This window comes from Tenrec ecaudatus, chromosome 2 (assembly GCF_050624435.1).
Source record: "Tenrec ecaudatus isolate mTenEca1 chromosome 2, mTenEca1.hap1, whole genome shotgun sequence".
Taxonomy (NCBI): Eukaryota; Metazoa; Chordata; class Mammalia; order Afrosoricida; family Tenrecidae; genus Tenrec; species Tenrec ecaudatus.
This window is the reverse complement of record NC_134531.1, coordinates 199,686,289-199,758,377: the sequence shown is the minus strand read 5'-3', so window position 1 is coordinate 199,758,377 and position 72,089 is coordinate 199,686,289. Positions and strand designations below refer to the sequence as shown.

Below are 72,089 nucleotides of genomic sequence, written 5' to 3'. Positions count from 1 at the left end.
AATTCTTCAAGCCCTCTTTAGTCTCAGAAAACTAAATTGTTATAATTTTATATTAAATGTTATTAATGAGTCTCCCTCTAATCTTGATGCTGTATTTTCTACATTGACAAGATTCTCAAATTATTTATTCAGTATACAGATTAATTGAATATGGTGGGATGATCCAACACTACTTACACACAGATTTTCTCATGTTAACTACAGATTATCCTCTTGCTTTGCTTGAACAACTGCCTTATTATCTATGTAGAGGCTCTGCACAAGCACAATTACACTTTCTAAAAATACTGTTCTTTGCACTATTACCCATAATGTGCTATGATCCACATAGTCAAATGTGATAGGGTAGTCACTACAACATAGGTAAACTTATTCTGTTTAGCATTGAATGCATTTGGGGCTTGCACTTAATCTTAGCTCCAATCTATGAACAATTAGCTCTTATGACATAGTCCTGCTTGATACATGTCCTCATAAAGGGAGCATGAATAATATGAGTACTACAGCAGTGTGGTGAGAAATTAGATGGTACCTAGCTATCAGAAAGACTAGCATCTGGGGCATTAAAGGCTTATTTTCAAACAATCAGCCATCTAAGTGAAAAGTCAACTAAGCCAATCTGGAAGAAGTTCACCAACTGACATGATCCAAGGATTGTAGATAATATAATCCCAATCTAAAGGAGGGAATAGTATCAGATCTTAAATTGTGAAATTCTGTTTTGCAGAAGGTTATGGATGACAGTGGAAGCCAAAATTACATATACAGGATCTACACATGAAATAATCCTCCAGTAGTTTCCCTCTGACCATAATTGAGGAATAGGAATAACTTGATCATCAAAGAGAGAGTATTGTAGAGACAATTATAGTATATTAAAATGAAAAATCTGACTTCAGTGGTTAAAACCTTGCCCTTTGTTCTCCTCTTTGATACACTTTGACCTTGATCTGGTTTTTAATATGTTGTGTTTTCTTCATACTGGGGTTTATCTCTGTTGTATTTTGTTATTGTTGATAGCCTTCTCAACCCTCTGCTATGTATTTTTCTGAAACTCAGGGTGGTGACTATGAAACACAGGATGGAACCTCTAGAGACAATGACTAGACTAAGGGTTCCTGAGGCTTACATCAGGAAATGTGGTGGGTAACGGGGAGCTAATATCAAGGAAGGAGCACAAGAAAGAAGAAAAAGTTTTGAATTATGTCCTAATAAAATGGTTTTCAAACAAGATTAAATAACAAAAATCAAACAAACAGACATGCAACTGTTCTACAACTTAAACAACAAAAAGACAAATAATCCAACCAAACCAATTGCAAAGGACTCAATTTAACAAAGAGGATATTCAAATAGCCAACAAACATAATAACAGATGTTGAGTCTTTAGCATTACAGAGATTCAAATGAAAAACCACAGTAAGACATTTTCATCACCACTACAATGGATAAAAAAGAAACCAAACTCACGCCATAGCAACCCCCTTTGGAAATCTGAGACTATAACTGTTTATGGGAGTAGAAAGCCCAGTCTTCCTCCCATAGAAATCAAGGTCATTCAAACTGCCCAATGCAGATACACTGGGCCACAGGACAATGGATATGATTAGAAAGGGGAAAAAATGGAAAGAGAGGAATGTAACAAATAGGGTCAACATGAGTCCACACTGACTTGATGGCACCTAATGACAGTAGATATTCATACTTAAGCCTAGATTCATATATATATATATATATATATATATATATATATTCACACCACTGATTTTATTGAATCGCTGTGATGCTGAAGACTCAACATCTGTTAATATGTTTGCTGGCTATTTGAATATCCTCTTTGTTAAATTGCCTGAGTCCTTTGCACTTGGTTTGGTTGGGTTATTTATCTTTTTGTTGTTTAAGTTGTAGAACAGTTGCATATTTTGACTTTCAGCAACTCTGTAGGACAGAGGACAACTATTTTATAGATTTCCAAGGCTGTAGCCCTTTACAGAAGCACACTGTCTTATCTTTTTTCCAGTGTGACTGGTGGGTTAGAATGACCAATATTTTGATTAAAATTCCAATTTTTAACTCATTGTTCCAAGGCTTCATATACCACACATACACACACACACAGAAGCATATATATGTGTATGTATACACATGTATATATATATGAAAACATAAATACACATACACCATACCATATATATGTAGATATATTATCTGTTTATTAGAATCTGTTATGGATAATGTGGATATAGGTCAAGTAAGATAGTAAGTCTCACCCTCCTTCATCCACGTTGGGGATGATCATAGTCTCATGACCATTGTTTCATTCAAAGTCTAATTGGTGGAGTGGGATCTGCGGTCCCTGTGGTATTACCAGTAGAAACAAGCCATACCCTAAATGTAGGCCTTTTGTTCTTTTTCATAGTCTTGTTCTTCGGCATTATATCTCAGAAAATGTTTCAATATCTATAAAACAGGTTAATTCTGTGCTTTTTATTCCCCGGAATCTGATATGCAGCAATATTAAGAAAGCAGACCATGTCTTGAAGTGCCTGCATATTATTAAAAATAATTTGTTATACTTTTCAGCCTTAAAGGGCAGTTTTACATTAATCCTACCAGTCATTTTGGGCAAGTTAATTATCCCATATTTATAACTCAAAGTGCACAAAAAGAACTAAACCAGTAAAGGTCATCCAGGAAGAGACTGAACTTGCACATAACATCAGGTATTTCTAAATATTTTTATGTAATTGTATTGTGTTTAATATAGTAGTCACAATGCATTATATATTGTAATATTTTTGTTATTTTTGTTGAAAATTATTATGGGAAAGAGATATTTCTACCAAGTTCTACATTTGATTGCAGCCAAATAATTTACTAGAATATAACATGTCCTTAAATTTAACCAATTTTCATCCTACCAAAAGCAAACCCAATATCATCAAGATAATTCTATCTCCGAGTTACTATGTAGGAGGAGAGCAGAACTACCAGTAAGGTTTCCGCAGATTTCTCTCTTAAAGGAAGTCAAACATCTCATCTTTCTTTCATGAAGCAGCTGGCATTAGGTGCCATTGAGTGGAATCGACCTCATTCTGTCACTGCGCAAAATATCAGGAAAACTCTGCCTGCTCCTGTATCCTCGTTGTCCCAATCATTGTTATATTTGAGCCGATTGTTGCAGCCATGTGTCACTCCATCTCCTTGAAGGTCTTTCTCTTGTTCATGACCTTCCACTTTACCAAGCAGACTGTCCTTTTCCGGGGAGCTGCTGATGGACGGTAATTGCCAACCTCTTGGTGAGCAGCCCAACACTAAATGTACTGTGCAAACAATACTCCTTATCAGTTTCCCAGTTCCAGATAAATGCGTGTTCATGACTATGTGCATCTGTAAAGCATTTGAATGTATTTGCCTATTCCAAAATTAATCTAAATAATCTGACATAGTCTGATAAATTAGGATCTAAGTAGTCTAATAAATTAGATAGGATCCTGTCCATTTGAAAGTGAATGTTAATCTATACAATTCAGGCTTGCAAATCCAGGTTCATGGTTCTGAGGGATACTTGAGACATAACAGATTCCGATGGAACAACAAAATCATAAACCAAAGATAAGAACCAAACATCGTATTAATGTAAATTGGAAATTTGCATTAATGTAAAATTAAACTTTGAAAATTATCCATAATTAAGTTGTTGATGTAAAAAAGTCAAAACTCAATGCTCAGTGAATTTTCAGGAAGTAGGAGCTGGAATGGAGACAGGCACACATTTCAGTCTTGACTAAAGTAGAATTTATTTGATATATTTATATTTTTACATAAATACACATGTTAATATAAAGCTCATGTTGTCATATTTAATTCCAAAAAGTTTGCGTTATTTTGATATACTTATTTCAACTCTTAACAATGTATCATAGATGCATTGAAGTCTGTAAGTGCCACTCTCAGTTCCTCTTTGAGACATTTGGTCTCAGAGAAAAATGCATCTCCTCTATTTGGTAGTTACCCTGCCTATGTATTTATTCATGTTTATTGTAAATATATGGCTTTTGAAGAATGTTATTGAGTTAGTCATTTTGCAATCTATATTTTCCCCATAACATTACTATAATTTTTCCTTATACTTTGATATAAAGGAAATTTACCTTTTCATTTTTCCTATAGCTTAATGTGTCCCCCCCTATTTTTATGGTTTCTATTAGATGTGCTATTGTCATTTTAATATGCTATAATGTATACCATTTGTAATAATACTGTGAATATTTCTAGGAGTACTATAATGTGAACCAAGAGCATATTCAATTTTATGATACAGGAAAAAATTCTTTCCCAAAGGGTGTGCACTGAAATTTTCTGCCATGTTAGTTTTCTCATCTTTATTTATTCAATCAATAGGAATGAATAAGAGGTAGAATGGGTCAGGCACTGTACTTATAAAAGAAAATAATAGGGAAAAGAATTGACACAGGAAAACAAACCAACAAAGAATAAATGAAACAAGCAGCATGATAGATGAGGTTTTTGTGCTGTGGAAACGAAGCGAGAGAAATGTACATGATCTGGGGACATTGTGCTGCATTCTTCAATACAATAGTAATCAGTCAGAATGGTTTCAACTATGCAAACAAAACTGAAACTTAACATATCAGTGACTGCCCAAAATCAAATGTTTATTTCTTGGCTTTCCCACACTCCTAGCACTAGAAGGGCACTAGATCTCTGTTCAACTTTGAAAATTATGATCGTGGCATATGTGCAAATGTGCTTGACACACTGGAGGAATGTATAGATTGTGATAAGAGATGTAAGAGCCCCAATAAAAGTATTGGGTCCTTTGTTAAAATTTCATTTTCTTGTAAATGATTTTATTTATCATTATTTTTAACTACATGAAAGTCTAAATTGAAGTAATTCCTTAATGATTTTATATCTATAAAATTTTATTTAAAATTTTTCAATTTTATATATTCAAATGTTATTATTCTTTTTTCTGAGATTGAAACCTTTGTTTTGTGTTTATAGCTTTTATATTTATGCAGTACTTAGGTAATAATTTTTTAATCATTTTATTGAGGGCTCATATAACTCATCACAATCCTTACATACATCAATTGTATAAAGCACATTTGTACATTTGTTACTCTCCTCAGTCTCAAAACATCTTAAAGCAATTTTTTAAATTATAAATTATATATCAGTTTAATTCCTGCAGTATTTTGGTTAAAATTTAAAAGTAATAATGACCAAAATAAATGGTGACAGGTCTCAAGGAGGAGTATAAAAAAAGCCCTTGGTTTTGGATGTGTGGGGCCTGTCACTAGAGTGGTGACAGGCGTCATGCAGAATTCGTCATCTTATCAGAGGATTACTGGACTAATGGAATCTAGATAGTTAAAAATGAAGTAAAGTCAAAGCAGATAAATAGTTTAAGCTACATTATGACAGGAACTTCATTGTTTTTCCAGTTAAAAGTGAAAACTTTTGGTGAGAAAAATCCTGGAAAGGGAAGTGGGCTTCATGAAGGGATCGACATGCTGACTGTGATTTCAGGCTTCAGAGTCCGGTTGAACTGAGCGACAAAGGCATGAATTGGTGCTTGTGGCCACGCTATATTGAGTTGCACTTTGCATAGTGCATCACAGTAGACTACATGCATGAGTAAAAGGCAGCCCACCTTTCTACGTTTCATTCCTAAATTATGGCATTCCGTTTTGACCAGACTGTACTGCAAGGAAGACCCAGGTGGTGCAGCGATCAAAGTGCTCCACTGCCCGCTGCAATTTATTAAGGATGTTTTAACCCACCAACTCCTCAGTGGGAGAAAAATGTGGCAATCTGTTTTCCTAATGACTACAAATTGGAAACCATGAAGGGGCAATTCTGCTCATTCCCATGGAGTCCCTTTGAATCAACCGCCTGGACAGCACACAGCAACAAGGAGAGAAAACTTTGGGCTACCCATTTACACAATCAGTTAGACACAAAGATAATGGTTGAACCAGACTTTTTCTATAATTCTATATATTTCCTGCTTGCCTCCTGATCTCTGACTTGTCCCACTCACATTTTCATTCTCAGTGGAAATAGAAATATGAACATAGATGCAGACTTAAGACTTGTAGATCCCACCCCAGATCCAGATTTCTTCTAACTTTGTGATTAATGATGATACATTTAAACAGACTTTGGAAACAATTGTACAATATGGTTTCATATGACCCTGAAATTGGCATTAAGATATAACAAGTGGCATGGGAGAATAAATGTGAACTTTGACATAACCCCTATCCTAAATAGTTAAGAAAGTTGATGCTCCTATAATATACCCAAAGCTATCATGGTATCACATACAGAAAATATTCATTAATAAATAATGTAGGGCGTAGCTTATGGGGCTTTAGATCTATTTTGTATTTCAGTTATTATTATACTTATATTTTGCATGGTTCTATCTTCTTGATATTGAACATCATTTTCACAATGTCAGAATCAACTTGACATCAACTAACAGTCTATCAAATGTTTTAAAAGTTATGCAAACACAAACTCTTAAAATATGTCATTTCCTCACTGCAAAAATGGGTTTGTTTTTGAAAAGCAAAATATAAGTGGCAAACATATTTGATTTCCAGGTACACCTTCAGTGAACAGTTATAATATCTGGGTTGGGGGGGATGTTGTGGATTCCAAGAGGATCTTAAAGAAAGCAGACACTTCAAGAAAGGGTCAATACAAAGCATGGGGACTATGAATAAAACAGAAAAATCAATATTCCTCCTGACTCTAATGTTCGGAAGTTTGGAAGATTTTGTTATATATATATATTAATTTAGGTACACTAAAATGCATTTTTTGTGTATTTCTATGTGTCTCAGGTACTGTCTTCCTATAATTTTTCATAAATGTCTCATTCAATATGGTCATCTAACACACAAATATGGGTCTCCCCCATTTAGTTGGCCAAATATCTTTCTTCTAAATTTCTTGTCATTGAAGATTAAGTGTTTCCAACATGCAATCTGTTTATGGAAACTTCTCAATTGATAGTCTTCCTGGTGCCTTCTTTTTTAACTAATATCTTACGTGCTCCTTGAAATCCTTCTTTCAGTGTCAATTTTTGATCATATGCTGCCACCTGAAGTGGATGGATGGCTTCAGCTCTGAAACTCAAGTCTTCAATGCTCCTTTCAATCACAGATGTCAATTGAATCCTTTGTCCCTTTGATTTTTGAAACCCATTTTTACATTTTGTAATACTATTTAGCCTTGTTTTTATCTGAGGTGGGAAGCTTAATAATCTTTTTCCTTTTATTTATTTTTATTATTATTTTTAAACCATTTTATTGGGAGGTCTTAAAACTCTTATAACATTCCATACATCAATTGCATATGGATATTTGTATGTATATTGCCATCATAATATTCTAAACATTTACTTTCTATTTGAGCCCTTGGCATCAGCTCCTCTTTTATACCTCCCTTTCCCCTTCCTTCTATAGTGACCTCTTGATAAATTATAAATCATTCTTGTTTTCATCAGCCACGGTCTCCCTTCACCCATGTTTTTGTTGTTTATCCCTCTGGCAGAGGGTGGGGGGTGGGGGATGGGGGATTGAGTATTCATTGATCACTATGCTCGGTTAGCCTTGTTTTTAGCAAACTTTTGAAAACTTCTGTTCAGAAATTTCATTTCCTCAGTGTATTTTAGGCCCTCTGTGAGGAGCCCTAATGGTGCAGTGGTTACACGTTAGGTTGCTAACTGCAAAGTCAGCAGTTCGAAACCACCACAGCTCCATGAAACAGAGATGAGGCTTTCTACTTCCACAGAGGGTTACAGTCTCAAAAATCCATAGAGGGCAGGTCTACCTATAGGGTCATGATGAGTCAATATTGACCCCATGGCAGGGAGTGCTTGAGATCAAGAAGTCCTCGTGGTGCAGGGGTTGTGAGTTAAGCTGCTATCTCAAGGTCAGCAGTGTAAAATCACCAGCCATTCCATAGGAGAAAAATGAGCCTTCTGCTTTCCTGAAGGTCTAACCTCAGAAACCCCCAAGGGCAGATCTACTCGTTCATAGAAGGTCACCGCAGTCAAGTTAATTCAAGACGGTGTTTTGGGTTTTAGTTCAATGCTTAACATGAAGCTTCAGAAACCCTTCTCACGGCTGTTTTGGTTGTTTCCTTTCTTCTGTTCTTTTTAATGGTCTTCAATTGCTTCATGGACTATGATAATTCTTCTAGTCACTGGTCATTGGTGTTTATTGTATCAAATCTGTTCAGAAGACTTGCTTTCACTTTAGGCAGAATATATTCAAGGTTACATTTTCTTTAAATTGAAACTTGAGCCTGCACACAAATAATTAACGTTTTATCCCAGAGTTTGCCCCTGATTTGTTATGACTCATAATATTGAGTGCTTCATCCTCTTTTCTCACACATTTAGTAAATTTTATTCCTGCGTAGTCCATATGGAAAAATTCAATAGTAAATTAGTTAGTGAAATATTATTTCTTGCAAGTAAGTTATTGAGCATGCAGAATTCTGTTATGTGATTTCTAGCATTATTTCTATCATCAAGATCCTACTTTCTAATGAACTCTTCAATGCTTACAATTTTCACATTCCAACCAGCAGTAATTCTCAATCTCTCTCTATCTTTTTAAATCACTCTATTGGGGGCTCATACAACTCTTATCAAAATCCATACATACAAACATCGCATGTCAAGCATATTTGTTACCCTCATCATTATCAAAACATTTGCTTTCTACTTGAGCCCTTAGTATCAGCTTCTCATTTTTTCCCTCCCTCCCCGCTGCCCCCTTCCTCGTGAACCCTTGATGATTTATAAATTATTATTATTTTGTCATGTCTTACACTGTCCGTTGTCTCCCTTCACCACTTTTCTGTTGTCCATCCCCCAGGGATGAGGTTATATGTAGATCCTTATAATCAGTTCCCCCTTTCTACCCTACCTTCCCTCTACCGTCCCAGTATCACCACTTCCAGCACTGGTCCAGAAGGGATCATTTGTCCTGGATTCCCTGTGTTTCTGGTTCCTATCTATACCAGTGTACATCCTCTGGTCTAGCTTGATTTGTAAGACAGAATTGGGATCATGATATTGGGGCGGGGGCATGAAGGAAGAAGCACTTAGGAACTAGAGGAAAGTTGTATGTTTCTTGATTGCTACACTGTCCGCTGACTGGCTCATGTCCTCTCCGTGAACCTTCTGTAAGGGGATGTCCAGTTGCCTTCTATAAGGGTATGGGCTTTAGGACCCCAATATGAACCCCCCATTCAAAATGATATGATTTTTTGTTCTTTGATGCTTGATACCTGATCCCTTTGATACCTCATGGTTACACAGGCTGGTGTGCTTTTTCCATGTGGACTTTGTTGCTTTGAAGCTAGATGGCTGCTTGTTTACCTTCAAGCCCTTAAGACCCCAGACACTATATCTTTTGATAGCCAGGCACCATCAGCATTCTTCACCACATTTGCTTATGCACACATTTGTCTTAAGCAATCATGTCAGGAAGGTGAGCATCAATGGAATGCCAATTTAATAGAACAAAGTGTTCTTGCATTGGGGGAGTACTTGAGTGGAGGACCAATGTCCATCTGCTACCTTTATACTAAACCTATAAATATATGCACATAGTACTATTTCCCCATCATCATTTATAAATATATTTACATATGTACATGCCTGTATTTAGTCTAATATAAATACCCTTTGCCTCCTAGGTCTTTCCTCTATATCTCTTAATTGCATGTTCAATCAAGCTCAGGCTATAGTGGGTCATAAAAATATTAAGTTTCTTCATCTTTGGTATATATGGTTGGTAAATAAATCGTAGTAATATTCATGTTCATTGTTTATTCTTGTAGGCCTATAGGTAGTTTTCTATTATTGCCAAGTTGCATTTAACGATAGATATTGAATGTTCTTTTAACAGTGAATGAAACACTGCTTCTTTATGATTTGTCATTCCCTACATAGACCATATCAATGGTTGGATTGAAAATGACCAAGGTAGTCTATTTCACCTCACTAAGACTTAGGATCTTCCACCAAAAATCCTATAAATCTGCAATTGTTATATTTAATCTTAAAATGTTATTTATTTATTATAGATACTACAGAAATCAAAGCATACAGTGATCGAATAGCTTTACATGTACAATTTAATGAATTGATTACATTTTTTAGCATGCTACATTATTCTCACCCACCTTTTCTGAGTTTGCTCATACAAATTGATTAAAAACTCATTGCTTCCTAGTTTTTATCTAATTTTTGAGTTTCTAATTTCAATGTAATCTAATATAGACAGCAGCTTTTAAATAGAATTATCATCAAGGCAGACAAAATTGTTTTTTAATCATTGTATCAGGGGCTCATACAACTCTTATCACAATCCACACATACAACAACTGTGTAAAGCACATTTGTACATTCATTGCCTTCATCACTCTCAAAACATTTGCTCTCCACCTCAGCCACTGGCATCAGGTCCTCACTTTTCCCCTTCCTCCCCTCTACTCCCTCCCTTACGAACCCTTGATAATTTATAGATTATTATTTTGTCATATCTTGCCTACTCCAATGTCTCCCTTCACCAACATTTCTGTTGTCTGTCCCCCAGGGAGGAGGTCACATGTAGATCCTTGAAATTGGCTCCCCCTTTCCAACCCACCATCCTTATTCCCTTCCAGTATAGTTAATCACACCACTGGTCCTGAGGGGATCATCCACCCTGGATTCCCTGTGTTTCCAGTTCCTATCTGTTCCAGTGTACCTCCTCTTGTCTAGCCAGACTTGCAAGGTAGAATTGGGATCATAATAGTGGGGGGTGGGGTGGGGAGGGATCAAGTATTTAGGAACTAGAGGAAAGTTGTATTTTTCATCGTTGCTACATCACACCCTGACTGACTCATCTCCTACCTGAGACCCTTCTGTAAGGGCATGTCCAGTGGCCTACAAATGGGCCCTGAGTCTCCACTCTGCACTAACCCCTTTATTCATCATAGTAAGATTTTTTGTTCTGATGATGCCCAATACCCAATCCCTTCAACACCTTGTGATCTCACAGGCTGGTGTGCTTTTTCTATGTGGGGTTTGTTGCTTCTGAGCTAGATGACCGCTTTACCTTCAAAACTTTAAGACCCCAGACACTATATCTTTTGATAACCGGGCACCATCAACTTTCTTCGCCACATTTGCTTATGCACCCATTTGTGTTCAGTGATCGTATCAGGGAGGTGAGCACACAATGTTATGATTTTTTTGTCCTTTGGTGCCTGATAACTGATACCTTGGCACCTCATGATCACACAGGCTGGTGTGCTTTCTTAATGTGAGCGCCACTGCTTCTGAGCTAGATGGCCGCCAATCCACCCCCTAGCTTTCAATAACCCCTATGCCACATCCTTCGATAGCCGGGCACCATCAGCTCTCCTCACCACATTTGCTTGCTCACCCTCTTTGTCCCCAGCAGCTGCATCAGGGAGGTGAAGATCATAGAATGCCAATTCAACAGAAGAAAGCATTCTTGCATTGAGGGAGTACCTGAGCAGATGCCCAATGTCCCTCTTCCACCCCAATACCAAACCTATAAATATATGCACACAGATCCACTTTCCCATCTTCATATATAAATATGTTTGCATATGCACATGTCTTCATCTAGACCTCCACAAATGCCCCTTGCCTCCCTGTCCTTCCCTCAACCCTCTCCGACTTTCCTCCTGTCCCACTATCATGCTCAGTTCCCATCAGGGTTTCAGCAGTTCTCCCGGTTATACTACCCCAGGTCATGCCATACCAGGCCTTCCACACCCTCCTCACCACTGACTTAGATCACCTGTTGTTCCCTTGTCCAAGGGTTTATTAACACCACTACCTTTCCCCCAACCCTACCCTCTCCCATTCCCCCCTGGAACTGTTGGTCCAGTTGTTTTGTCCTCCAGATTGTTCATCCAGACTATCTTATTTAGACAGACCTGCGGAGATAATAACATGCACAAAAACAAGTCATAGCAAAACCAAGCAACAATATACAACAAAACAACAACAACAAACCTATGACATCAAAACAAAGCACAATAATAAAGGAAAGCTTGTAGTTAGTTCAAGGATTGTTTGTTGGCCTTTAGGAGTGTTTTCCAATCCCATCTGTTGGGGTACCATGTCCTGGCCCCAACGTCCAACTTCTGGCCCCAGAGTCCCTGGGGACCTCGCTGCTCCATTTCCTTGCTGTTCTGTTGTACCCCCTTAGTGTTTTGCCTCGGTATGGCGGGATCAGATCAGGTGCAATTCCTATACTGTGTCTCTGGTATTGTGCCCTATAGGGCTATGGGTTAGTGAGGAGCATCATGTCTCTTAGTGGGGCTGGACATGTGGTCCTCTCTGTGGGCTGGCTGCTCTAATTGGGATCATCATCCTGAAGGCCTGGTGGGCCAGGATGCGTTCCACTCTCTCCTCCTCCCCCTTCATCTTCTCCCTTTTGCTCCGATCAGATATGTCCTTTTCCTGGAGCTGCAGATTCAACACCATCCTTTGAAATAAATTCTTCTAGGGGGAGAGTAAGCTTAACTAATTTTTAAGATGTTCTGGTGATGTAGTAGTAGATCTCGCCTTGAGTGTTAACTGTAAGGTCAACGGTTTGCACCCACTAGCTACTCTGCAGAAGAAATATGAGCCTATCTGCTCCTGTAAAGATATAAAGTCTCAGAAATCTGAAGGGACAGTTCTACACTAGCTTATGTGGACACCATGAGTTGAATCAACTCCTTTTAAATTTGGTTTTCAAAAGATATCACCCATTTGGGACCTAAAAGTGAGGTGCCACTCAAGAGTATCTAGAAGTGAATGATTATTTTTAATCACTGAAATTTAAAATAAAAAATCCCTGGTTTGCTTACCCCCTTTTCTCCCTGATTTCTATCTTGTGGGAGGGGCATATCTATTCTATGTGTGGATGACCATTATATTTTAGAAATTTGTAACTTGTGGTGTAGGTTTCACAAGTACACAGAGGAATACAATTTTGTACCAGGATTGAAAATATTAAGTGTATTGACCATGTTTTCATTAGATGACCAGGAAGGTGATTTTTTAGGTTGAGATGTCATGCTGGAATACCTGAGAGAAAAGAATTTTGTCATAAGAGAGAATAAACTGTCACAGATTTTTTTTCCTACAGAGAGATACTGAGTCCTTACCCTTGGAACTTGTGGAAGTGACTATTTGGGAAATACCCAATCAGTTAGTTTATCACAAGGTCCTATGGGAATAGGGTAAAATTTAATCCAATCTGAGTATTATCCTAATAAAGTGATGTAAAGGAACAGACAAAACCTTAACATTCATGAGAGGGTGCATCTATAAACTAAGGAATACCTGGAGCTATCAAATTTAAAATAGACAAGAACCCATTTTTTTCTAGATACTTTGGAAAGAAAATATCCATGGACACACACTGATGTAGCTCTCAAAGCTATGAGATAACAGATGTCTGGTTTTATAAGTTCCTCAGTTCATGGTATTGTAGTAGAGTAGGCCTAGAAAATTAATAGAAAGGTAGAAAACAGGATGTTCAACATAATACTTGCTATTTAAAGATATGCAGATTTTATTTTTGTTATAAAAGAGAAGTTGTATTTCTTTTAATGTAGCTAAGTATTCTCTATTTCCTATAAAATCATTGTACTTCCCATGAATAAATTAGGTCCTAAAATATTGCTTTTAATTATGAATCAGATCACCCACACATTGCTGCTCTCTTCCCTCAACTCCGCTGCCCAAGGTTGCTCTCCTCAAGTAAATGGGATCTCTTTCTGCTTCTGATTTCCTGATGGTTCTTACTGAAGAACAGGATAATGATAATGAGATGCTTTAGTGAATTCAAATAAGCTAATAGATATGACAGGTAGAAGGTGTGTGCAGAAATTTGATTGGGCTTATATGTTTTCAGAGAATTTCAATGATGATGTCAATTCTATTAAGACTATTAACCCAAACATCCCAAATGCTGCTACATCCATTACTGAGTGCTTGTGATGATTTGCCATATCTGAAAGTAGAGTGAGGATGTAGTGAACTGCTACCTTTAACACACATTGCGTTACACAATTCAGTCTTCAGACCATCCTAGCCCAAACGCAGGGCACACTCTGCCATCAGTCGATGCTGGCTCATAGTGACCCCATAGACAAGGTAGAACTGAGACTGTTTATGGGACTATAAAGCTCTGTCTTTCTGCCAACCACCCTATTAGGTGTATATTACTAAATTCTCAACTGAGGGGAAAACAGATCAATTTAAATGTATCCTCCCTTTACACAGTTCATACGGAACCCACCTTCTCAGATCTGCTTAATACCTGGCCCAAGATTTCCAACCATTCCAAAAACTAAGCTCACTTCTATTAAATCGATGCCAGCTCACAGTGAACTTATAGAACAGTTTAGAGCTGCCTACATTGAGTTTTGAGACTGTACATTTTTTATGGGAGTATTAAATGATGTAATCTCACTGAGATTAATTAACTCTTAATTTCTTTTGCAGGTAACTATTATAAATTGAGCCATGTATTCAGGGAAAGAAACTTCAGATAATCAAACTTCAAGGGCCAATTTTATCCTTACTGGGCTCTTCGAACAAACTAAATATGCAGCCTTCCTCTACACCTTAATATTTTTATTTTTCTTGATGGCCCTCACTGGGAATGTACTTCTCATCCTGTTGATCCACAAAGAACCCCGTCTCCATACTCCAATGTACTTCTTCATCAACCAACTTTCCCTCATGGACCTGATGTTCATATGTGTGACTGTGCCTAAGATGCTCGTGGGACAGGTCACAGGAGATAACACAATTTCTCCCTTAGGATGTGGGGTTCAGATGTTTACACATCTGACTCTCGCTGGAGCTGAGTTTTCTCTCCTGGGTGTCATGGCTTATGATCGATATGCAGCCATTTGTAGACCTCTCCACTATCCACTGCTCATGAAGCCAAAAATCTGCCAAATCCTTGTGTCTGGATGCTGGTTCTTGGGGATGTTTGATGGTTTTGTGTTTGCCCCTCTGACCATGAGCTTCCCCTACTGTCACTCAAAGAAAATCCTGAACTTCTTTTGTGAGGCCCCTGCCCTGCTGAAGCTCTCCTGTTCTGACATTTCCCTTTATGAGATGCTCATGTACGTGTGCTGCTTTCTCATGCTCCTCATTCCCCTCTCCATCATCTCCACCTCATATGGCTTCATCTTGCTCCTTATCCACAGGATGAATTCAGCCAAGGGACACAGAAAAGCCCTTGCGACCTGTTCTTCACACATGATGGTTGTGCTACTCTTTTTCACTGCCTCGATCTATAACTACATGCTACCCAGATCCTACCACACAGCTAAGCAGGACATGAGGGTTTCTGCCTTTTACACCATCATCACTCCTGTGCTGAACCCTCTCATTTACAGCCTCCGGAACAAGGATGTCACAGGGGCCCTGAGGAACATGATGCCATCAGGAAGAAGACTAAGAAAGGTTGTAAATGAGAAAGCCTAGAACTATCTCTCCTCTCTTCTCTCTACTCATTTTCTTTATCTCCCTTTCATTCTGCTCCACCTGTTTCTTGCTGTCCAACAGATTCTGTTAAGATCCTCCCCTCTACTTCCTGCGCATGTGATAAGAGACTCTGGAAATGTAGTGGGTTACATGTTGGGCTGCGACCTTTAAGGTCAGTGATTCGAACCAACCCGTTGTGTCATTGTAGAAAGATGAAGTTTTTGCTTTTATGAAGATTTACAGCATCAGAAGTCAGGGTCAGATCCCTTTGGATCACTAGGATGATCAACTGGATGTCAATGAGTGTGGCTTGAGTTGAGATGCATGTGATAATTCTCTCCACTGCATATGTGCTCCACTTTATGCTTTATATTTAAGTTCCTCAGAATCATTTTATCTGTTCCATGGCATGAATTAAACCATAGCAAGTAGCTTATCTACTATTATAACTTTATTGATTGTTTTAATATGAGAGTTGGAAGGGCATACCTTTGCACTAAAAGTGATACTCTGAAGATTTCTGATTCTAATGGAATCCTGGTCTTTCAGTTTTAGAAAACCTTAAGTTTTCATGTTCCAGTCACTGCACATCTGTAGTTTTGTGTTTAGTAGCAAGATTCATTGAAGGTTAGATCACAGATAAAAACTTATGCTTTCACACCCGTGAAGGTAAACAGACCTTGAACTATTCATACGTTTATGTGTGTATGTGGGTGTGTGTTGTTGTTGTTGTAGCTATTGTTTTACTTCCTGTTGTTGCTTCATGGTACTCCATCTTGTGGTAGTACATAGCAAGTCTACTTGGAAGGGATAGGTGGAATCAACAAGCCAGAAGAGAGAACAACGGGATGACAGTTCCGGGGGGACATGGAGGTAGGGAAGGCAGGGGAAAGGAAGAGGGTGTTAACAAGCCCAGGGGCAAGGGAATAACAAGTGATCCAAAATCAGTGTCAAGAAGGGTGTGGGAGGTCTGACAGGGCTGGATCAAGGACAATGTAACCGAGAGGAATTCCTAAAACCCAAAAGAAGGCAGATCATAATAGTGAGACTAGAGGAAAGTACAAAGAAACAGAGGAAAGAACTAGGAGGCAAAGGGTAGTCATAGACATTTAAATACAGTCAAATAAAGATGTAAATATATTTATATACAACAGGGGAGAAATAGATCTATGTACATATATGTATAGGTTTAGTATTAAGGAAACAGATGGACAGTGGACCTCTGCTCAAGTACTCCCTCAACACAAGAACACTTTGTTCTAACAATTCGGCACTCTGAGATGCTCACCTGCCTAGCCCATTTGCTGATGACAATGGATACACAAGCAAATGTGGTGAAGAAAGCTGATGGTGCCCAGCTACCAAAAGATATAGCACCTGAAGTTTTAAAAACCTGAAGATAAACAAGCAGCCATCTAGCTGAGAGACAACAAAACTCATATGGAAGAAGCACACCAGCCTGTGCCTACCTGATCGCTGAGGACAAAGTGGGTGCATAAGACAAAGTTGCGAAGAAAGCTGATGGTGCCAGGCCATCCAATGATACAGCATCTGGGGTGTTAAAGGCTTGAAAACAATCAGACGGCCATCTAGCTAAGAAACAACAAAGCCCACATGGAAGAAGCACACCAGACTATCCCCCAGATTACCCCGACACGAATGCTGAAGACAAAGCAGGTGCATAGGCAAATGCGGTGAAGAAAGCTGATGTTGCCCAGTTGTCAAAATATATATTATCTGGGGTCCCATAGGCTGGAAGATAAACAAGAGGCCATCTAACTGAAAAACAACAAAACCCACATGGGAAATGCACACCAGCCTGTGAGATGACAAGGCATCAAAGGGATCAGGTCTCAGACATCAAATTAAAAAAATAATCATAGCATTGTGAATGAGGAGGAGTGCAGAGTGGGGACCCAGGGCCAATCTGGGGGAAATTGGACATCCCATTGCAGAAGGGCTGTGGGGAGGTGACGAGCCAGTCAGAATGCAGTGTAGCAATGACGAGAGATACAATTTTCCTCTAGTTCTTAAATGTTTCCTCCCCCACCCTACCCCTCACCCCTCACTATCATGATCCCAATTCTACCTTACATATCCAGCTGGACCAGAGGATGTAAAATGGCACAGATAGGAACTGGAAATACAGGGAATCCAGGACAGATGAGCCCCTCAGGATCAGTAGTGAGAGTGGTGATATAGGGAGGGTAGAGGGAGAGTGAGGGAGAATGGCGGAGCAGATGACAATGTCTACATGTAACCTCCTCCCTGGATGACGGACAGTGGAAAACTGTGTGAGGGAGATGTCGGATGGTGTTAGATATGATAAAATAATAATTATTTATAGATTATCAAGGATTCATGGGGAGGGGGAGCGAGGAGGGAGGGGAAAAATGAGGAGCTGGTACCAAGGGGTCAAGTAGAAAGCAGGTGTACTTAGAATGATGATGGCAACATACGTAAGAATGTGCTGGACACAAATGATGTGTGTATGGATTTTGAAAAGAGTTGTATGAGCCCTTAATAAAATATTTTTTTAATTATGCTTTCGGTAATATTAAGTCACCAAAACAATCTGAAATGAAAACCAATCTAACCAGAATTAATAAGGTCATCAAATTTCACAGATTATGAAGTTATAAATATAAATGACTGCATATTTATGATTATTTAGGTTTTAACTAAAATACAGAGCTTATGAATTGTAGTGGTATAGTAAGCATTAGTATGAACATTTTTATGAATAAATATGAAAAAATAAACAGAATTATTGTAAATCTACCAGCACTATCAATATCATGAAGTTATTTTTATTTTCACTGGAACAATTCATAAGAATAGAATTTGAGGCCTGAAAGATATAAATTTGTTCAAATCAGTTTGAAGATAATGACTCAAAGTCATTATATTATTACTGCTAATAACAATATCCTCACCTTCTCATATTTACTATCAATAGCTAGAACCTAGTTTCTTTTTCTCTTTCTCTCTTTCTTTTCTGTCTGCCATACTTTCTGCTGATGGGAAGATATGTTCCTGGCCTTAAAGTCTGTTATTTTGCTTCTCAAATGATTATTTTACCTATAGTGGGTCAAGGGATTTTTTTCATTCATTTGTTTTTGAAATGATTACACTAAACAGACAAATTAGTATATGATGAAAAATAGAATAATTTTGCCTACTTCTACCTGCAACAATTTTAGACTTAAAGTAAGCATGTTAAAGAAGTAAAAGCATCTGAAGTGGAACTATTAATGACACACTAATTAAATAATATTAGTTTTCCTTGTTATTAAATTATTAATGTGATTAATTTCATGTAGTAGCTTATCATAGCCCTTATACATATTTAATACAGGTATGTTGTTTTTTCTGTGTCTACTCTCATGATCACTGTACTCAGAAATGTGGAAACATGGAGTTTAAGGTTATCAGTAACAATAGACATGGAGACAGTTTTATTAAAATAGGATATTTTAAAAGGTTTTCATCCAAACTTGGGTTTCAATCCCAATAAGTACTTAAAATTCAAAGCACTATTGAAAATTTATAAATTTGCCTAAGCCCATCTAGTTGCCTCGTTTATAACTTTTAAGAAATGGAAATCAAAATTTCCTAACCTAATTGCTCTTCGGAATAAATGCTATTATGTGCACAACCACCCATACCTGCAAGAGCTCGGAAGGCGTCACTTCATATCCTTCCTTCCTACCACTCGGAACTACTTACATGACCTACAAAGACACGCGCTTTGTTATAATAAGAGCTTTGGTGATAACAGAGATAGTGGCCCAAATCCTAAATTTCCTCTTAGAAATTCAATGAAAGAATTATTCCATCTCACTGGCACACTGGCTTCTCTTTCTAGAACTAGAAAGATAAACATGATGTTGATGCTTTGAATGTTAACACCTTTAAGGTTAAATTCAAGAGCCTGAGGACTGGAAGAAACTAGAAAACTGCTCATCTCCTGTGTCTTCTCATGTGTGTGGAAACGGGGTTAAGCAGATAAAATGACTTGTTTCAGAAACATGACCACGTTCCATTCATCTAAGTACTTTCCTTTTCATAATTGATTTGCTTCTCCACTCCCATTACTATTGACTGTGACTCTGATTTGACAAGAGTTTGTGTGTGCATATCAAGCTCAACGAGAAATTCTGTTGTCTTTAAAGTTTGCTTCTGAAATAATGCTTTCAAATTAAGAACTAAATTTAATCAGCATTTTAACAACTAACATTAAAATGTGGATATATATCCATTAATATTAATTATATAAAATAATTAAGAAAGTTGAGTTAGTTTATTGTGCCCACCTGGCTGATAAACACATGTGGGGTTAATTGAGGGGCGGGGAGGTTAATGTTGGACTTGTGGGCCTTGGTCAGCACTTGGTTGGGATGTTTTCTTGATGCGCACTTAACCTTTATATAAAACTCTTTCTTATGCATGAGTTGCTGTGGATTTGTTTCTCTAAAGTACCCAGACTAACACAAAAGCCTTTTATTTATTTGGTCTCACTTGAGACACAAGGAAATGCACACTGACATCTATATCCTAAGAGGGAATCTTTGTGTGACACAATCATTAAATATGTACCTCCTAACCAAATGGTAAACAGTTCAAAGTTACCCAGATGTGCTTTGAAGATAGGCCAAATGATCTACCCCTGAAAGATCACAAACTTCAAGTCTTATGGAATCGTTCTGCTCAACACACAACTCCATAGCCACTATCAACAACATAGCCCAAAGAGTGAATTTGCAGGTGTAATTAACCAACTCTGTTTATAGATTTGGTGCTGTAAGTGTTGGTTAAAACTTGAATTGTAGGATTTAATTCTTGTCCACTATTCTATCTGTTTTATTACTTTCTTTTCTCTACATTATATATTACCAACAATATTGTTCTTAAGTTTTAAAGCTAAACTAAATTATTAGAGCTCTATGTAGTTCTATTCATCTTAATTTCCAGGGTGATATTTTTATTATTATTCAGTCATTCACTAATTCCACAAGTGTAATGTATCTTTATGTCTAAAATCAGAGACTCTGGTGTGCATAAATAGTGCAAATTAAAGTGGAGACTTAACTGCATTTTAAAGATTTCATTTAAGTCTAGAATCCATGTTGAATTTTAAATTTTATTTTATAGCAGCAGCTCTTCTAACTTTCAGGCTGACTTAAATTTATGCCACAAAGGACTTAACTATATTCCACAAGGAGACATGTTTTTTTCTGTGAAGTTAGACAGGTGCAGGATATAACAGTATAATCCCAGACAATCTTTCATATATGGTAAAACTGATAGAGGGGTGAAAGAATTAGCCTGTTGTTAATCAAAATAATATGCTTTAAGACTTAGTTTGCTAAAAATAAAAAATGTAACAATCCCCTCTCTTCCAGTAAAAATTCCTACTGAGATTAATCAGTAAGTATGTTCTAGCTCAGGAAAGTATGTTCTAACTCAGTAAGTATATTCTAACTTATTTACATAAACAATGGAACATGAGGCCTCAGGTTATGGTGGTCTGAGACAGTGGTCTTACAATGCTTGGAAAAATTTAGATATCAATTGGTGATCTGATAACCCCATACAGAAATGTAGATTGTTTCCTGTGAAAACCTGAATCTTCTGCCAACTTATTTGACATCCTGTTATCATTGCAAAACCTGATAATAATTTCCTGGGATCATTTCAAAACTTTTTTTTTTTAAATCACATAGTAGTTTAAAGTATACCGCTTGCTTGATTTCCTATGATTCATTGAAGCATTTTGGAGGTAATAAACCTCACTGTTGCCTTCCATTTTGCACTTTCAGAAATAAACATAGGGATTCTTGAATCAGCCTGGTACCTGTCTCTCATGTATTAGTGAAAAGTAATCCTGGACCTTTATTCCTGGCATCAAACATATGTAAGATGTTATAGAAGGTGTGTGGAAGATGGCACCTGTTGTGACAGGTTATTGAAATGATGAAACTGTCATTCACATAGAAGCATTATAGTTCTTCGGAGCCATTGTGACCTCAAAAGGAAAGGAGAATGCTACAGATACACAGGCTGAGGTGTTTTGAGGTGCATCGAAGTGTTCCAAGTTTTGGTTTACCTTAACATGCCCTTGAAGTACCATGGTGTGGGTTAAAAGGAAATTTGGAGAGTGGCCTCAACCTAAATGATTCACTAGGGCAGCGATGAGGAATTCTTAAAGGAGAGGGGATCAAACAGTCATTATTCCTCATGCAGAGGTTGCACAGAAGTCTTATAGGAATGGCAAAAGGTTTTTCCTGTGTTCTTTTTTTGTATTGTTTTGTTTTTGCCCTACTCCTGTGTGTACTTTATGGGCAGTGAATGGAAGAAAAAAAAAAGAACAAATGGAACATGATGGTTGTTTGGAACAAGAGTCTAAACTACGTGCATTTATTGGCATAGGAAATAGTGACCAATAAATGTAGCAGATGAACTCGGGAGGAAATAACTATTACACAGCCAAAACATTGTACATATCTAAGGCAGAGAAAGCACTTCATGGTATCTGTGACGATGATCTACGGCAGCAGTTGTCAACTTGTGGGTCGTGACCCCTTTAGTGGTAGGGCGACCCTCTCACTGGGGTCTCCTGAGACCAATGGAAACATATTTCTGATGGTCTTAGGAACTGAGATACCGCTCCTCTATCTGTCTCCTGGCAAGTTCGCGCACATGCAGATACACCCACGTACAAGAACCCCTCATGAAGACTGTTACCCATGCTACATCATGCTTCAAGACAAAATTTCATTTATTTGTCATTCAAAATAAATATTTCACAACATATAATGACATATTGTTTTGTGATGAATCACTATGCTTTAGTTATGTTCAATTTGTAACAATGAAAATACATCCTGCATATCATATATTTACATTATGATTCATAACAGTAGTAAAAGTACAGTTATGAAGTAGCAATGACAATAATGTGATAGTTGAGGTCATCATCACATGAGGAACTGTATGAAAGGGCGGTGGCATGAGGAAGGTGGAGAAAGAACCAGTGGTCTAGGGCAACAGTGATGCCATGGGAGTGCTCCTCAGCAAGCAGATAAAGGTATCGCCACACCTTCCAAAGGAACCAGTCCTTGAAAAATGCTGACTTGTGCCTTGCATCTGAACTAAGGCAACTCTGTTTAATCGACTTCGCTCCCAGAGTGTAAGTACCAGAGACCTGCATGTTGTAGGAGGTAAGTTTCATGCCAGCTCGCAGCAGTGGGGAGCGTTCTACGTCCATCTCTTGGATGATGATGAATCGCAATGAGAACTTACAGTCCGCGGTGACTCCAGTCATTACGGACAGTCAAGCCTGTGTGCTCAGTTACCGGCATGAAGCGCCCACAACGGATCATTAGGAAAGTGGACAAGCGGACTGCCTTACTGGATGCAGATGACCCGTCTCAGAGCTCCACAAAGGCGCATTGGACCTTAAGGACACAGAAAGAATGGACTTGAGCCTTTCTCAAGAGAGAATCCTCCAGTTGCAGGCCACTCCATGCCCAAAAGAACCAAAGAAGGAGATGATAAATGATGGCGACTTGTGGACACTCATCAGTACAGATAAGGCAGAGTAGACATTTTCCAGGGGATGGGCCCTGTCCTTGGCCCAGTCACTCCTGTCTGTGCCTGTCATGGAAAGTCTTCATCAGAACGGGGGTGGGGACGTCGCGATGCTTGAATTAACAGGACAGAATTTCACTCCAAATTTACGAGTGTGGTTTCGGGATGTCAAAGGGGAAAGTCTGTACAGGTGTGGTGAGAGCAAGCTGTGCCTTGTCCCAGACATTCCTGCATTCTGAGAAGGTTGGAGATGGTCGCCAGCCAATCCAAGTTACAGTAACTTGGGTCCGTAATCCGGAATCATTTATTCCACCAGTTTACCTTTACCTACACCCCAGAAGCAGGCCCCTGGCTGCATTGTAGTGCCTAGGGGCCATCCCTCCAGCCACCTGAGGCCAAATGCCCACCCCCCCCCCCCCCTTGAGGCTGCCGTGAGTCCAGCACGCACAGCCAGGACGCTAAGAGAAGGAGCAGCACAAATGCAATGTGGGTCACGTCGTCCACAGCGACAGTTGTGTCCTAAGTACTGTCGTGGCCAGAACTTACACTGACTGGAGAGCTGCAAATAGGTGGCAGACAACATAAAACAGGAAGGAAAGAAGAGGACAAAAAAAGAGAGAAAAACGAACAATCTTTTGCTGTTTCTTGGGAAAACTCTCCCTTCTGAAACTGCTGCCACTGCCAAAGCTGCTTTGAAATGCTGAAACCCCAGTAAAACAAACAAGCAGCCAAATGTAAGAACTGTGTTGGAAATCGGTTCTCTCTGCATTGTTTTTTATTTGTTTGGTCGGTTGTTTTTTGTTTGGTTTTGTTTGAATAGGCAAGAAATAGAAATATGGCCACACTGAGAATTTAGCAAACTAACACAGTTTAAATGGAACAAGGACCTTGTATAAACTGCAGCAAAGGGCACGTGTTCACCGTACCTTTTTTTGATTACAGTATATATCAGCGGTTCTCAACCTGTGGATCAGAACCCCTTTGAATGGATGGCCTTTCACCGGGGTCACCTAAGACCATTGAAAAGCACATAAATATTTCACAATATATAATTACATATTGTTTTGTGATTAATCACTATGCTTTAATTATGCTCAATTTGTAACAATGAAAACACATCCTGCATATCAGATATTTAAATTATGATTTATAACAATAGCAAAATTAGTTATGAAGTAGCAACAAAAATAATTTTATGGTTGGGGGTCACCACAACATGAGGAACTGTATTAAAGGGTGGCAGCATTAGGAAGGTTGAGAGCCACTGGTACCATCTGTTATGAAAATCAGTGGTTCTCAACCTGTGGGTCATGACCCTTATGGGAGTCAAATGACCCTTTCACAGGGGTTGCATGATTTATAACAGTAGTAAAAATACAGTGACAAAGTAGCAACGAAAATAATTTTATAGTTGGGGGTCACCACCACATGAGGAACTGTTTGAAAGGGCCGAGGCATTAGAAGGTTAAGAACCCCTGAAAGAGATTTTTCCCCTTGGCGCCCACTCTGAGCTTTTGCTCGGAAGTACCTTCAGTCCCCTGCCTGACCAGGCCTGGTTAATGCGAATCTCCCAGGTTCTTTGGGTTGGGTTTGGTCTGAGGCTGGAAACAGTTTTAAAGCTGAAGTAACTTTCCATCAGTTGGAAAGCATGTCACATCTTGTAAAAGGCGTGCATCTTTCTTTCTTTCTTTTAAAGGTTATATGAAGCCTGTGCAAAAAGCTTTTTAAAAAATGCGCCTGCCTTGCCTGCAATGCATGCGATGTATATTCACTTAAAAAAATAAGATGTTATAGCTTATACCCAATGGGTCATGATACTCAAGTTATCAATTAGTCTTTTTAATGGAAGCATAGGAACCAATATGTTTGAGAATGCAATTTTAATAGGAGGTTACCAGAAAAGCATGCCCTGCCACTTTCTTCACACGATCCTGTACAAAATGAGCTGCAAGTACATTTAAAAAATAATCTCACTCAAATGCATTGCCATCAAGTCAATGCCAACTAATAGGTAGCACACTTATATGTTATCCCCTTATTTTTGCCAAATCTCACTTTTAAGTATCCTGCACTTGACAGGATATTTAATTGTAATTTCACTCAATTAAAATGATTGTGTAACTTTTAGTTCCTGGTTCAACTTAGTTATCTTAATTGAATAAATTCGGATGTTTTTGTGATATGAACCATCTCTGGAATTTCAATATATATCTTAATTTGACTTTTATATAGTATATTTTCACCCCAGGATATTAAAATGGCATAGTCATCAAGTTTCAAATGCCCTTTATCACTATTATCAGAGAATTCTTGGACCTGGTGCTTAATAGCAGCAAGCCAAGAAACTGCTCTGCTCCAGGCGCTCGTGCCTCTCAGAGTCAATCTGAGGCAAGTTTTCTTGAAATTCTGGGAATATATAATTTGCCTTTGATGGCTTTTAAAAGGCTCTTCATAATTATAGTAAATTAGTTTTACTTTTTAGACTTCCCTTTCCTGCCTGTCTTCAACACGATAAACCTGTTAGGCATGACTCTCCTGACATCTAGTGGACTATAGAACTCAGTTCAACTGACTTGATTTTTCCAGGGCTGTGCAACCTGATTAAGGGAACATAGGAGGTTTTCTTCTTTTAAGAAACTGTTGTTTCTTGGTCACGTAGGTAAGATCCATTTGGACCTTTATTGATTCTCCAATGGCTTATGTATGTGTTATGGGCTCCTCTTTTGTTTTATAGAATGCACATTGTTATGTGACTGCGAAGGATATTAAAGACCATCAGGGACCATCTTTATATACATTAATTAGAACGGGAGAAGTATAAGAAACAAAAATCACTGCCTTCAGGTTGATTTTGACTCCCAAGGAACTGAACATGTGGATTTAAGAGCCTAAAATTACTCACCAGAGCAGAAAGCCTAGTTTTCTTCCCCAGAGGAGCTTAATGATTTCAAACTGCTCACCCTGTAGTTAATAGTTTAATTTCTAACTCAGTACACCAATTAAACCACTTCCATTTTTGGTATGATTTGATTTTACATCCATACTGACATCTATTGGCATAAATGTTTTTGAAACTGTACTTTTTGTTTATTTGTTACCTTAAGTGTTTTATCCACTTAATACTTTCCAACAAGAAGGCCAATTACATTTAAAATAAGACATAATTGGGAAAATAAATTAGGCTAAAAAGTAATGCTCCATAAATTATTTTATATGCTATTTCAACTAAACTCACACACTAGTAAATATAAGTAATTGTATATTTAAACTTTGCGTTTAAGTCTATATAACTCTCAAATATGATGATTAGAACCTATTTTTTCTCTTATAAAATAATGTTTTTCATTTGCTTAGAATGTGAAGTTTTTGTTAGGTTTCTTGAGTGGGTAGTACCTTCATTCTTGGCTTCCCAGGATGAAAGAATTCACGCCATAGCCAGTTTTGTAATCTAAGAGGGTTTTTATGAAGGACAGAACATGTTTCAGGTTTTACAGCCACAAAAGGGTTCACAGCTGTGCACAAGCAACCTCATGGAAAAGAGCACCCATGCATGTGGAACTGGGGTGGAGGTGGACCTTAAGCTGGATCAGAACAAGGGATTGAGGGATTGAGGGAGGTAGGGAGCAGAGGGCACAAGGAGGCCAGAAAGTGAGGGGGCTAGCATGCGGGTGTAAGAGCACTGGAGCAAGAGAGTGTGCCAGAGCATGCTCTCCGCCTTTTTCCTAGTGCACCCATCCCCTGGCTGAGTGGAGGCGATCTTGAAGATATTGGTTGACCCCATTGATTCGGTTGAGCCCACCTGGGTGATATCAGGAGGCTGGCCCTAATTTGAACCACCCAGGTGTACCTCCCACCTGGCTCAGGGCATGAATGTGAGCATGCTTAGTTAGGGGTCTTTATAGGTGTCTACTGGTTGCCTGATTTCTATTCCAACCTCCTCAGTGGAGGCCTTTGCAGGCTTGAGAAGGACAACCCCTTGTCCCTAAATCAACTACCTAACATTTTCTAATAGATGATTTTTTGAAAACAGTTATAAATTTGTAATTTGAAAAATGCTTAGGAAAAAAGTAATTTTAAATTGCTTTTTCTAGAGAATCATGTTAAGCATCAAAACTGAAATTAAGGAAGTACAGCAATTTTACCTCAAAATTGAGTTATTAAACCAGATTTTAAAACATACATTCAAGTAACTCTGAATGCTTTAATGATTAAGAAGCACGTATACAAATTAGATAATCCTAATATTAGAAAGAATTAGTGAAAATAAATTTATTTTGGTAAAAGTGTATAATTGTATATTTATATCTCTATGATGACATTGGAAGCAAAGAACTTACATTAGAAACTGAAATGTTTACTTATATAAAATTATATCACTAAACACTGATATAAGTGGCTATCAAAGGAGAAAAATTATAATTTTAAAATAATAAAAAAGAAAAAAATGATTTTGTCTTAACATAAAAGTAGTCATTTCAAAATTGCATAAACAGGATATAAAACCATCCTAGAAAGTAGAAAATAGCTGGAGTCTTTCTTTTCACTTGCAACCATTATCAAAAATCAAGCTGCTTCCCAAGAAAATAGTAAAAGGAAAAGACATTGGTTATATTTTGCCTTTCATAATAACTAGGAAGGTTTACTGCCACGTGTCTGTCGGTATGCCATACTATAGTGGCTTGCGTGTTGCTGTGACATTGTAAGCTATGTCACTGATATTTCAAATCCCAGCAGCATTAGCCTAAATGGACAGATTTCAACAGAGCTTCCAGTGCAAGCACACACTATGAAGAAGGATTAAGTTGTCTGTCCCAGAGGAATTAGCCTCTGCAACTCCACACGTATTATTGAAACTGTAAGTTATTATAAACCTAGTAGATAAAAACAAATCATTGTCACTAGATAGTTCCAGAAGAAGAGTCCTTCAGGTTGGGAGGCATTCAAAATATGACTAAGGAACAGCTGCCTTCTCCAAGTAGAGTCGACTATAATGACCTCAATAAAATAAAGCCTCAGAGAGTTGGTCTTTGGGACTTTCAAAGAGTTGGTCTTTACTGATGTGGCATGATTCAAATTTTAAAGAAACTGCAGAAAACATTATTTAATTATCAAAACTTGGAATGTATGAATTATAAACCTAGGAAAACGGAAAGTCATTAAAATGAATGGAATACATAAAGATCAATTATTTAGGCAGTACTAGTGAGCTGATATGGATTGATATTGGCTATTTTGTATCAGAAAAGCATATGGATCACTATGCTTAAAGTGACACAATCAAAGGAATGACTTGCATTCATTATCAAAAATGACATTTCAAGATCTATTCTGAAGTACAATTCTACTTTAGATAGGATGAAATCTATCCCCATATAGAGAAATCTAATCAATACAACTATTATTTGGATTTCTAAACCAACTACAAAAGCTAGTGATGAAGAAATTGAAGAATTCTACTAACACTCTCAGGCATAAATTGTTCAAACATTGCATCATGATGAATTGATAGTTACTGACAGAAGGATCTGTAGTTGGAAAGTATGTGCTTGGTGATAAAGATGAAGCTGGAGAACAGATTATAATATTTTAGAAGACAACCACTTGCTCATTGCAAATACCATTTTTGAACAACACAAAGGGAAATCTATACAGAGAATTCTTTGGATGGATTACAAAGCAATGCAATTGACTAAATCCGTGGGAAGAGAAAATGTAAAAGCTCTATATCCGCAGTTAAAACCATGCCAGGGGCCAACTGTGGAACAGACGACTAATTGCTGATATGTAAGCTCAAGTTAAAGCTAAAGAAAATGAAAAGAAGTCCAAGAGAGGCAGTCAGTAAACCACCTTGAGTCTATCCGACCTGGGTTTTGAGAACTTCTCACTAACAAAATTGACACATTGAACACAAACGACAGAAGACCTGATGAGGTGTGGGCGAACATCAAGAACATCATTCATGAATATCATCATTCATGAAAGAGAAAAACAGGAAAGAAATAAAAGATGCCAGGATGTGAGAAGAATCTGAAACTACTCTTAATGTGGAGTTGCTGTAGCAAATGGAAGAAATGATGAAGTCAATGAGTCGATTAGAACATTTCAAAGGGCGCTTGGAAACACAAGACTATTTTATAATTAAATGCACAGAGTCCAAGAGTTAGAAAACTAAAAGAGAAGGACACACTCGGCATATCTTAAACTGAAAATAAGAAAGAAATTCAAGTTTCAAGTTGCAATTTTGAAAGTTTCTGTGGGCAAGATACTGAATGATGTATAAAGCATCAAAAAGTCGAACAGATTATAGGTAGCCATTGCACCCAAAAGAAATTGCCTACATTTAACTGTTTGTGTAGCTGGCATACGAACAAGAGTCAATGGTGCTAGAGGAAGAAGTTCAAGCTGCACTGAACGGTCATATTTTGGGGGAAACAAACACATTGAGTCTATCCTACCTGAATTTTGAGAACATCTCAAGAACAGAGTTGATGCAATAAACACTAATGACAAAAGACTTGATGAGCTCTGGAAGGATATCAAGCACATGATACAACAATAAAGCAAAAGATCATCAAAAAGACAAGAAAGAAACAAGAGATCAGTGCGGCTATCATAAGAGACACTGAAACTTGCTCTTAGCTATACAGTAACTGGCATGTGCATAGAACTGTGAGCTAAAAGAGTTGCACAAAAAATTTCACCCTGCAGCTTGAGAAGTAAAACAATATACTGAAATATGCAAATACCTAGAGCTAGAAAACCAAAAAGGAAGAAACTGCTCAGCATATCTTAAACTGAAAATAAAACAAAACTGAAGAATTAAAACATTGAGTAACAATATTCAACAATTCTGTAGGTAAAATATTAAATGCTGCAGGAAGCATTCAATAGAAGATGAAAATAATGCAGATTCCTTGTCTCAAAAAGAAGTCAACAGTCTACCATTTCAAGAGGTACCATATGAGCAAGAACCAATGGTGTTGAAGGAAGAAGTCCAAGCTGCACTGAAAGTGTTAGCCAAAAACAAGGCTCCAGGAATTAATGGAATACCAATTGAAATGTTTAACAACCTGATGAAGCACTGCTAGCACTCATTCATCTATGCCAAGAAATTTGGAAGACATCTATTTGGCCAACTGACTGGAAGAGATCCGTAATTACCCATTTCAAAGAAAGGTGACCCATCATAATACTCAAATTACAGAATGTTGTCATTGTCAATACAGGCAAATACTATTTCAATGAGGGTCATTCAATAAAGATTGCAGCAGTGCATTGACAGGGAGCTGCCAGAAGTTAAGAAGAGATCCATAAGAGGACATGGAGCAAGGGATATCATTGCTGATATTGTTGTTGATTCAGTTAGGTGAATCTTGGCTGAAAGTACAGATGCCAGGAAGACGTTTACTTGTGTTTCATTGACTATGTCAAGGCATTTGACTGGGTGGACCTTAACAAACAATGAAGAGGCTTGAGAATAATGGAGTTCCAGAACACTTCCTTGTGTTATTAAGAACTTATACATGGATCAAGAAGCATAACACGGCAATACTGCATGGTTTGAAATCAGGAAAGGTGTGCATCAATGTTGTATCCACTAACTATACTTGTTAAATCTGTATTCCGGGCAAATCATCAAAGAAGATGGATTATATAAGGAAAAAAATAGGGTGAGAGGAAAGCTTATTAACACCCTGAGATATGAAGATGGCACACCTTATTTGCTGAAAGTCAGGAGGTCTTGAAACACATGCAGATGAAGATCAAAGATTGCAGTCATCAGTGTAGATTTCAAGTCAATATATAGAAAACAAAAATCTTCACGATTGTACCAATAGGCAATATCATGTTGTGGTAGTTACATAATCTACTGTCAATTTGGGACTTGAGAGGAGTAAGAGTGTAGGGATGGAGTCTAGCTGCCAATCAAGTCTAGACTCACACAGCACATGCAATGATGCCAAATGAAGGAAGATCACAGGACAGTGGGTGGAAAGGCTTGTGGATTTAATCCAGCTGGCTCTGCCAGCCATCTGAGTGTGGCTCCTCAACAGGAAGGTAAAGCAGAGAGAGAATGGCTCTCCTCCAGAGAGAAAGAGAGGTAGTTTCCCAGACTTCTAATGAGAAGGTCACACCCACCAGGAGGAATCATCAGACTGTGACCTGATTGACAAACTGACGCCACACCCTCACTCCATTTATCAAGTTGACATGAAATTATGTAACCACCACACCTAAGAATAACATTTAAAATATGTGTAAAATGACAATACAACTAACTTTTGTATTTAAATATAAGAAAGCTAAAAGAAAGACAAATCCAGACACATTAGACAGCTTTAAAAAACTACGTGTAGACATTTTAAGACAACAGAAAATAAACTGTTGTTTTATTTTATCCATGATAATTTCGTCAATCCTGCCTCAGAGTCACCCTACTCTTCTGTCTTGGAAGAAGTAAGGCCAGAGTACTCTTTAGAGAAAAGGATACAGACTTGCCTTACATACATTTGGACATATTGCCAGAGGAGACTAGTATCTGATAACTGGTTTGTTAAAGGGGAGAGGCTGCGAAAAAGAAGACTCTGGATGAGATGGATTGACACAGTGGCTGTGTCAATGGATTCAAACATAAGAGCACTTGTGAGAATTGCTCAGAGCCATGCAGTGTTTCCTTCTGTTGTACGTAGGGTCGCTATGAGTCAGAGCCAAATCAATGCCCCCTGACAACAACGAAGGACTATACTCTAAGAGATTAGCAACAAAGAAAGGTTTAAAATGTTGTTTAGCCTTTCTGCAGGACCAGCCATTTTGCAATGAAGAACTTCAAGGGAAAGAGGAGGGGCACCCGCTCTGTGGTCTCCAGGCCCTTCAGAAAGCATGGCATCATTCTGCTGGCCACATACATGCAAATCTACAAAAAGGTGACATTGTGGACATCAAGGGCAGGTCTCTGTTCAGAAAGGAATGTCGCACAAATGTTAGCACCGCAAAACCAAATGCGGCTACAACATGACCCAGCATGCTGTTGGCATTGTTGTGAATAAACACACTAAGGGCAAGATCCCCTTCCCAATAATTAACATGCCTATTGAGCACACTAAGCACTGGAGGAGCTGGGATAGCTTCCTGCAGTGCATGAAGGAGAATGGCCAGAAGGAGGAGGAGGTCAAGGAGAAGGGCTCCTGAGTGCTGAAAAGGTGCATGGGTCATAGTGTATCAGGCGGGGAGTGATGAAGGAGTCATAGAAAAGGAGATATTAGTTTCAGAGTTTCACCATTGTCTAGAATAATGTGGAAACAAAATTAATTACATTGGACTGCATGAAAATAATTATGATAAGGTTTAAATGAAAATATTGATGACACTCAATGTTCTATTGCCTAGATAGAAGAAACCATTTTCCACTTGTTAGTCCAAGTCTGTATTACAAAACTGTAATACTTTAACTTCTATTTTTGTACCCCAAACAGGATTAGCAAGTTTTGTGGCACCCCTCAAAAAGTTAACTAAATTTAATCAGATTTTAAACGTATTATTTCTATGGACAGTAGGAACTGAATACTGAGATGACTGGGAGGAAAATAAATAATGGTTCTCCCTTATGTTGGCTATGCAAATGCTACTATGTTCAAATATCGTCAATCTTTTTTATCCAGTAATCTAAAGAATGCTTTCATAGGTTAGACAACAAAAACTAAGTTCACCAAGGACACAAATATTAATATTTTGCAACCTATTTGCTCAGACTACAATTCTATGAAACTAGAAATCAAGAATAAAATAAAAACAAGGACAAATGACCAAATACTTAGAAAGAACACACTCCTTAGAAATTGCTGGATAATTGATGAAATCATATATGAAATATTTTATAAATTCATGAAAAAATGAAAATAAAACATACAAAAACCTTGGGATATAGCTAAAGCAATTATTAGAGGGCAATTTAGAGTAAACAACACGTACATGAGAAAAGAGAATAAGCCCTATAATCAGTACCTTAACCCAGCATCTTCAACAACTGGAAGAAAAGCAACAAAACTAACCTTTAACCTTTAGGAGAAAGTAATCCAGATCAGGGCAGAAATAAATGAATGAAAAACAGAAAAACAATAGAAAAATATAAACAAAGCAAGAAGTTAGTTCTTTAAAGGGATGAATGATATGGATAAATTACTGACAAACTTTACAAAGGCAAAGAAGTAAAAATTTAAGTAGAATTAGAAATGAAAATGGTGTCACCACAAGTTTCAAATGAAATAAAAAGAAGAACATCTTATAACAAAACATTGGAAGAAATAGTTAAGTCATCTAAAAATTTCCAACTAAAAAATGCTCAAAACAACATTATTTCACTGGGAAATTCTCCCAACTATTCAGATAAGAGCTGATACCAATCCTACAGACACTATTTGAGAATATAGGAAAAGAAACCAAACTCTTAAACTCATATTATGAGTTAAGTTTAACTTTAATACAATAACCCTACAAAGACACCAAAAGGTAAAATATTACAGACCAATATCAGTATGAACACAAAAATTCTCTACAAAATCCTGGCCAATAACGTCTTACAATATGTCAAAAAGATAGTATTTCATGATCAAGTAGCTTTTATATGAGGAACACAAAGATGATTCAACATTGGAAAAACAATCAATATAACCCAACACATAAATAAAGCAAAAAAAAACATGATTCAATCAATGTAGAAAATGCCTTTGACAATATCCAGCATCCATTTCTGTTAAAACACTTAGCAAACTAGGAATAGAAGGAAATTTCCTCAACACAATAATAGCTGTATATGAAAACAAAAACCAATATCTTACTCAAGAAGGAAAAACAAAAAGCATTCATCCTGTGAATGGGAACTGGACAAGGATGCCCGTTATCAGCACCCTTATTCAATATTTTGCTGTACATCTTAGCCAGAACCATTACAACAAACATAAATAAAATGAATCCAGATTGGCAAAGAAGAAGTGAAGCTCTTACTATTTGCAATTGATATAGCTTTATACATAGCAAATCTCAAAGTCTACACCAAAAAAAATAGGCAACAATAGAAAGATGCAGCAATATGATAGTAAGATAACATTAATGCATAAAGTCAATAGGATTCCTATAAACTAACAAAAACAAACTGCAAAAGAAATCAAGAAAACACTACCATTTAAAATTGCCTTTAAAAATATGAAGTATTTAAGAAGAAAGCTCATCAGTGAATAAAAGACTGTAGAAGGAGAACTACAGACCACTATTACAAGAAACGCAAAGAGCCCCAAATAAATGAAGACTGGTATATATTCATGGTTAACAAAACTTAACATTGTAAAAATGTCAAAATTACCCAACACAATCAATAAATACAATGCCAATCTGATGCAGATCTCATCCCCATTGTATAAATAAATGAAACTAAAAATTTTACATGGAAAAGGGAAAGACCCAGAATATGCAAAGATTTTCTTAAGAAATTCTCTTTCTTCTTGTTTTCAAAATCTAATACACAGCCAAAGTAGTAAAACAGCCTGATACTGGTACAATAATAGATATATAGATCAATTGAACTAAGTAAAAAACATAAATAAATCCACATACAGACACCTAATCATTGTCAAGGTTTCAAAATATTAAATGGGAAAGAGACTATCACTTAAACAAATGGCAAATTGGATCCCAACAGCAGAAAAACGACACAGACCTATTCCTCCCTCCAATTTATAAAACTAACTCAAGATAAATCAGACCTAAATTTAAATTCCTATAAAAATTATCAATTTAACAATTTAAGGGTCCTACATAAGAGCATAGGTATACTATCAAATATAATGAAGGAAGAACATGAAGCAAAAGACAATATAGATTCCTGGAACAGTAAAACTATTTGGTGCATCAAAAGACTTCACACACACACACACACACACACACACACACAAGGACTTCATCAAAAACGGTAAAAGATAAATCACAGATTAGGAGAAAATCTTTAGCAATGACACCACAGACAAGGTGTCATTGTCTAACCACAGAAAGTTATAATACCACCAAAAGAAACAATCCAGTTAAAAAGTGGGCCAAGGCTCTACTCAAGTACTCCCTCAACACCAGAATGCGTTGTTCTAATAACCTGGCATTCCATGATGCTCAGCCTCCTGTCATAATCGCTAAAGACAAACAAGGTACATAAGCAAATGTGGTGAAGAAAGCTGCTGGTGCCTGGTTATCAAAAGATATAGCATCTGGGGTCTTAATATCTTACAAATAAACAAGAGACCATATAGCTGAGAACCAGCGAAGTCCACATGGAAGAAGCACACCAGCCTATGTGATCTTGAGGTGCTGATGGGATCAGGTATCAGGCATCAAGGACCAAGAGCAAAAAATCATATCAATGTGAACAAGAGGGAGTGTAGAGTGGAGACTTCAAGTTCATCTGCAGACAATTAGACATCTCCTTAAAGAAGGATCACAAGGAAGAGATGAGCCAGTCAGGGTGCAGTATGACATCAATGAAACATACAACTTTCCTCTGGTTGTTTTATGCTTTCTCCCCACCACTATCATGACCTCAATTCTACCTTACAAATCTGGCTATATCAGAGCATGTACACTGGTACAGATAAGAGCCTGAAACACAGGGAATCCAGGACAGATAAGCCCCTCAGGACCAATAATGAGAGAAGTGAAATCAGGTGGGTAAGGGGAAGGTGGGGGGAGAAAAAGGGAACAGACAACTGAAAAGTGGGCAGAGGGATACATTGGTCAGTGTAAGACATGTGGAAATAATAATAAAATAAATTGTCAAGGGTTCATGAGGGAGGAAAGATGGGGGAGGTTTGGGAAAAATGAGCTGATACCAGGAGCTCAGGTAGAAAGCAAACCTTTTGAAAATGATGATGGCAACATATATACAAATGTTCTTGACACAATGTATGGATTGTGATAAGAGTTGTACTAGCCCCCAATAAAATGATAACAAACAAACCAAACAAAACAGAAAAGTAGGCCAAGGATATGAGCACAAAATTCACCAAAATGACATCCAAATGATTAATAAACATTCTCATGATTATTAGCCATCTGGGAGATATAAATCTAAACAACAATAAGATATTACCTGATACCAACAATGACAGTCCAGTAAACAAAATAAAACATAAATACGGCAGAAGTGGGAACTCTCACCTACTCTTAGTGGACCTGTAAATATGGAAAATCATTGTAAAACACTATATGGTGTTTCTTCACCAAATGATGTGCCTTGATTTAGAGTGTGATGGTTATATTTTATGGCAACTGACACCCCTATGAAAATAGGGGCAGGATTCAACCTATCAATCAGATTACAGCCTGATGATACTCCCTTTTTATAAGAGAGACATTGTGAATTTCTGTCTCTTGCCTTTTTTCTCTTCCTGCTTACTGTGACTTCCTGTCTGGTTTGGGGGTGGGCAGTCAGTCCTTGCAGCCTGCTGACCCTGACCCTGGGAACTGTGGCACCCTGCTAGGTTCCTGCAGACCTTGGAACCCCATGACTGCACCAACTAGACTGTGATCTCCAACATTCTTCCTCTGCTTTCTTTCTCCATCCACTAACAGCTGTGTGAGTCCGAAGATGTCTCTGTCTACCATAGGAGTCAGGGACTTAAATTGAACTGGAATAGGCTGCTTTTCAGTATAAAATTTTTCTTGATATAAAGTCATTTTCTTATACATGATAATAATGTTCTGGATTTGTTTCTCTATAAAAGTGAGCCTAACACACAACATTATCAATAAATCTTTACAATAGATGCACGGTAAATTATATTATTTAAAAAGCAATTTTAATATCACTTTACCCGACCAGCATGCCCTGACAGTGTTTTGTGGCCACTCAGTGATAACATGAACTGTGTGTCCTTGATCAGCCATGTTTTCCCTTTTCCCTTTTCTCTGTTCTACTCCTTTCATTGCTAAATCCCCACACTTGAATATCCCCGGCTGTACCCTCCAAATTGCCGTTTAGCCAATTAAGATTTTTTAACTTCAACTATACAGAACATTTCTTTTCCTTGTTGTTCATTGGTCTGGTCAACCTTATTCCATGAATTTGGACTACTTCTTGATCTTGGCCATCTCTGGACTTGAAATAATAAATCTCTTAATTTTACTTTTAGAGTATGTTTTTCACGCTAGGGACATAAGACTTGACTCTAGGTCAGTTTAATAAATTTGAACATAAGAGGATAAATTTGTAGTAGTAAAAAAAGAGATTGGGATATAATGATGTATAATAAAATTGGATTATAAGGTTTTCATTAGCTACTTCCTCTGAAGTGGGTTACCGATTCCTTCTTGTTGACTGTTCTTAGTCTGGAAACTCCACTGAACCCTGTTCACTTTGGCTGAACCTGCTGGGATTTGAAATACCAATGATATAGCTTACAGCATCACAACAACACACAAGTCAATAGAGTATAGCAAACTGACAGACAGTGGTGCATAGCTTTGAAATATTGTCAGATACTGAAGGCCTAAGGAATGAAAGCAGAACATTATCACATTATCAGAAATAGTGCCAGAGAATAGGCCTCTAGGGTTGCAAAGCTATGGAAATGTGAATGAGAAAAAGCTGCTTCCTCAGAGTTGAGTCAAAAATGGCGGGGGGGGGGGGGAATAAAATCTGTGGGAATGGAGCATTAGGGATTTTCATTTACTGATGGGCATGATCCAAAGTTAGAGGAAACAGCTATAACAATTTGCTAACGATAGGAACTTGGAATGCATGAAGTATGAAACTAGGAAATTTGGAATTCCTCAAAATTGAAGTAGGCCTCATGAATATTGATATCCTGGTCTAGAATGAGCTGAAATGGGCCCATATTGGTCATTTTGGATTTTAAAAATCTTATAATTTACTATGCTGAGAATAACACAATCAAGAGGAATGATGTGGCATCCATTATCAGAAGAAACATTGCATAATCAGTGTTGAAGTAGAATGCTGTCTGTGATAGTTTTATATCTATTTACCTTCACAGAAACCCAACAATACAATTACTAATCACAGAAACCCACTAATACAATTATGCACCAACCAAAAAAGCTAGTGATGACAAAATGGAATATTTCTGTCAGAGACTTTAGTAAAAAATCAGTAAAAAAAATGCAATCAGGATGCATGAATAATTATGGACAATTAAATGCAAAAGGTCGGGGGAAAGAGGAAGGAACTGTAGTTGGAAAATATGGATTTGATAGTAGAAATGAAGCTGGAGATCACATGAGAAAATTTTGAAAGCCAACAAGTTGTTCATTACAAATACCTTATTTCAGCACCACAAAAGGGCTGACACATGGACTTATCCAAATGGAATACACAAAAATCAAATAAACTACACCTGTGAAAGGAAATGATGGACAAGCTCAGTATCAGCAGCTAAAATTAAGCCAGGAGCTGACTAGTGATCAAAGTTAGAAAACCAAAAAGGAAGAACATGCTCAGCAAATCTTAAACTAAAAGAACTCAAAGAAAACATTCAAGCCTCAAGTTGAAATATTAAAAGATTCTATGGGCAAAATATTAAATGATACTGGAAGCATCAAAAGAAAATGGAAAGAATACATAGAATACACAGTCACTGAACCAAAATAATTAGTTGGCATTCCACCCTTGCAGGAGAAAGAGCATGAGTCAGAATACATGGCACTGAAGGAAGACATCAAGTTGCAATGAAAGCAACAGCCAAAAACAAGTTTCCAGGAATTAATGGAATACCAATTGAAAGGTTTCAACAAAGTGATCAAGCACTGAAAGCACTTATTCACCTATGCCCGGAGATTTGGAAAACAGCTACTTGGCTGGCTAACTAAAAGAGATCTATGTTTACACCCATTCCATAGAATGTACATTCAGAATATGAAACGATACCGCTGATACCACATGAAAATACAATTTTGTTGAAGATTATCCAACAATGGTTGCAGTAGTACATTGACAGGAAGCTTGAGGTTCAAGCCTGATGCAGAAGTAATCATGGAATATTTGATATAATTGCTGATATCAGATGGATGTTGACTCATAATAGATAACACTAGAAACATGTTTACTTGTGCTTTATTGACTGTGCAAAGACATTCAACTGTGGATTATAAGAATCTATAGATAATCTGACAAGAATGGCAATTCCAGAACACTTCATTGTACTTATGTGGAACTTGCACATGGATGAAGAGGCAGTTGTGCCAACAGAACTCTGTGGTTTAAAATCAGGGAATGTGTGTGTTAGGGTTGTGTACTTTCACCATATTAAATGAATCTGTATGCTGACCAAATCTGGAGGCTGAGCAAATCAGAAAACCTGACCTTTATGAAGATTCATGTGCCATTAGGATTAGAGAAAGGCTCACTAATAACCTCAGGCATGCAAATGACAAGCTTGCTTGCTAAAATGAGGATGACAAAGCATTAGCTGATAAAGATTAAGGATTGCAGCCTTCAGTGTGGATTACAATTTAATGTAAAGAGCACGAAAATCCTCACAACTTATCAATAGATAACATTGTGATCAATGGAGAAAACAATGCAGTTGTCAAGGATTTTGTCTTGCTTGGACCAACAAGCAATGCATATGGAAACAGCAGTGGAGAGATCAAAAGATGCATTGCATTCAGGAAAACTGCTGCACAAGACAGCTTTAGAGTGTGAAAAAGCAAAGATGTTACTCTGAGGACTACAATGCAACTGACCCAAACCATGGTATTTCCAATTGCCTCATGTCCATGGGAAAGTTGGACATTGAATAAGGAAGACCAAAGAAGAATTGATGCATTTCAATTTTGGTGCTAGTGAAGAATATTGACACTACCATGGAATGCCAATAGGACAAACAGGTCTAGATAGGAAGAAGCACATTGAGATTGTTTGTGTTAATCTGGATACTTTAGAGAAACAAATCCACAGAAACTCATATGTATAAGAGAGAGTTTTATATAAAGGGTAAGTGCACATCAAGAAAACATGCCAACCCAGTGCTGCCCAAGCCCTCAAATCCAACCTGACACTAATCCACAACGTCCTCCTCCATCTCACAAAACACATGTAATGATGCTGACTTAAGAAAGAAAACCAGATCAGTGAATGTGTAAGCATCTCAGTGCTGGCAGGGGTCTCCACACAGCTGCTCCAGCACCCAGGGCTGTATTGGGGTAGATCCATGCAGCTTCTCATTGGGGATGTCTTGCAGGAAGTCAGTCTTGCAAGCTGAAGCAGGGAACTGGCTAAGGTAGCTGCACCCTGTTCTGACCATCAGAAAGCAAGCGACCCAAGAATTAAAAATGTGAGTCACACCAAGCCCTTTATCCCTCTGCCCTTTGATTAATCCCACATGTGTTTATCGGCCAGGTTGGCACAATAAACTTTAACTATCTCATTGCTCCTTAGAGGCAAGAGTTCCTCTTTCATATTTTGAATATGCTATTAGGAGAGACAAGTCCCTGGCAAAGGGCATCATTCTTGATAAAGTAGAGAGGCAGCAGAATAGAGGAAGGGCTTCAATGGTCTGGATTGGCACAGTGACTGCAACAATGGGTACAGGCATATGAACAATGGTGAGAATGGCACAGTACTGGGCAGTGTTTCTGCCTGTTGTGCATAGGGTTGCTATGGTTAGAAATGGACTGGATGGTACTTAACAACAACAGAATTGGATGTATACACCTATATTGGCTCACACCAGTGGAAGAATCTTCAGGTTCAGATATGTTCAATTTTTAAAAGTATCTCTTATTCATTACTCCTTTTGATTTTGTAGTATTGAAAATAACATGGTTAACTATGTCTTGGGTACAAAATCAGGTTGATTGTATAGTTTGAGAAAGAAAAAAAATTGAATAATAGTCCATGTAGATTGTGATTAATTTAGGAAAATTAATTCAAATTCTCAGTGGCCTGTCCATAGTTCCTTCTTGTTCACAATACCCATACATTGGAAATCAGATATTGACTAGATGGAATACTTTCTTTGTGAACTATTGCTGTGCATGCTGCAGAGAGAAAAAGGATATCAATGGACCACATGATGGTTCTTACACTTTTACCAGAAGGTCCACATATGAAACTTGAGCATGTTTTAGTGGCCGAAGTACTTATTTAATATAACCAGGAGGAGAGTAACCAGAATGAAGAGAAATGATTGTACATTATAATTTGTTGTTAATGTTACGTCAGGGATTGGAAAGTTCATTTCAATTTTTTCTCTTCTGTTAATTCCGATCAAGTGACTTTCCAGGAAATACCGGGTATTTGGAAGAAACTTCTAAAAGTGTGTACTCTTTGTTTACTTTTTTCTACTATGAGAGGCACCATCTCATATCTTACTATAGCCATATTAATACTTTTAAAATTAACTAAGATTATAAGTTTATGGAATTATTTTGAATTTACAGTGATTTCCATGAAAGTAGGATCATTTTATCTCACTGATTTTCCTTTCTGTTTTTGATAGTTGCTAGGTATTCGATCCAATTCTCTTCGGTCAGATGGTTGGATATGGAGTTTGGGGCTGCTATGACGTTTCAAGGTATGTCACTGGTGTTGCAAGAACCTGCAGGATCTGGAGAGAGAGGGAAGATGGCATCCAGGCAGATTTAGGGAATGCCTGCTGCCAAAGCAGAAAATTAAGAAGTAAGGAGAATGAGACTGGGAGACTGAGTCCCAAAATTAGAATCAGGGAACTTGGGTCTGGCCCTGACCTTCGCCTCTTTGGTTTTCACTCACAAAGTGAACCAAGAATACATTGATATGCTCTAGGCTGATTGTGCTGAGTTTGCATGCTCTGAACCAAGCACCTGCCAGCACCTAGTCCCCAAGAAAGCAGTGATTACCGCAGGCTGATGTCTAAAAGTGGTCATAATTCCAGACTCAAAGAGAGCCTCTGAAAGCTAGTCACAAGACCCCACACCAGAGCTCCCTGTGCTGTTAGCTATCTTGTGCTCATAGCCTATGGGTTAGGGGGGATAGCCATATATTTGCAGCACTTGAAAAGATGTCAGGAAATTCACCTGAGTCAGATAGCAGTGTGGCAGAACACAAGCAGGTAGCCGTAGCCTGGGGCAGGGGGTGGGGTGATTCAGTTCCAGTTTGCCTGGAAGAAAACAACCTCTCTGATAAGCTAGATCTCCTCCACTGGAGGTCAACATGACACCTCCAAAATCAGGACACTCCACAAGCCCAATATAAAAAAGACAAAAAATATTTTCTTGGTAAAACCTGCAAATCCCAGGCTCATTGTTTAGCTCTAAGACAAACCAGCAGAACAGGTCTGTAGCATACAGTAACATAATAAGGGAGCCAGAGCTAGTAATACCAGAAGTTTGCTAGAGAGCCTGAAGGCTTTCAACATAACAGAGCAAACATTATTCTCAGAATAACTTCACTGAGCAGAAACAGAGAACCCATAGCTAGAGGGCTAATTTAATTTAACTCAATTCCAGTTAGCTGAGAACAAAAATTTCTCTGAGCTACCAGGGCATCAGTGGTCTTGGCACAAGCTAGGGCAACTCTGAAGAGTTAATGGCTGCCCTTAGTAGTCCTAGTGCAGCTTGAGGGAGGGGGTTGTTCTGTCTGTCCTTCACGTGACTGGGGGATCCCTTGCCTGTCCTGGGGCCATACACGTGGCTAAGGGAACTTCCACCACATGCTGCAGTATGGCATATGGCCCAAGGCAGCTATACCAGTCATCTCCAGTGCTCCACACCACGGTGGGAACCTCTGCCTGGCCTCCACTGTGATATTGCCTAAGAGTAATTCCGCCCAGCATCTGTGGGACCCTACACCAAACGGACACAACACTCACCGACTAGAGGCAGGACTGGAACTCATCCAGCCACACGGTCAGGCAATCAGGGCTCAGCTATCTCCTTATATTTTATTCTTTTTCTTCTCACTTTCTTCTCTTTCCCTTCTCTCTTTCCCACTGCAGTCAATCTCAGAGGGCCCAGTTTTTTCTTTCTTGTTTTTCTTCTCTCCCTTTCTTTCCTTTCACATGCAACTGCTCTGCTTACTTCCAGGCCATTACCCGCCACCTAAGGGAACACTGTCCAAACAGTGGAGAGCACTCCATCCTGTCCTCTGTGGGAACGCTGCACACCAACAAAGGCAGTCCTCTCCAGTGTTCTTCACTGCTGAGGAAACCTCTACCTGGCCTCCACAGTGATCTCGCCAACTCGGACAATTTCGCTTAGCACCCATGGGACCCTACACCATAAGGACACACTCACATGCCACCTTGGGGCAGGGTTTCAACCCCTTCAGCCCCACATTCAGGCGATCAGGGATAAGCTATCTCGTTGCTCTTTATCTGACTTCTCTCTTTCCCACCACAGTCGGTCTCTACGAGCACAATTGTACTTCTTTCTCTTCCTTTCTTCTCTCTTTTCTTTTCTTTTTCGCTCCTCTCATTTTCTTTCCTTCCATTTACCACTACTGCCATCCAGCTCCATACCCTCTGCCTAAGTAAAATACAACCCACCCAGCAGGGAAAGATCCAGCCTTCCCCATGTAGCACTGCTGCACACGGCACGAGGCAGTGTTTGACATGGCACAGCGCAAGACTCAGTGATCTCTTAATCTATTTTTTTCTTTTCTGTATCTTCTTTTTCCCTCTTCTATCTCTTCTCTCTTTCCCACCACAGTCTCCACAGGCTCAGTTTTTCCTTTTCATTGTTTTCTTATTTTGTTTCTCTGGGAGTTTTTTTTTTTTTTGGTGTGTGTGTATGTGTGTTATTTGTTTTTTACTTTTGCTGTTGTCTTCGGGTTTTCCTTTCTTTTTTTCCTCTCTCCCCATCTTTTCTTTCACAAGCCACTACCATACCCTCTGCCTTCAGCAACTCTGACTGCCCAGTTGAGAGAGCTCCTGACTGCGATTGTTGGCTTTGCACACAGCTGGGAAAATCACACCCACCCACTGTTGCACCCCAAATGACTGGAGGATCTCCCATTCAAACAGCTGATGGAACTTCTGACTACACCCCAAGGTCCTTCAAGTGACTGGGAACTCCTATCCACCATTCCTGGTGCCCCACACTGCTGCAGGACATCTGTAAAACCCCAAAGCAATCTCTCTGACTCAGGTAATTCTACATGATAGTCATGGTGCTCGACACCAAGGAGGGTACACTCACCCACCCTCCATGGCACTGGAGTTGCAGAGGGAAACACCACTCACCATTCAAGTTGCTCCAAGGCCTATGGGACACACCACTATGACTTTCTGGGAGATCAAACAGCAAAACATCATCCTTGTGGGCCAACAACCATGCAACCAGCATCGCCTGAGAGGACTATCCAACTCACATTTCAAATAATGGAGCATTGGTTGGCTAGTGTAAGAGTAAAACCACAGGAAGATACAGTAGTGGCCAGACCCCCCCCCCACCCCCCCCCCCCCAGTGCAGCTAGCTGCAAGTAGTTCAAAGAAGCACTCATACAATTCTCCCAAAGAAAAAGTCCAGTGCTCTTCAGCTCTCTGGAAGATGGCTCTGTACTCCTCTAAAACAATATGTAAACAGCAACCAGTGCCTACAGCCTCAATGAAAAAGCAGGAGAAACAGAAGACAATGCCAGAAGAAGTCATGAACTTTTTAACGTGCATAGAAGAAGCAGACATTGACCTGCAACAGAACGAAATCTTCAGAATGCTGCTTAGAGTCCTAAAGGATATGAAGGAAGCAATACAGAAAATGGATGAGATTATAGATGAGATAAAGGCCACATAACAAAGGTAAACACAAGTCCTAAGGGATGAAATAATAAATTCCAATAGAAAATTACCACACCTTGCCAATAGACTTGAAGTTGTAGAGAATCACACCGTTGACGTAGAGCAGTGGTTCTAACCTTCCTAATTCTGTGACCCTTTAATACAGTTCCGGATTTTTTTGTGACCCCCAACCATAAAATCATATTCACTGCTACTTCATAACTGTAATGTTGCTACTGTTATGAATTTGAATGCAAATATCTGATATGCAGGATGTGTTTTCATTGTTATAAATTGAACATAATTGAAGCATATTGATTAATCACAAAACGATATATAATTACATATTGCAAAATATTTCTTTCTAAGTACAAATAAATGACATTTTGTCTTGGAGCATGATATAGCATGGGTAACAGTCTTCACGCTGGGCACTCATAAGTGGGTATATCTTCATGTGGGCGCACTCTCATGGAGACAGATAGAGGAGTGGTGTCTCCGTACCAAACCATGGGAAATATGTTTTTTCTGTTGGTCTTATATGACCCCTGTGATATAGTCATTATACCCCAACAGGAATCATGATCCAAATGTTGAAAACCACTGACCTAGAAGATAACCAGGCAGAGCTCAACAAAATGAAAAGGGAGTGAAATAAGACAATCAGAGAAGCTGGAGAAACCTGAGTGATATGTCTGATGCTATTAAGAAGAACAATATTAGAATGATTAGACTATCAGAACAAGACACAAAAAATAAGTCAACAGCAAAAATAGTGAGAAAATTCTTAAAGGAAAACTTCCCCTGCTTAATAAATTAAACAATGAATAAATAAATAATAAATGAAAACCAGACAATGATTCAGGAGGCTGAAAGAACACCAGTCAAGACTGAATCCAAAGAAGAAATCAATAAGACACATAATAGTTAAGTTATGAAACTATGAGGAAAAGGAAAAAAAATCGTAAGAGCTCCTAGGGAAAAAACATATAGTCACTCATAAAGGTACTCAAAGAAGAATATATTCAGACTTACCAGTGGACACAATTAACAGAGGGAGTGGAATAATATACTCCAAAACTTGACAGAAAATAATGCAAACCCAATGTGTTAGTCTGGATACTTTAGAGAAACAAATCCGCAGAAACTCATGTATAAGCGAGGGTTTTACTTAAAGATTAAGCGCACATCAGGAAAACATCCCAACCCAATGCTGCCCAAACCCAGAAGTCCAACATTAACCCACATGTCTGACACCAATTTACAATGTCCTCTTCCATCTCACAAAACACATGCAATGATGCTGACTAAAGAAGGAAAACTGAGTCAGTGAACATGTAAGCCTCTCAGCACTGTCAGGGGTCTCTATATGGCTGCTCCAGTACCCAGGGCTGCATTGGGGTAGGTCCGTGAGGCTTCTCCTCAGGGATGTATTGCAAGAAGTCAGCCTTTCCAGGTGAAGCAGGAAACTGCCTAAGGTAATTTTACCCTGGTAAAACAAGAAGCCTGAGAACTATATAGGCAAGGTTCACCAAGTCATTTATTTCTTCCCTCTTCAATTAACCCCACATATGTTTATTGGCCAGGTTAGCACAATAAACTTTAACTAACTCATCCAAGAATACTATATACAGCCAAATTATCTAATAAGATAGATGGAGAAATAAGAGTCTTCCCAGACAAGAAAAAAAAAACAAACCTCAAAGAATACATAAAAGAAACCCAACACTACAAAAGATCCTCTCTGACCCACTATGGGCAGAAGATCTACACTCAGCGGGCACAAATAAGAGACCATCACATAGAACAACCCCACCCAGAGGGCACCAAAGAGAAAACAGCCCCAAAGATAGCATTAGTTCAATGGTGGAAAGCAGGCAAGAATGAACCACACAAACACACAACACAAACTGATATGACAGGTAGGTAGAAAAAGACACAACACAAAAGGTACAAGATAACCACAGAAGCTACAGACGGATGTAATAGCAATGGACCGAACTTAAGCATTAAAAGGCAGCAGCTAGCAGACTAGCTTAGAACACATAGCCCATTGATCTGCTGCCTACATGAGACACAACCCATCTTATAGGTAAAAACAGGCTGAGAATTAAAGGCTGGAGAAAAATATACGAAGCAAATGGCAATTCAAAAAAAGCAGGGCTAGCAATCTTAATCTTTGACAAAATTGATCTCAAGGTACAAGCCATAACAAGAGACAAGGAGGGGAACTATATAATGTTCAAGGGAAGAATAGACCAAGAACCAGTGAGCAAAATAAATATATACATGCCCAGCAAGAGAACCACAAAATTCGTGAATCAAACATCCCAACAGATGAAAAAAGAAATCACAGGTCAACAATTATAGTAGGTGTCTTTAATACAACATTCTCTGAAAAAGACAGATGACTGGAAAGAAACTTAATAAGGAGGCTAAAGATCTAAATAGCACAATTGGACAACTTGACCTGATAAATATTTTCAGAGCTTTCTACGCAAATGCAATAAATTCACATTCTTTTCAAGTTCACATGGCACATACTCAAAGATAGAACACATGCTGGGACATAATTGAATCTGTATAAATCCAAGCACATCAAGATTTTACAGTCTTCTCTATCAGGCCACTTTGCTATAGGTTGGAAATCAACAAAATGACAATGAATAAAACCAGGACAAACAATTGGAGGATGGATAACTCTCTTTTGAAAAGGAGTGGCTAATGACCCATATCAGAGATGTAATCAGGAAGTTTCTAGAAGCCAATGAGAATGAATATACACTATACTAAAACCTTGGGGACACAGCAAAAGCATTTATCAGAGGAAGTTTGATAACAATAGATGCACACATTAAAAAGGAATTGAGACTTATGATTGATCTGTTGGCACAAAACTTACACCAATTAGAGCAGAGTCAACAGGACAATACTACTAATAGCAAAAGGAAAGAAATAATAAATATCAGGATGGAAAATTCCCAAACTCTTTCTATGAAGCAAGTGTAACTCTATTATGTAATGTGGGAAAGGATCCCTCAATAATTGAAAATTACAGACCAATATCCCTAATGAATATTGATGCAAAATTCTTAACAAAATATTGGCCAATAAAATACAAAAGCATATAAAACAATTTATTCAACATGAACAAGTGAGATTCAAACCAGGGATGCAAGGATGGTTCAATATATGAAAGACTATTAGTATTATTTGCCACATTGACATGAAAAACTAAAAAAACCACATGATAATATTGATAGATGCAGAAACAAATGACATCATCCAAAACTCATTCCTTTTTAAACACTCAAGAAGATAGGAATGGAAGGGAAATTCCTCAATATTATACAAGCTATATATGAAAAACCAACAGCCAATGTGGCAATCAACAGAGAAAAGATGAAAGCAATTCCACTGAAAAAGGGGACCAGTCAAGGATCCCCCTTGTCCCCACTCCTATTTAACATCATAATGGAGGTCCTAGATAACAACATAAGACAAAGAAAACACATCAAATGTATACGTCAGGGGAAGAATGAGGTGAAACTCTTGTTATTCACAGACGATATGATTTTATATGTTGAAAATCTCCAAAACTCCACAAGTGGAGTGTTGGAAGCAATGGAGGAATATGGCAGAGTGGCAGGATACAAGAGCAACAAACAGAAGTCTATTTGACTGCTATACACATCTGACAAAACCACAGAAGAGGTGATTAAAAAGATAGTACCTTGGAAATAGCCAAGCACAAATTGAAATATCTAGGGATATACCTGACTAACAGAACAAACGATCTATATGGGGAAAACTACAGAACACTATTATAAGAAACCAAGAGTGACCTCAACAAAGAAAAGGATATCCCATACTTATGGATTGGTAGGCTTAATATAGTAAAGATGTCAGTTCTGTCCAAGGCACTATATAAGTTTAATGCTATCCTGATATGGATGCTATCATCCTTCTTCAAAGAATTTGAAAAAAAACTGACTATCAACTCCATATGGAGAGGGAAGAAGCTCAGAATCAGCAGAGAACTCCTCAAGAAGAAGGGCAAGGTTGGAGAGCTGACTTGTTCTACCTGACTTTAGCAGCTATTATACAGCCACAGTGGTCAAAACAGTGTGGTACTAATATAACTACAGATAGTCAGACCAATGGAAAAGAGCTGAAAACCCAGAAATAAAAACACCAGCGTACGGCAATGGATTTTTCATAAGGGCCCAAAAATTATCAAATGGGAAGCGGTTGCCTTCTTCAAAAAATGGTGCTGGAAAAAATGGATATCCACCTGCAGAAAAATTAAGCAAGACCCTTATCTCACTGCATGCAAGAGATTAAACTCAAGATGGATCACAGACCTTGAGGTAAACACCCAAAATATTAGAGCCATTGGTGAGGAAATTGAGACAAACCTGAGAACCTAGGTACAGGGAATATATAGCCTATCAGAAATAGGGATGGATACAAATACAGAGGAGTCACATATTGAAAAGTGGCATATACTGAAGATAAATCATCTCTGTACCTCAAACGATTTCACCAAGAGAGTAAAAAGAGAGTCCACAGACTGGAAACATATATTTAACAATGATACACCAGAAACAGGCCTTATTACTAATATCTACAATATTTTGCAAGCACACAATAAGAAAAACGAACTGGCCACTAAGGAGGTGGGCAAAGGGCCTAAACAAAACTTCCCAAGGGCTAAAATCTGAATGGCCAATAAACATATGAGAAAATATTCCTGATCATTAGCCATAAGGGAAATGAAAATTAAAACAACTCTTTGATATCACCTAACATCCTCAAAGATAGCCCAATTCAAAAAATCAGAAAGTAACAATGGTTGGAGGGACTGTGGCTAGGCAGAAGATCTTGTCTACATTGGTGGACCTATAGGTATGTAGAGCCACTGTGGAAATCAATTTGGCGAAATCTAAAACAACTGGAAATCAAGCTACCATATGACCCAGCAATTCCCCCACTGGGCATATACCCAGAAGAGGCAAGAAACAAGCCAAGGCCAGACATCTGTGCTCCAATGTTCATCGTGGCACAGTTCATAATTGCAAGGAGTTGGAAACAACCCAAATTTTCATCAATGGATAAATGGATAAAAACTGTGGTACATACATACAATAGAGTATTAAGCATCCTTACAAAGCAGCAGTGAATGTATGAAGCACATTGCCACATGGGAATAACTGGAGGAAATCATGCTAAGCAAAGTAAGCCAAGCACAAAAGGGCAACTGCAACATGAATCCACTGTGGTAAGCTTAAAAAATGGGGCAGAAAGGAAAAGCTACTATATATATATATCCATTCCTGGACTGAGGTTCAGGTATTATGGCAGGGGTCAAACCCAGTCCAGGAATACATACGGCAGTCAACTAAATAGGAGGGGGAAACAAAAAGGAAAAACATATTGGTGGGGGAGAACAGGACACCAACCCACCCAAGGGGAAGGTATTCTTTATATCTCCATAGGAGAGGGAGACAAAGACCAGGCTTCAACCCCAGGTGCCAAGGGGTGAATTCAGCATACCAGCATGGATCAGGGAGCTAATAGAGAAGTCTGTGTGGCTGGCCCCAATATGGATTATGTGGGCACAATGCCTCCCCCCACACCCACAAATCCCAGAAGAATGCACTTCAAAGAACAGCACTGAAACTACACCTTGGGGAGAGGGACAAATCAGATTAGAGCACAGAGAAGAAATGAAGATGGATGGAGAGGGAGGGGAACACATCCTGGCCCACCAAGCCCCGAGAATGATATTCCTGCTCGGAACAGACAATGCATACAGAGGACTGTAGGGCTGGCCCCACCAGGAGACACGGAATTCCTCACTGAACCATAGGACTATGGTGGACAACACTGGAGACACAGTGCTGGAATTGTGACCAATCTGACCCCATCACCCTGGGGAGAAACACAGAGATCATGCAACAGAGCAACAAGGGGAACAAAGAGATGATATCCCTGGGGAATAACAAAAATAAACTTTGGAGACAGATTGTGGCACCCCATAAGAATCGACTCAAAACACGAGTAAAAGCCAACAAAAATCAACATATAGACCTTGAACTATTTATAGGCTTTACCATTTTTGTCAGTGAGTTTCTTTTTGTTGTTGCTATTTTGTTTTGTTATTGTTTTTGTGGTTTTGACTTTGTTTGTTGTTTTGTTTTTCCATACTTTTATTGAGTGCTCTTAAAACTCTTATCTCAATCCATACATTCATCCAGTGTGTCAAGCACATTTGCACATATGCCGCAGGCTCCGGGATCCCCTTTAACAGGAAGTTTCCTCCAAGCCTTTTCCATTTTTTTATATCAATCGTCCCTTCCTACGGAAACCAAGGATAAATATCGTTTATAAAGTCAAAAAATTTAAATAAATCACAACTTTTATCCTTTACTCTTCATGTCTTTAAAGCCTCTTTCAATTGTTTAACATAAATCTGATGCTGGCTTAATTCTTGTTCCATTTCAGGCGTTCTTACTCACCTTCAGTCTCAGTGCGGCAGGTTCCCGCTGCGGCCAAAGGATTTTGCTTTCACTTTTACTTGCCGGCCTCTTTTGGCGCTTTCTTCCTCACGGTATCCCTCATATCCGGGCCCCACGTTGGATGCCAGAATGTCCCATCCCGCAGGAACTTCAACATAGACCCTGGAGGAGGGAGTGGGAATTGGGGGACAAGAGACACGAGAAATGGAGACAAGTAGCCTGATCAAGTCTCGTTTATTGAGTAAAAGGCTACAGGTTATATAGGCCAGGGAAAGGGAAACAAGCCGCAGGTGTTTCCCTGAGAACAATGACCGCAGAAAAAAACCGTTCCTGTGGAAAGTTACAGAGCTCAGGCAATAAAGATCAAGACAATGGCCGGGCTTCATGGCTCCGGACAGGCAAGGTTATGGCCGGGACTCATGGCTCCCAACAGTAGCATTGTGCATGTTCTGGTCCGATGAAATTTGTAAGGTAGAATTAAGATCATGATAGTCGGGGGAGGAAACATTAGAAAACTCGAGGAAAGTTATGTGTTTCATCCCTGCTATACTGAAAACTGACTGGCTCATATCTTCCCTGTGCCCCCTCTATGAGGGGATGTCCAAATATCTACAAATGGGCATTGGGTCTCCACTCTATGTCACCCCCACCCTTCCATTCACATTGATTATGATTTTGTTCTGGGTCTGAGATGCCTGATCCCGTAGACACTTCATGATCACACAGACTGGTGTGCTTTTTCCATGTTGGCTTTGTTGCTTGTCAGCTACATGGCTGCTCATTTATCTTCAAGACTTCAGGACTTCAGATGCTATACATTTTGTTATCTAGGCACCATCAGCTCTCTTCACTACATTTGCTTATGCACCCTTTTGTCTTCAGTGATCATGTCTGGAAGGTGAGCATCACAGAATGCTGGTTTGTTAAAATCAAGTGTTCTTGTGTATATTATACATACGTATTGACATATGTACATGCCTATATTTAGACGTCGTCTATAAATGTCCTGTGTCTCCTGGTTCTTTCCTCTATTTCCTTTTACTTTTCTCTTCTCCCACCATCATGTTCGGCCTTCATTAGGGTTTAGTAATTCCTTGCTGCTACATTGCCCTTGATTAAGCCCCACAAGGTATCCTACACCCTTCTTTCCATTGATTTTAGTTCACTTGTTGTTCCCTTGTCCCTGGGTTGTTTCCCCCCCGCCACACTTCTTTTCTCCCACCTCCCCTTCTCCCATATCCCCCCAGAACCATTGGTTCCATTCTTTTCATCTCCAAATTATCTAGATAGACATGCAGATACATTACTAAGTGTTAAAACCAGGCAACGCCAAATAAAACAACAAAGGGAGTCATAACCAACAAAACAATAACAACAATAAAATATGCAAAAACTAACAATAACAAAAAAGATGCCATTGACAAAAATGGAAAAGCCTATAAATAGTTCAAGGTTTCTTTGTTTATGACTGTTTTCCAGTTGAGTCGTATGGGGTGCCACACTCAGTATCCAAGTCTATTTTTGGTATTCCACGGGATTCCATCACCTTGCTCCCCTTGCTGTTCTGTTGCATGTCCTTAGTGTTTTTCCCTAGTGTGATGGGGTCAGATTATGCACTATTCCCACACTGTGTCTCCAGTGTTGTCCGCTGCAACACTAAGGTTTAGTGAGGGATGTTGTGTCTCGTGGTGGGGGCCGACCCTACGGTTCTCTCTGTGCTTTGGCTGCTCTGAGGCTATATATTGTCCTTGAGGCCTGGTATGCCAAAATGTCCCTTTCTCCCCCTCCATCCCTTATAGTTTCTCCTATGTGCTCTAATATTATGTGTCTTTCTCCCCAAGCAGTAGCCCCAGTGCTGTCCTCCAAAGTGCATTCTTCTGAGGAAGGAGAGGGGTGCCCACATAATTGTGGTTGGAACCACCCCCACAGACCTCCCTATTGGTTCTCTTGTACATGCTGGTATGTTGTATTCACATCTTGGTGCATCAGGTTGAAGCCTGGTCTCTCACTCCCTTTCCTATGGAAATATGAAAAATAACGTCCCCTTCAATAGGTTAGTGCCCCATTCCTCCCCTTACCCATTTTCTTTTCTTTTCTTTTTCCCTCCTATTTAGTTGGTTGGCCTCCTTTGTTGTTTTGTTTTTTTTTGCTTTGCCTGTTTTTTGTTCTTATTAATGTGTCTGCATGTTTATCTAGATAAGATAAGCGGGACAAACAATTCAGAAATAAAAAGAATGGGACCAATGGTTCTGGTGGGGATACAGGAAAGGGGGAGATGGGAGAAAGGAAGTGGGGTGGGGGGGGAAACCAACCCACTGACAAGGGAACAATAAATGAACTAAAATCAATGGAGAGTAGGGCATAGGATGCCTAATGAGGCTTATTCAAGGGCAATGTAGCAGTGAGGAATTACTAAACACTAATGAAGGCTGAACATGATGGTGGGACAAGAGGAAAGTAAAAGGAAATAGAGGAAAGAACCAGGAATCAAAGACATTTATAGTGTTTTAAATACAGGCATGTACATATGTAAATATATTTATATATACAGAGAGGAGAACAGATCAATGTACTTATATCTGTATGTTAAAAAATATAGGTTTCAGATGGACATTGGGTCTCCACTCAAGCATTCCCTCAACACAGGAACATTTTGTTCTAACAATCTAGCATTCTCTGATGTTCACCTACCCGACTTGATTTCTGAAGACAAAGCGGATGTATAAGCAAATGTGGTGAAGAAAATTGATGATTCCTGGCTATCAAAAGATATAGCATCTTGGGTCCTAAAATCTTGAAGATAAACGAGCAGCCATTTAGCTGAGAAGCAACAAAACCTGCATGGAAGAAGCATATCAGCCTGTGTGATCATGAGATATCTATGGGATCAAGTATCAGGCATCTAAGACCCAGAACAAAATCATACCCAATGTGAATGGAGGGGGTGTGTCATGGAGTGGAGACCCAAAACCCATCTGTTGACAGTTGGTCATCCCCTCACAGAGAGGTCACAGGAAAAGATGAGCCAGTCAGGTTGCAGTATAGAACCAAATAAGAAGTTCTCTAATGCTTCTTTCCCCTACTATAATGACCTCAATTCTACCTTGAAAATTTCATTAGACCAGAACATGCACACTGCTACAGATAAGAGCCCACAACACAGGGAATCCAGGATATTGAAACCCCTCAGGCCAACAATGAGAATAGAGATAACTGGAGGATAAGGAGAAGGTGGGGGATGAAGGGGGAATTGATCATAAGGAAGAACATATAATCCCTTTTCAGGGATACAAACAACAAAAAGTGGCTGAAGGGTGACAGAGATGATATAAGATATAAAAATAATAATCTATAACTTTACAAGGGTTCATGAGGGAGGGTGAAATTTAGGAACTGACATCAAGGACTCAACTAGAAAGAAAATGCTTTGCAAGTGATGATGGTGACATATGTACAAATGTGCTTGACACAATGAATGAATGTATGGATTGTGATGAGAGATGCAAGAGGCCCCAATAAAAGTATTTAATGAATGATTGGGGCGGGGAATGTATGGATGTGCTTTATACAATTGATGTATGTATATGTATGGATTGTGATAAGAGTTGTATGAGTCCCTAATAAAATGTAAAAAAAAGAAAAGGGAAAAGAAAGAAAGAAAAGAAAATGATTAGGGCAAAGAATGTACAGATGTGCTTTATACAATTGATGTATGTATATGTATGGACTGTGATAAGAGTTGTATGAGCCCCTAATAAAACATTTAAAAAAAGTATTTAATAATAAAAGAACCAGCAAGATCCTAGTTGGTCAAGTTTCAGCAGCACTTCCATTTAAGACTGACTAAAAAATAAAAGACCTAGTTATCTACTTCCAAAAAGAGCAAAGAAAAACCCTGTATATCACAGCATAACATTGTTTTGACATGATGAAAGAAAACTTCTATGTTCCAACTCATTCAAAATGTTTAGGAACCACAATAATGGACTCTAGCTTACATCAATCATGAAGATAGTCCAAGATGGGGCAACATTTTATTTTGTTGAATACATCATAATTGGATTAGTCATAATATAAGAAATTTTTGATGGTCTCTTTCATCATATATATGATGAAAATGCTACTCTAGCTCATCTGACTCTAAAAAGACCCCTATTTCCAGAATTCCCATAAAGGAAGGGTTACGCATTTGACGATATATTGTTGTATTAGTCTGGGTACTTTAGAGAAATAAATCCATAGAAACTCATGTATAAGAGAGAGTTTTATATAAAGGTTAAGTGCACATCAAGAAAACATTCCAACCCAGTGCTGCTAAAGCCCACAAGTTAAACATTAACACAACTATCTGACACCAATCCAAAAAGACCTCCTCCATCTCACAAAACAGAAGCAATGGTGCCAACTGCAGGAAGTAAGCCAAGTCAGTGAATGTGTAAACATCTCAGCGCTGGCATGGGTCTCCACATGGCTGCTTCAGCACCACAAGGCTGCAACAGGGTAGGTCCATGTGACTTCTCCTCAGGGATGTCTTGCGGGAAGTGAGCCTTGCCAACTGAAGCAGGGAACTGGCTAAGGCAGCTGCACCATGGTCCGACCATCAGAAAGCAAGAGACCTGAGAACTAGAAAGGCGAGGCTCACTGAATCACTTACCCCTCCTCCCTTCAATTAAACCCACATGTGTTTATTGGTCAGGTTGGCACAATAAACTACCTCATTGTATTTAAAATATTCATAGATATAATAAAAGTGATGCATCTAGTGATAGATTTGATTGCAACTAACAATAACAACAGTATACAGTCAATGACATTTAAAGATATTGCTTCTACAATTTATAACTGAAGAATTAAGGAACCCTGGTGGTTTAATGGCGAAGCACTCAGGGGTCAACATTTAAATTCACAGCTCACAACCACCTATTACTTTACATGAGAATTGTGTGGTAGAGGGCTCATGCAAAGATTACAGCCTGTGGGACAATTCTGCATATAGTGTCCCTGCAATTCAGGTATTAGGTATGTTTGGCTGATGAATTATTTTAAATATTGTTATTAATTACCTAGTGCAAAGCAATAAATTCACTTTAACCTCATCAGAACAAACAATTATTTCATAACTTAGCTAAAATTGTATAATAAATTCAGCAGCATGATGGACTTTTGAAAATTAGCTAAAAGAAATATTTATACAGGTCAATTAATTTGGTAAATATTTGCCATTTTTGTTCTCTCCATATCATAAAATTGTACTTTCTTTGCCAGTTTACACCAACTTTCTCATCATTTTGGCATTTTCTATCATATTTTTTACTACTCATCTGTGCATTTTTCTTTGATTGCTCATTGGTTTGTAATTCTATGAGGCTTCATGACCAAAGCATATGTTTTATCCCTGAAGTATGAGGTAAGATCTGGTGCTGTCCCTATTGTGATGTTCCGTCATAATATAAGACGCTTTTTGATGCTCTCATTCCTCATGTATATGATGAAGATGATACTCTAGCTCATCTGACTCTAAAACGACCCCTACTTCCAGAATTCCCATAAAGGAAGGGCTACACATTTGATGATTTATTGCATATAAAATACCCTTAGAAATACTAAAAGTGATACATCTAGTGATAATTCTAAAAATAAATATTAATCCTAATTTCAGTAAATCTCTAAAATATTAATTCACTTGAACAAAAACAGCAATTTACATAATATCACACATATCTACGAATACAAAACTCATGATCTTATTTATTCTGTTCATTAGAATTCTGTTGTGAATAGTTAGGTCAAATGATAGTGAGGCATAAATTATCATCCAGAGGGGATGACTTCAGACTATAAATCCTTGTAGTATCTCTCAAAGTTTAATTAGTGGTTTGGGACCCAGGGTCCCTATGGTGTTTCCACTATAAACAAGTCACAAACCCAAACTAAGAATATCCTTATTGGGAACCCTCTTATTCTATATTAGATCTCATCCTTTGGATTTAATCCTGATAGCATGGGATCACAATGAGAGTATTATTCTTATAGCTATGAGTATGCAATAATATAAAGAAAAAAACATGCCAATCCAAACTCCTGCACTTTATTAAGGGAATATTGATGTCTTTTTCTCCTTCAATTGTCAGTCTCCCCTAAATCTTTTCAATCATTTTTGCTATTTGCATTATTGATTAGTAATTGTTATCACACAAAAACACAAAACCAGAGGAAAACAAAACATCTGACAGGAGACTGGATTTCACAAAATACAAGGTATTTCAGAAATCTTTTTGTCATTGCATGTGTTTAAAGCAGTAACCAGAGTGCTTTGCCTTAGTGATGTCCAAAATTTTAACTACTGTGAGAAATAGCAATTTGGAACAAATTTTCATATGATATCAGTCAAATATATTAATTTAATTGTTTAATTAAAATGCCTCACTGATATTTATCAAAAATTAAAATTTCAGTAACATTTGTGTAGCAGTTTTCAGTCAAGATTCTAATAGAGTTTAGATATGACTCCAAACTTTGCTTATCTCCAATACCAGATGTATCTACACTCAAGGCCACATAGTTTATTGAAGTATTGAAATGTAGTTGCTTCTTCCAAAATATGTTTAAATATCCTGAAAAGGCAGCTTCATGTCAAATAAATGATGCTACAGTGATCTCTACTCTCTTTAACTCAGGATTGCAAGCCTAGACCATGATCTTCAAGGAATTCTGAGCAAAACCAGGGGATCTTTAAAATTCTATCTAGCCTGGTGAACTGATTAATTATTGCAAAATTTTCTATCTAGAAAACTTTGACTAAAATAAAAGGTTTATATTTCAGTTATTAAAAAAGCATAAGCAAGACATTCTTTTTATTAAAAAAGAAAAACTCATCTTATTTATAGTTGACAATCAATTGTTTCTTAAAACAAGGAAAAGTGATAAAATTCCAAATAATAGAGACTAGCTTAAAATATTTATGGTTAAATAAGGCAAAACTCAAAAGCCTGGTATTGAATAGAATTTAGAGCTGAAGCCAATCAAAGCTTTCAGATAAGTTGAAAATAATTTAATCAGTTGAAATATTGAGATAGGAAATTTCAGGTTAAAAATGAGGCATGAACAATAGCATATTAATGTAAACTATGAATCTTAAATTTGGGTTAATGTAATGCTGAATATTCATAATAATTAAATTTCTTGATTCAGAAAATAATAAAATTCATCCAGAGTTTCAGAAGCTTTTCAGTGTTGAGACATTAGGAGGAAAAAAAGGGCATGATTTCAACCTTGTTGACAGTCTACATTTTTCTTTGATACAAGATTATTAGATTCCAGATAAACAAAGTATACATATTAGTGCAGTGCTCATTATGGTCCAAAATCTACTCCAAAATTTCTTACATTGATAAATGCATTTTTTATTCTTTAAAATGCATTATAGTTGCACTGAATCCATCTCTGAGATAGCTCTTGTAGCATGTCCTCCTTTGTGTGTCTCAGAGAATGAAAACTTCTAAAGCTGGTGTGCACTTTGTGTATTTATTAATTAATTGAAGATACATGTGTTCAAATTTAATACTAGTGCATTTTTGATAATTTGTATTACACTAACAATATTACTTTGGCTTTTTCTTTCAACTTTTGTTGCTAAAATTTTGCAATAAATTGATATATAAACTTCACCTGTCAATTTCACATAGAAAAACACATTTTTCCTCCCCTATATTTCATGGTTTATCATGTGTTTTTGTTGTTATTGTTTTAATGTTTGGCATTGACTTGATGACAAAGAGAGTGACTGGGTGAGTGCAATAAATATACAACCTTGCTAAGTCTTCCTGACCATACTTTTTGAAATGGAAACGCAAAGTAGAAATGAAATTTTGTGAGATATTGCTGAAATATCTAGTAAATGGGGTTACACTAATTTGGTCTCTTATGCTGTTTTTAAGCACATTTTTCCACCTAGTAAGGAAAAACAAGCCAATAGAGTAAATAAGAAACATATAGTAATATTATAGTGCAGGTATATAGTAGGTTAGATGATGATATATGTTATAAAAACAAAATAAAGCAAGGTAGGAAGGTAGATATTGTGTGTACATGTTTTATTTTATAAAAATTGAAAACACTGATGAGTCAGAATGGATTAGTCTTTGCTTAAATAAAAGAATAAAGAGAAGAATATATATCTTTGTAGCTGCACAAAAATAAATAAATGAATGTTTACTTCATGACCACCTTGAATATTTGGTTGGGGTTATGGAACATCTTTCATCCAAATCTATGTGGGGATGATGAAACACCTGGTTGCTATTTTGTGAGTGTATTTTTGAAATTGTTTATGTTCTTGAATTGAAGTATAATAGTCGGGTTTGGGAACCATTATCATGAGCTTAGATACACAATTGAGAATGTAACTTTTCCATGTGAGTTTGAAATGGGCTTTGAAATATTAAAATTGGCATGAAGAAAGGTCGTGAACTGTAGATATAGTCCTACCATTTATAGCTGATATAGTTGGTAACACTATAATACACCTCAAGCTGTGATTCGATGACACAGGGTGGTGCAGATGAAGAGAATTTAAATACAGAGCAGATGAAGGCAACAAGAAGGATCAGAGTGAATTCTGGGTTCAACTTCTGGTTACGGAATCTATATGTACTGCATGATTCTGCCTTTTAATATTCAGTGCAGTTTTCACAGAGTGTACATTTCGTTAATAAGCACCCACTATGTAAATATTTGCTAATTGTTAAGATGAAAGTGCTAATAATATATAATTTCCTTATGCAAAAATGGCTTTGAATTTTAATAACTGCACCATCTAAATGTTAATTACATTCAGTTACCTTCAGTGGAAAGTTGTGATGTAGCTGAAAAGAACAAATGGAAAATCAATCAACAACAATAAAAATTATGGGTTGTAAAAATAATACATTCCAGGGAAGAGTGTGGGGAATATGAATAAGAAACCCCAAATCCCAAATGCACTGTCATGAAGTTGATTCCAGCTCATAGTAACCAAATGGTTTCCTCTAAAATATGTTATAATTCTATCTCTGGTAGCTGGGAAAATGAACTTTTAAAAAATTTTGCCTTTAAAAATTTTTATCCGTTAAATTAACAGGAGGGCATGAGACATTAAAGTGGTTACTTTGTTCATATTAATTGGTGTGAAAGCCTAATAAAAGGAAGAATAGAAACCTAGAGAGAATCAAAGAAAAAACAGCATATAAAAATGTTTCTGAAAACCAAGAGGTGCCTGGAACCACCAGTACTTAGAAGAGAGAAGAAAACATATTGTCCTGGAGACTTCAAAGACAACCTGACCACGGATCATGTTGATTTTGCCCCATGAACCCTGAGTTATTAAGATTATATTATTATTATTCACATAATAAGTGTTATTTGATTACAGCAACCCTAAGAAATTAATACAAAAATTAAAATAAATTGTTCCTCAGATCATATTTAAAATAATGCTTGCATTTTTAGACAACTGTAGTTTTTAATCTCTGTAATAGTTTGAAGAACTTTGTATTTCAGTGAGTCAAACTATTATTTGTTTTATAATATGATTTTATTATGTGACTAGGGATAAATAAACAGATAATTTCATATTGGAATTATTAAGGGGACCATTCAAAATACTGATGCTCTTTTACCCTGTCCTCTCGGAAATGAGCTGATCTTCCCATGGAGTTGAGCTCTCCTGTGTTCCTGATCATTGAATTCTATCATGTAAGGAAGAGTTGGATAAGACTGAAATATGTTAGTGATGGTAATGTATTTAGTACAGGACATCCTGGATAGAATATGCTTATGGACATTTCATTGAACTCTTACATTTGGGGAGAATTTAAGCTATGATATGAGTTCTATTAGTAATATTAGTGTGAATATGCTTGCTTTTGATTACGTACTGTATCTAAAAGTTGAATGGGCAATTTAGTGAATTGCTTAATTTAACATTCACTTTGTGTTTTGAACTCGATAAGTAATGGTTTATTTAGTCTTTTTAACCATCCTACAAGGGAAGGCTTATTAGTTCTAAATTACATTGGAATAACTAACATTTGTCCTCTCTTCATATACTTTCTAAGAGATAGCCTCCACAAGTCTGCTTGTTATTTGACCCTACACATCTGCCCTCCAATGTGCTTTCTACAGCTTAATATTCTCATTCCATAAAAGTTTATTTAAATCTTTGGGAAAATAGCTTAAAACAAAGGTGTTAATTTTAAAATGTTATGAAAATCATACATATGTGAAAAACTTAAAAAAACAATGACACTTATTTTTTCTCCCAGGTGAAAATTCTAAGCTGAGTCATGTACTCAGGGAATCAAACCTCAGAGAATCAAACTTCAAACACCTATTTCATCCTTACGGGACTCTTTGATGAAACGAAATATGCTGGCTTCCTCTACACCTTAACCTTTGTTTTTTTCTTGATGGCCCTCATTGGGAATGCCCTCCTCATCATTCTGATCCACAAAGAACCCCGTCTCCACACTCCCATGTACTTCTTCATCAGCCAGCTCTCCCTTATAGACCTCTTGTACATATGTGTAACAGTCCCTAAGATGCTCATTGACCAGATTACTGATGATAATTCCATCTCCCCTCTAGGTTGTGGAGTCCAGATGTTCTTTTACCTGACTCTTGCAGGAGCTGAGGTTTTCCTCCTGACTGCCATGTCCTATGACCGATATGCTGCCATTTGCAGACCTCTCCATTACCCACGGCTCATGAACCAGAGAGTTTGTCATCTCTTCATGTCAGGATACTGGTTCCTGGGAATGCTGGATGGTTTGTTGCTAACCCCAATGACCATGAGTTTGCCTTTTTGTCAGTTCAGGAAAATCATGAATTTTTTCTGTGAGGCCCCTGCCCTGTTGAAACTCTCCTGCTCTGACATCTCACGCTATGAGATGTTCATGTACCTGTGCTGTGTTATCATGCTCCTCGTGCCCACCATGATTATAACTAGTTCATATGCTCTCATTGTGCGCCTCATTCACAGCATCAAGTCCACTGAAGGCCGCAGAAAGGCATTTGCCACCTGCTCCTCCCACATGGTTGTAGTGCTGCTTTTTTTTGGTGCTGGCATATACACCTACATGCTTCCAAGATCCTATCATACAGGTGAGCAGGACATGATGGTTTCTGCTTTCTACACCATCATCACTCCTGTGCTCAACCCCCTCATTTACAGCCTCCGGAACAAGGATGTCACAGAGGCTTTGAGGAAATTGATGCCATCAAGGATGAGACTAAGAAAAGTTGTGAATGGGAAAACCTAGGAATGATCATCTCCAATGTTTCCTCCTTACTCCCTTGTCCTCTTATTCATTTTTCTGTTTCCTGTGCCCCAGGAAAAAGTTTTGTAAGAATGTCCCTCCCTCTCATTCATGAGTCACTTTTCTCTTACACAGTTTATGCACCCTGAGTAACCTTTCTATATAAACTGCTTTGAGATTATTTATGACACAATCACTTATATCATTCAATCCATAGCAAGTGACTTGTATCTGATCATCTACCCCAACATTAGTGAAAATTTTAGTATGAGATTTGGAGAGTCAATATCTTAACCCTAAAAGTGAATCGCTGTAAAGTGTCTTGGAAAGATATTGGCTGTTCACTACCCATGTCATTGTTCACTTGTGCCAGTCACTTCACAGAATGCTGCAGTGGTATCTTCAGTAGGTGCGTCTACACAGACTATGTTTCCAAAGGTCGAAATGCTCATTGCATAGGTAACTTAGGTTTTCCATAGCATTGGGCAATCAAAATTATCTTGGCAAATGATTGATCCACATTAATATTAAATTAAGTTAAAAAGTTAATTTAAATTCATAGATTTTAGGGCCAAACAGAATAGTACCACTATTTTCGGTTAGCCTTGAGTTAAGATGTAAAAGATTTGAGTGGAAGTGAGATTTAACAAACTTTACTCTCAGTGTTTTACTTCTAAAACTGGAAAACCCAACATAATGGTTCTGGCTATGTAACCAGATTATGTTTTCTTTAATATATATGATGCTGGAAATCTACCAGTAGCATCAAATTATTATTAAATTTATAAGTCAAATTATTAATGACTTTGATGTGCAATAAATTAAGAAACACTATATTTTCTAAGATGAATATAAAAGAAGGTGCAATCAGTCCCCAACTTATTAAGTTCCCACCACTTGTTACATAACCCTAACTTTAATTAATTACTATCAAGTAATTACTGAATTACTATCAAGGAAAATAACTCCATTTTCTCTATGATTGGTACAATCTTTATTGATTTATAGATATTTTTCTGATGCCTATGATGAATACTTTAAATTCTAAAGTGATGTCTGCATCGTGCAAAGGAAAACTATATAATTTCAAACAAACCCTCAAAAATGACAAAAGGGAAACCTTTGAAAAGCGAGAGATTTTTAGAGGGTGACAAAACATGATTCAGAAATAAGGGTGATAAAAGTATGTAAATTAAAATAACTGAAGGTCCAAAGAGTACATAATTTATGAAAGGCAATGATAGCATGTTTTTCATATTACCTCCTTAGTAATAATCTTGCTAATTAGCCTTATATATTATGTCTTCATAGCTATCATTATTTATTTCAATACCGAATGGGTTTTTTGTTTACTTGATTGTTTGTTTGTTTTTGACATTTTTATTTCCCCAGGGACACCATGATGAAAAAGCTAAAATCTCAACTTTGAAGTGGTTACACTTTAGGACTCCTAACCTAAAGTCCAGCAGTTGAAACCACCAGCTGCCCCCAGAGAGAAAGATGAGGCTTTCTAATCCCATAAAGATTTACAGTATCTCAAACCCACTGGGGTAGTTGTGCTTAGTCCTATAGCGTCACCAAGTGTCAGAATCTACTCAATGTCAGTGAGTTTGTTCTGGTTTTGTAATAACATAGAACCAGGGTTACAGTTAAAAATCAGTCCATCTTGGATTTTATTTCTGGTCTTTCTACTTAAATCTAAAGTGTTATATAACATTAATAAGTTTTCCCAACCACTTTAAGATCCCATTAACCTACTTAAGATCAGGAAAACAATATCCTACAATGCTTTGAGGATTAACAGAGTGATGATATGCACAACAGTCACAGCGGTCCATGACACCTACTACAATACGGAAATTAGCACTTTTGTTCTGTTTGTAACTCTGAATTACATGTATCCCCTACCAAGACCAACCACACAGCTAAACTCACTGCCAACACGTGGCTACCAACTCATAGTGAACCTGAAAGACAAGACAGAATGACACCTGTTACTTTTCAAGACTGTCACTCTTTTTTTTTTTCAAAACCATTTTACTTGGAGTTCATAGAGATATCCTATCAATCCATAGTTCAATCACATGAAGCAGGATTGTACAATTGCTACCGCAATCAGTTTCAAACATTCTTTCCTTCTTGAACCCCTGGACAGAGCTCCCTGTCATGGAGGTATCAAGCCTCCGCTTTGCTCCCTGTAACAGCTGGTGAGTTATGAACTTGTGGTTATCAGCAACCAGGGCTCCTCAAGACAGTCGCCTTCAAACCCTGGAAGTTATTGACTAGTCAGAGACAAATACAGGGTGAGGTACTATATTTGTTTCTCAGCAGCTTTAATGAAGATAAGTTAATGCAGTGTCTTCCTACCTTTTATATAATTTATAAACTAGCAATATAAGTATAGTTCAAGGTCTTTGAATATTACCTGAGTCCATCCTATTCTTCAAGGTGTGCTGGGAAGAGCCTGGCCTACTGGAAGGACTAGACAACTATCAATCCCCTTCGTCTCCCTCCTAAATATAGAAACTGATGACGGAGCATTTAAAAAGACATATATAATCATATTCATGTCTTTCTCATACTTTAAAAATCATCCCAACCCAAATCATATCCATTCATGCGACATCAATTCTGATTCGTAGTGGACTCCTAAGACAGGGTAGAACTGGCTAACAGGGTTGCAATGCGCTAATCACTATGGAAGCAAATCACTACATCTTTCTCCCAGAGAGTGTTTGATGGATTAAAATTGCCAATCACCTTTCAGTTAACAGCTGGGTGCTTAACTGTTGTGAAAAAAGCCTCTTTTTTGAAATCAAACCAATATCATTAAAAAACAAAACAAAACCTGTGTTATAACATGCTTAATAAATTCCTTCATTTACTTAGACTCATTAGGAATTTAAAAACATCTAAGTTGGACCAAATTTAATAGTACTTGTCAACAATAGCAACATATTCAAAAGAATAGGTTTGCATGCAAATCAAGTACCTATGGATAGAGACATATTATTGTAAGTGTTGGCAAGAATTTGAGTTTCTATTTCCTTGTGAACAAAATATTGATTTATTGTCTTGTAATTCTACATATTGCATATTAGCTCTAAAATTATTTTCATTAAAAATTCAAAATTATCCCAGCTCTGAAATATAATGTAAATTATATTTATTATTTCACCAAATTTCATTTCCCTGGATACAAAAAATGTTATATTAATTATTATAATATTTTGAAAATACTTTTTACCTTAACAGAGAAAATTAAATGGTTAATGCCTTCATTTTGTTTTTTTAGCAAAAATTTAGACTAATATTAAACCAAAAATGGCAAATTTGCATTAAAAATGTAAATAGTTTCTAGCTCCCTTCTAGATTTATACACTATACTTAATAGTGGATAAAAGATAGACATATCTATTAACTTTTTGACATGTTCAATTGATAATACTGATTATTGATTCGACTTTGAGTTTAGCTCCATGTATTTTTCACAAATAGTTGTGGGTTGAGAGAGATGTTAGCACAATTATGAACATTTTAATAAAATGTATAATAAGCAATAGAGTCACAAATGAAACTACAATGTGGGTTTAATAAAATTTTATTTACAAAACAAAAGAATATGGGTACATTTCCAAATCTCATGTCAAATTCCTTAGATTAAAGTAGCTACATTAGAAATTTTTAAATTTATAAAGACAAATGAGAAAAATAAACCCTGAATGAGACTTGAAGGACAGTGAAAGCGATAGTGGAGAATGAGTTCTGAACCGTTCAGTCACTTATTTTCTAACTTAAAAATGCTTTGTTTTATTTGCAATATTTTAAACTAGAATAATTTTATATTTTTCTAAATCAATTATAAATTTATAAATGTAAACATGTAAGACAATTGTGGTGCTGGAGAAAAGATTAAACATACCATAGGCTGCTCAAAGTAAAAACTGGTATGATTTGGAGGAAATTCAATTAGAATTCTCCTTAGGGGCAAGGATGGCAACATTTCATCTTACATACTTCAAACATATTGTCAGGAGAGACTAGTCCCGAAGAAGGACATCATTCTTAGCACAGTGGAGGGCCAGTGAAGGAGCTGAAAGCCCTTTAGGAGCAGGATTGACACACTGGGCTCAGGCACAGGAAAAATTGTGTGACAGTACAGGGTTTCATTTTGTTGTGCACAGGGTCATTCTGGGTTGTAATCGACTCTGTGATACTAACAACAACAAGTGTGTCAGAGCAGTGTCCATCTGCTCCCATAAAGATTCATAACCTTGAAAGCCCTATACGGTGTCTCTATTAGTTCAAAATAGGAGGAGCCCTCGGGGGCATGTGAGTTGCATGTTGGACTGCTAACCATAAAAGCCGCAGTTCAAAACCATGAGCTGCTCCATGAAAGAGAAGACACTTTCTACTCTTGGAAGGATTTATCGTCTCAGAAACCCACAGGAACAGTTTTTCTTGGTCTTATAGCGTCTCTGCGGGGAAACTGACCTGTTGGTAGTTTTGTTTTGTTTTCAGTCAAAATTGATTCAGTATCCATGGATAGGTAAGCAACAGTATAGAATTTGACTCTGGACCACTTCAATAAACTATTATAGAGTAAGTTAGGAAAATTGAATAAAGATATTTACATGTAAATGTATGCAAGGGTAAATCAAAAGTAGTGTGATTAGGTTTCCAGTTTATTTCAAATAAAATGTGTGTCTGATCAGAGGATGGCTGCAGACCAGTTGTCAGTAATGCACTTACCCTATGAATGCACATCTCATGTGTCAGTCACTTTGTCATACAGTGGTGGCTCATGCATTGCTGTGATACTGGAGCAATGGCACTGGTCTTTAGCAGAGCTCCCAGATGACTATGAAGAAGAAATATGCTGTCTACTTCTGAGGAGTTAGCCACTGAAAACTTTGTGGACAGGATTGAAATATTTCCAGGTACTCAAAACCTCATGAAAGCAAATAGAACACTGTTGGAGATAGCGCAAGAAGATGAACCCTTCCTGCTGGAAGGTACCCATTATATGACTGAGGAAAAGCTGCCTTCTAAAGGTAGAGTTGATCAAAATGATTTGGATGTAGTAAAGCTTTTGGACCTGCATTTGCTGATGGGCTATTAAAAATGAAAAGAAACAGCTTCAAACATCAATGAACAACCAGAACTTCCATCAATTAATAATATGAAATGTGAATGTATGAACATTTGATGTTGTAAAAAATGAAATGGGGGCATAAAAATTGACATTCTAGACATTAGTGAGCTAAAATGGACTGGTGTTGGTCATTTTGAATCAGAAAATCATGGTTTGACACGATCCAGAATTGGCCTTGGTGGTAGATATGAAGGTGGATATAGCATGATAGAAACTTGCAAGACCAATGACTTGTTCATAGAAAATACCTTTTTTTCAACAACACAAAATGCGATATAGAAGTGGACTTCTGAAGATGGAATGCACACAAATAAAATTGACTACATTTGTGGGAAGAGAAGATGGAGATGCTGAGTATCAGGCCAGTGGAACTACTGCACTCATATGTATGTTCAGCCTGAAGATGAATAAAATTAAACCAAGTCTCCTGAGCCAAAACACGAATTTGAAAGTGTCTCAAGACAGATTAGATGCATCTGACACTAATGACAAAAGGCCTGAAGAGCTGTGGGGTGACATCAAAAACATCATACACGAAGAAAGCAAAGGTAACTAAAAAGACAGGAAAGTAAGAAAAGCTCAAAGTGGATGTCTGAAGAAACCCTGTAGCTGGTTCTTCATCTCAGAGTGGCTAAGACAAATGGAAGAAATGATGAAGCCAAAACTTAATAGAAAATTCAAAGGTAAGTATTATTCAGTAAATAAAATAATATAATGAAATGTACAAATGCCTAGAATTAGAAAAAAATCAAAGAACACATTTAGTAAAACTTAAACTGAAAGAGCAAGAGAAAAACACTCTCAAGCTTGGAGTTACAATATGGTAAAATTCTATGGGCAAAATACTGAATAACGCAGGAAGGTAACAAAAGAGGATGGAAAAAAAACACACAGAGTAACTGTACCCAAAACAACAATAGAAACAAAAGCAAAAAAGTTGACATTCAACCATTTCAAGAGATAGCATATGAGCAAAACCTGGTACTAAAGGTAGAAGTTGAAGATGCACTGAAACCATTAGCCAAAAATAAAGCTCCAAAAATTCATGGAATTTCCATTGAAATGTTTCAACAAGTTCATGCAGTACTGGAAGAACTTCCTTGTTTGTGCCAAGAAAATTTAGAAGACAGCCACTTGTCCAAATGACTGGCATAGTTCCATATTTGTAACCAATTCAAATAAAGGAGACCAACAGTATGCTCAAATTATAGAACAATATCATTAATATTACATGCAAGTAAAATGTGGCTGAAGACCGTGCAACAACGGTTGCAGTAATATATTTCCAAGGAGCTGTCAGAGGTTCAGTTTGGATTCAGAAAGGACATGAAACAAGGGATATACTTGGTGATTTCCGATGGCTGTTGGCTGAAATCAGAGAATACCATAAATATATTTACTTGTATTTTATTAAATATGCAAAGGCATTCAACTGTGTGGATCATAACAAACTATGGATAATCTTGAGAAGAAAGGAAATTCTTGAACACTTAATTGTTCTCCTGTGAAATTTGTACATGGATTAAGAGGCATTTATGAAACCAGAACAAGGGAATACAGCATAGTTTTAAATTAGGAAGGGTATGTGTCAGGGTTGTAACGTCTCACTATATTTATTCAATGTGTATACTGAACAAATCATCAGAGAAACTGGATTAAATGAATAATAATGTGGTATCAGATTTAGAAGAAGGCTAAGAAACAACCTGAGGTATGCAGCTAATAAAACCTTGCTTGCTGAAAGTCAAGAAGACTCAAGCCACTTGCTGATGAAGATCAAGGACTGCACCCTTCAATATGGATTACAACTCAGTATAAGGACGATCAAATTTCTCACAGTTGGACCAGTAGATAGCATAATGAAAACTGGAGAAAAGGCTGAAGATATCAAGGGTCTTGTCTTGCCTGTATACTCATGGAAGCAGCACTAAAGATATCAAAGCATGCATTGCAATGAATAAAGATACTTCACAAGACACCTTCAGGGTGCAGAAAAGCAAGGATGTTTTTGAGGACTAAGATGAACCTGACCCAAGGCATGGTATTTCCATTTTCTCATATGCATGTGGAAGTTGGACATTGAATAAGAAAGACTGAACAAAATGCCGGACCTAGTAAAAGTGGGGGAGCAAAAAGGTAACCTCTGAGGGCCAATCAGGCATTCCATGAAACCAGTCAATATCACAAAAAGTCTGGATCCTCTGGACTTTGTTTTGAATCCATAGCTGGACATAGAGCATGTAGAGAAATCAGAAAAGTTAGAAAGTAGACACTGAAGTGGAATACAAGGAGTTTGACTCATAGCGAGGTCTCTAGGGAATAGCTAAGGCAGAAACAGTGGCTCGTCACAAATAACACTAACAACTAACAGCAGAGTCTTACGGACTCGTCGGAGAAGAAGCAGTGCCTCGACACAAATGAAAACAACAATAAACTACTGCAATGGGGCCCAAACACACACCAAGAAATCCAAGTGGCCACCACTTCGAAATCATGCTAACATCTACAACAACCACTATCCAATATCAAATTAAAATACAACCTTAAGACAGAGAAACAGCCTGACCACAGGGGCTGACAGTAACATCTTGCTGAAGTCTCAGGGAGAGCTCAAAAATGTTGCATTCGGCTATCAAAAGAGATAGCATCTGGGGTCTTAAAGTTTTGAAGATAAACAAGCCGCCTTCTAGCTCAGAAGCAACAAAGTCCACATGGAAGAACACACCAGCCTGTGTGATCGCGTGGTTCCGAAGGGATCAGTTATCAGGCATCAAAGAACAAAAAATCATATCATTGGGTGCATACCTCTATGATACGATAGCCGAGGACAAACGGGTGCATAAGCAAATGTGGGAAAGCTGATGGTGCCCGGTTATCAAAAGAAATAGTGTCTGGGATCTTAAAGGCTTGAAGGTGAACAAGCGGCCATCTAGCTTAGAAGCAACAAAGCCCACATGGAAGAAGCACACCAGCCTGTGTGACCACGAGGTGTTAAAGGGATCAGGTATAAGGCATTATTTAAAAAAAAAAAACTTACCATAGTGAATGAAGGGTTCCCAGAGTGGAGACCCAAAGCCCATTTGTCGGCCATTGGAGATCCTCTCACAGAGGGGTCTAGAGGAGGAGATGAGTCAGTCAGGGTGCGACATAGCACCAATGAAGAATACAGCTTTCCTTCAGTTCCTAAATGCTTCCTCTCCCCCAACTATCATGATCCAAATTCAACCTTGCAAGTCTGGATGGAACAGAGGTTGTACACTGGCGCATATAGGAGCTGGAGGCACAGGGAATCCAGGGTGGATGATACCTTCAGGACCAGGGGTGTGAGGGGGATACTGGGAGGGTAGAGGGTGAGTGGGTTGGAAAAGGAGAACCGATTACAAGGATCTACATGTGACCTCCTCCCTGGGGGATCGACTACAGAAAAGGGGATGAAGGGAGATGCTGGATAGGGCAAGATAAGACAAAATAATAATTTATAAATTATCAAGGGCTCATAAGGAAGGGGGGGCAGGGAGGGAGGGGGAAAAGAGGACTTGATGTAAAGGGCTTAAGTGGAGAGCAAAGGCTTTGAAAATGTTTAGGGCAAAGAATGTACAGATGTGCTTTATACAATTGATGTATGTATATGTATGGATTGTGACAAGAGTTGTATGAGTCCCTAATAAAATGTTAAAAAAAAAGAAACTGGTTATCTAATAGAGTATTAGAACGATGACTGTAATGGATTAAAATGATATACCTCTTGTGAATGATAAAAAATTAGATTAATTTATTTTATAACAGTTTCAATGTGTAGATATTGCTTTTTTAGTCATTTAATTCAATGCTGTAATTATGAGGTCTGTTTACATGGTTCCCAAATGCACAAAACAAGCTAAAGTAAAAGAAATCTAACTTCTAAAAAAATTTTTTTTAAATGTTGCATCCAACTGATCCTTCTCCCCCACAAAAATGCACACCACAAGAAGAAATTAACCTGTAAGTTTCAGTCCAGAGACCACAGACACCACGAAACCTCTCTCTGAGGCCTACCCCTAGCTGATCTGGAGAGCTGAGGAGAAAAACCTGAAGAGGGATCTCGCTGTCCTGTCCTGTCCAGGGAACAAACACTGGTCTCAGTGGGACCTCCAAATATACGCTGGCGAGACAGGAATGACTCAGCTCAAAAAGTGAATGCAGTAGAAGTCTATTGCT

General features: G+C 37.8%; 2 protein-coding genes and 1 pseudogene across 2 annotated transcripts; all 3 read left to right on the top strand.

Annotated features, from left to right (window-relative positions):
• The first annotated feature begins 14,602 nt into the window (after positions 1-14,602).
• Positions 14,603-15,577, top strand: LOC142440394 (olfactory receptor 2T3-like). Its single transcript, XM_075542846.1, has one exon. It carries the CDS (start codon positions 14,603-14,605, stop codon positions 15,575-15,577), a length of 975 nt encoding a protein of 324 aa, XP_075398961.1.
• A 5,945-nt stretch (positions 15,578-21,522) lies between these two features.
• Positions 21,523-23,693, top strand: LOC142441208 (recombining binding protein suppressor of hairless-like; annotated as a pseudogene).
• Positions 23,694-61,765: 38,072 nt separating this feature from the next.
• LOC142441207 (olfactory receptor 2T3-like) lies at positions 61,766-62,740 on the top strand. Its single transcript, XM_075543261.1, has one exon. The coding sequence runs from the start codon at positions 61,766-61,768 to the stop codon at positions 62,738-62,740; it is 975 nt and encodes a 324-aa protein (XP_075399376.1).
• The last annotated feature ends 9,349 nt before the right edge of the window (positions 62,741-72,089 follow it).

What these genes read in the sequence shown, in the direction of transcription:
- LOC142440394 (XM_075542846.1), top strand. Translation starts at nt 14,603, where the DNA reads ATGTATTCAGGGAAAGAAACTTCAGATAATCAAACTTCAAGGGCCAAT.
- LOC142441207 (XM_075543261.1), top strand. Translation starts at nt 61,766, where the DNA reads ATGTACTCAGGGAATCAAACCTCAGAGAATCAAACTTCAAACACCTAT.